The 72,089-nt window shown below is 38.6% G+C and overlaps 1 protein-coding gene across 1 annotated transcript; it reads left to right on the top strand.

Moving 5' to 3' along the window:
- Window positions 1–22,633: 22,633 nt before the first annotated feature.
- Window positions 22,634–71,029, top strand: DYNC1LI1 (dynein cytoplasmic 1 light intermediate chain 1). The gene is made up of 13 exons (XM_004754294.3): window positions 22,634–22,948; window positions 23,132–23,205; window positions 48,404–48,520; window positions 49,251–49,481; window positions 50,329–50,498; window positions 53,162–53,255; window positions 55,790–55,925; window positions 56,920–57,031; window positions 59,234–59,293; window positions 59,417–59,461; window positions 60,119–60,239; window positions 61,564–61,719; window positions 63,550–71,029. Exons 1-13 carry the CDS (start codon window positions 22,803–22,805, stop codon window positions 63,660–63,662), a joined length of 1,575 nt encoding a protein of 524 aa, XP_004754351.1. The 5' UTR covers window positions 22,634–22,802; the 3' UTR covers window positions 63,663–71,029.
- Window positions 71,030–72,089: the final 1,060 nt, after the last annotated feature.

Raw genomic sequence — 72,089 nt, 5'->3', positions numbered from 1 at the left:
GTGAGGGGCTTTCAGGGTAATGCAACAGGACATTTAAGGATCTAACAGGAGGGAAGGAGAGGGGTGAAGAGGGAAGAGAGGATTAGAAAGTCTGGATCACAGAAGGGCCTGCCTACCTCCCTCCTTGAGTTGGGGAGCCTCCTGCACTCCCCACTTGCACCATGCTCCAGAAGGCCCTGATTGGTTCTTCCTGACTGGTTCCCTAAAGCACTGAAGACATTTCAGAACCTGACTAGTTCTTCCTAGCTGGGAATTTCTCCACACCATGTCTGGAACTGACTGCTGACCTAGAATTGACCACTGACCTGGAGTTTACCACTGGTCTAGAGTCAATCCCTGACAGGTATGTAGAGAACACACAGGCTTTCAAAATGTTTACTGATAGGGAATCAAACACACTCAGCTTTGCGGAAGAAGCCAGAGGCCATGGTTGATTCCAATTCAATTTCTGAGTGACAAATATGCAGCTGTCACTGATGTTTATCATGACTGGAGCACCAGACCAGTCCAGCATCTCCATGGAAAGTAATGAGTTCTTCTCAATACTTGTTTAAAATGAAACACATTGCCAGGGCACCTGGGTGGCTCAGTTGGTTAAGAATCTGCCTTTGGCTCAGGTCATGATCCCGGAGTCGTGGGATCAAGCCCCACACTGGGCTCCCAGCTCAGAGGTGAGTCTGTTTCTCCCTCTGCCTCTCCTCCTGGCTTGTCCTCTCTCATTCACTCTCTGTCTCTCTCAAAACAAAGAAAGAAAAAAACTTTAAAATGAAACACATTGGGGTGCCTGGGTGACTCGGTGGGTTAAGCCTCTGCCTTCGGCTCTCAGGTCATGGTCTCAGGGTCCTGGGATCAAGCCCCACATCGGGCTCTCTGCTCATCGGGGAGCCTGCTTCCTCCTCTCACTCTCTCTGCCTGCCTCTCTGCCTACTTGTGATGTCTGTCTGTCAAATAAATAAATAAAGTCTTTTAAAAAAAAATAAAAAATAAAATGAAACACATTGCCACTAGCTGTGACCGTCACTCTGCTATCCATCACTTTCTTTTTTTTTTTTAAAGATTTTATTTATTTATTTGACAGAGAGAGATCACAAGTAGGCATAGAGGCAGGCAGAGAGAGAGAGAGGAGGAAGCAGGCTCCCTACTGAGCAGAGAGCCCGATGCGGGACTCGATCTCAGGACCCTGAGATCATGACCTGAGCCGAAGGCAGCGGCTTAACCCACTGAGCCACCCAGGTGCCCTATCCATCACTTTCTAAAACAATTCTGATCTTCTGAATAAGGATGCTATACATTATAGGGCTGTATAATTATAGGCTGCATAACCGTAAAAAATTAGTGGACATACAATGTACCCAAATGAGAAGAAACAGCAGGGTGAAGGGAATTGTACACAGATTGGAGGGGGGGCATTTAATATGGGCTTGATAAATGTTCATTTTAATTGAAAAAAGAAAAATAAAAAAGAAAATCTGGATAGAACTACAGCTTTCTGAGTCCCTGAGAATATGATGACCTAGGACTGAGCAAATTTACACTTGTCATCCAAGTGTAACTATTAGTGTAACTTTTATTATTAGTGTAACTAATAGCATCCCCTTTTAGCTCTCAAAAGTGTCCTGGTTTGGAATAAATTGTATGGACATTCAACCTAAGAATGATAGTTCAAAGAGGCAACTGACTTATTTGGTACTATCCATATATGTATCTCTGAGGCAGCTTCTACTGCTCATTGCCCAACTCTGTGAGCAGAGAAATTGCTCATCCTTCTTCTTCCTGGTGCCTTGCAAATAATGGATAAAGACAATGATGGAAGGAAGGAATGAATGAGAAGAGGCCCCAACTGCTGATGGTAACTGGGACCTGGAATCACTGAGTTAGAATGGGAAGAGATCGTCAAACTCATCTTATTTTGTAGGTGAGGAAGGTCTGTCTGAGAACTGTAAAGTAGCAGATGCCTGGGTGGCTCAGTTGACTAAGTGTCTGCCTTCAGCTCAGGTCATGATCCTAGGGTCCTGGGATCGAGTGCTGCATTGGGCTCTCTGCTCACCAGGGAGCCTGCTTCTCCCTCTGACTGCCTCTTCCCCTTGTACTTGCATTCTCTCCCTCTCTGAAAAATAAATAAAATCTTTAAAAAAAAAAAAAACCTGTAAAGTAGCTTGCTGACTTGAAATCTCAAGATTATTACTATGCAAAGTGTAGTGGGTAGACTAGTGGCAACAGAAGTACCCGTTAGCTTATCAGAAAGGCAGACTTTCGGGTCCCACCCAAAAGTCATACTAAGGTCTGTGAAGGACTGGCGGTTTTACCCTACTCTCAAGCTAATAAATGAGTTTGTTTGTGTCTCATAAAAACTAACAGAGGACATAAGACTCCTGAGTCGAAGGATTTTATTACAGCATAGCAAGAGGCATGAGCATGCTGTTGGTTTGCATTGGCTCCCCTCGCCCCTCCAGGTCCCATGGGGGAGACATGGGGAGGCCCAGGGACAGTGTTTGCATCAAAGCTGAGAAACACTTAGCTTAGGGAATTCACTGCTTTTAAAGTGAGCAGTAAGCAAACCTGCTTTTTGTTCTTTTGGGGGGTTCCGGAGGGATGTTATCTTCTCCCTCGCTGCAAAAACAACCCTAAGAAATGGCCCTGGTAATAAAGAGCCAAGGCCCTTGCATTTTTAGCATACCCAGCAAGAAGACATGAAAGGGACAATCAGGGCCCATGGCACCTTACTTGTCCCAACAACCTGCTGAACTGAACACTGCATTTTAACCAGATCCCTTGGTGATTTATTTGTATGTTAAAGTGTGAGAAGTGCTTCTCTAGACTACTTGTCCAGAACATCTTGAGTTTACTAATCAAGCCACCCTTATAAGGGCAACCAGCCTAAGACTCATCACCATTGTTAGAATCCGTGGCTCCTCTCTTGTCTTTTGGTTACAATTCCTCAGTCATGTCTGCCTTCATATGTTTTCATCAGGACTGATCTTATAGTATACCAACACTGGGGAAGGTGGGGGGTGGGGAGAATATAGAGTGGAGAAGAAAAAGTGGAGCTCAAAGAGTAAGTCCCAAATAAGGAATTATGTTTCTCAAATATCAGGAAGTCCAAAGGAGGGTAGTTCAAGCCTAATATGACAAATCCACAACGCTATTAGGAACCCAGATCTATTGCATCTTTCTGCCCTTCCAACCTTGGCATTTGACTTTTATACTCTTGATGGCAAAATGACTATTATACCTCCAGGCAGCACATCAGTATTCAAAGAAGGAAGCAAGAGGGGCAAAATCCACATGCCAGAAGAGTCTCTCGCTTTCTATCATTAAAATAATAATGTTCCTGAAACCCCACCCAGCAGACTTCTGTCTAATCCTATCAGCCAGGAGTGGGTCATATGGCCTTTCCCAAGTGTAAGTAAGACTGGGAGGCTACATGTTTTAACTGGTATGATGATCATCAGGCAAAACTGCAGTTTTGTTAGTGAGGAAGAAGAGAGTACTGGATATCCAATAGACAATTAGTAACTGATGCCACAGAGCCTACCTAAGCACACTGGGAATGGGGAGCGAGGGTGAGTATCTGGTCCCAAAGCCCCAGGCTTATCACAGGGAGCAACGAGGACCACTGGCTTTGGCCTCACAGTCACAAGGGGCCTCAAATTTTGTCTTTTGATCTTATATAGTCCATTCATTGCATTTTGAACACAGTTGACATAGGTTTGAACTGTGCAGGTCCACTCATATGGTGATTATTTACATTAAAGTAAATGTACTTTATCTTAAGATTTTCTTAACCCTTTCTGTTCTCTAGTTTACTTGTTTGTATGAATATATAAAACACACATAACATACAAAATATGTGTTAATCATCTGTTATGTTATTGGTAAGGCCTCCTATCAATGGTAGGCTATTATTAAGTTTTTGGGGAGTCAAAAGTTATACACGGTTTTTCAATTGTGTGGGGGGGGGGGGTCAGTGCCCCTAACCCTTGTGTTGTTCAAGGGTTAACTATGTATGTCAAGATTCTAACTTTATTAAAAATAAATAATTAAGATAAGGAGTAGAGTTTTTACAATTCTCTTTTGACTTTTCTTCCCACACAAAAAAATTTTACCAGGAGTTTAAAATATAGAACCTTTCCTGATGTCTCACATTTTCTAGCTTTGTTGCATTGGCTTAACAAGTAATAATAGGCAGTTGATGGAAATATGGGCCCTCACATACAACAAAAAGAACTACTTATGTAATCTGGAGAAGTCTGTTTGGGCTAAGTAGGAGAAAGGCAGAGCAAGGGATATTTGATGTTGTAGTTTTGATCTTTCCCGTGGGCGGCGAAATGTGGCTATTCATTTTGGTGGCCTTGACCCTACCCAGGGGACCTCCATAGACCCTTCCCAAGGCAGTGCGAAACTAAATTCCTGCTTCAGTTGAGCCGTGGTCTGTTCTCTTAGGCAGGCAATAGATAATAAGCTGAACTCTGAGTCAAGATCAGGACATCCAGCATGCCCACTTCTCCCCAACAGCTCTCACTCCTCCATCTTCCTCAGCTCTTTCCTTTAGGGAATTTCAGCCTGTCTGCTTAGAGGGCAGATGCTCTGGATGCAAATGTTGCTATAGGAGGTTCACTTCAAGCAAACTGTGCATTCAGCTTTAGCCAGTTCTTGCTCCAAATCTGGACACCAAAGTCACCCCTAGCTGATGAATCCCTATGTAATACTCTGGTTGCATCAGCCATTGTCCTCCAATTGTTAGAGAAAACACCAACAATTTTAGGAATGATGTTTTAGGCTCTTCTACCCAAAGTGTTGTCCATAGACCAGCATCATCTGGGAGCTAATTAGAAATGCAGAATTTCCATCCTGATCTCTGATATTCTGCATAAGAATCTGACTTTTAACAAGAACCCTGGTGTTCCTAGTTCACAGTGAAGTTTGAGAAGTCCAGCCTTAAACGTTAGCACCTTAAATCACAAATCATAAATCTAGCCTCTCTGCTCATTCATTCAGCCACCTTATGATTATAATCACTGCTGCAGTGAAATGCCAACCCCAACATCCTCTTCCTTGTCTCTTTAATAAAAATAACCTCAGTTTTATTTGGAGGAAACAATGTACCTTCCTAAAAGACTACATTTACCAACTGCCCTTGTAGTTACAGAAGGCTATGAGACTAGATTCTCACCAATGACAGGCAAGTGGAAATGTTTATGGGCCTAATGGTAAGTCTAAAAAACAGGTGGTATTTCATTCTTGCTTCTTTCCTCCTAACTGTTGTTGGCACATGGATATTACAATGGGCCATCAGCAGTCATTTGGGACATGAGGTGATCTCAAGCATGGGAAGCACAGGCTGAGGACGGCAGAATAAAAAGATAAAAGCTTATATCCCAGATGACACACTGAAACCACTATCTCAGCCTGGAGCTGCCTCTGTGCAGACTTCTTTTATAGGAAAGAGAAACTCTATCTTGTTTAAGCCACTGTACTTTGGGATTTTCTGTTATATGCTGCTGTTATTTGTATAAAGGTCTAGAACTTGCTGACCAAAAAAGAAAAAAAAAAGGCAAATGTCTAGTCCCTCAGCAATTTGACCTCTCCTTGTAAGTTATACAATGAGATTCTGCATTATACACCAGTCTGTCTGAGCTCTGACAATGTGACTTTCCTGTGTGACCCTGAGAAATGATCTGGTGACGGAAAGTTGAGGGCAGGGCTGTGAGGGTGCCAGTCGAGGAGGATCACCAGGTGGCTACCTGGTCCCCTTCCAGATAACCATTACAGACTGAAAAATCCACTCTTCTGCCTCTTAAGAACCCATGTATTTATTAATTGTTTTCTGGGTTATAAAGAGTTAATTGATTTTTGTATATACCTTAGTGTTCTAGACAGAACTACCATTCTATTCTTATTATTAATCCAGGAGGATTTCACTGTAATTTTGATATCTTATCTTCCAAACTGCAGTGAAGCTATTATTTGTTTTATGCTTTCTATCTCACAAAGCCCGTTCACATACTTAGTTTTACTTAATCCTCAGCAGCTCTGGAAGAAGGCATTCAATCCACACATTTATAGATGAGGAAACTAAGACTGAGAGAGGTTAAGTAATGTGCCCCAAGACACAAAGGTAGGAAGAAATAGTTATTTCATCAATTTCCTTGTCACAGTGCCATGTACTCTAATCCTATGCAGGGACTCAATGGGACCAGAAGATAAGTGCAGGAGATATATTGGGGAAGTGGCAGAAAGTATCCTCTTCAATCACACCATATAGACTTTGCATATTTACATACACTGTATACTATATACCACTGGCTATAAGCTGGTTTAATTTTTCCTTTCTTCCTGAGCTGGAAGGGATATGAGATTATCTGTTATTACACAACTCATCCCTCAGATGAAGATTCCAAAGCCCAGAGAAATGAAATAATTTATTTTAGATCCTAGAGTTAGATACAGGGCCTAGATTATGCCACAAAACTCCTTACCTCCAGGAAAGTGAATGCTCCTCCAAAAACATCCCCATGAGTTTTGGTAAATTCTGAGTAGATCATGTTATCATAGCAATGTTTTGGCCAAAATAAAGAAGTATGCTTGATTTAGTGTCTCAAGATGCAGCTCTGGTTGCTACCTAAATCTGGCCCAGACTTGCACTGATTAACACCAAAATGAATCACTGGCTGATCTGGGACATGCATATTAATACGAGAATTAGTCCCTTTAGAAGCCACCGCTTGCACACAGCTATGGTTTTAAATCAGCACATGATTACCTTTCTTATTGTGTTTTGCTTTGTTTTTAAGATTTTATTTATTTATTTTTGCACATGCAAGAAAGAGAAAGAGAAAATAAATAAAAAATCTTAAAAAAAAAAAAAAAAGGGACGCCTGGGTGGCTCAGTTGGTTGGATGACTGCCTTCGGCTCAGGTCATGATCCTGGAGTCCCGGGATCGAGTCCCGCATTGGGCTCCCAGCTCCATGGGGAGTCTGCTTCTCTCTCTGACCTTCTCCTCGTTCATGCTCTCTCTCACTGTCTCTCTCTCAAGTAAATAAATAAAAAATCTTTAAAAAAAAAAAAAAAGAAAGAAAGAGAAAGAGAGCATGATCCAGGAGGAGGGATAGAGAGAGGAAAAGACTCCCCACTGAGCAGGGAGCCCCAATGCAAGACTTGATCCCAGGACCCTGGGATCATAACCTGAGCTGAAGGCAGAAGCTTAGCTGACTGTGCCACCCAGGGGCCCACACGATTACCTTTGAAGTACCTTGAGTTTAAATTTGAAAAAAAATGCCTAAAATCATTCACTACATAGCTTTAGTCATAAATATTGCTCTACAGAAATATAGATACAAATCAGCCAGCTTTTCTTGTAGTATAGGAACATCCAGCTGTTTCTTCAACCAAACACCAGATGAGGAAACTAACTTGCAATTGGGCTTCACACTGTAGGAAAAGAAATCCATACCTTCAGAGACCAGAAGCATCTTCAGTGTGGCCAGATATCTCCCTTACAAGAGGCAAGTTAAGCAGTGGTGTGCTTGCTGGTCAGTCAGCTGGCTAAAATAAAGCATCCCCTGGGGGCCTGGGTGGCTCAGTCAGTTAAGCATCTGCCCTCAGTTCAGGTGGTGATCTGTGGGTCTTAAGATCAAGCCCTGCGCATGGGGCTTCCTGCTCAGCAGGGAGTCTGTGTCTCTTTCTCTCTCTCTCTCCCTCTGCCCCTCCTCTCTGCTTGTTCTCTCTCTCAAATACAGAAATAAAATCTTTTTAAAAAAATAAAATAAAAATGAAATCATCCCCATTTGTAGCACTTGCTGGTACACAGCCAGTTTCAAGCTACTGATGTAGTATCACTGAACACCGAGGTGGGAAGAGATGTGCACATGTGCTTCAGTGCCTTGAGAGGCAAGGACCAAGACAGACTGGGAGATCAGTCACTTCTCTCTTGTTCAGGGGCGTATCTTCGTGTTCAGATTATCAGGCACAATTGGCTATGCTATTTAAGATTTTTGTTCTTTCTGTGTTTTATTTTTTGGTCAAATTCTTTAAATGAGTCAATGCAAGTGAAATGTACTTCTGATCTTTTTCTCCCTTAGTTGGAAACAGGTAAAATCTAGACATTGTTCTGTGTAAAGCTTTAAAAGATAAAACATTTCTATTTGGTACCTCTTCTTCAGAGCCCCCAGTGTTACTCTAGATGCCCCCTCCCTTCATTGCCCTGAACTGTTTAATTTTAGTCATACACTGTAGGTAGTTTTTCCCTGTCTCATTATTCCTGTCCTTTGGGACATTCCTTTAGGGTTTTGCTTTCTCTCTGATGATTGTAATAATTAAAGCTAATAATAAATAGTACTTTATATGTGGCAGGCACTGTTCTAAGTGCTTGACAAAATTGAACTCATTCAATTTTCACAGCCACCCTATGTGGTAAGTACTATTGATATCTCCATTTCATAGATGAATAAACTGAGGCACACAGCAGTTAAGGAATAGCCTTAAATAACAGAGTTAATAAGTGGAAGAAGAGAAGTTAACTCAGGTGGTTTGCCCTTAGGCTCCACGCTCTTCCCTTGTTGTCTTCTCCTTTTCCCATAGAGATGAGTTAAATGGATAAACTAATATATATTAACATTAATTTGTTATCTAATACTAGTTTATTACTTCCCAGCTAATAGAAGGCCATAATTCATTACATGAATAGAGGGCCCTGAGGAAATCAATCTAATGATGGAATTCTGCCCTTATGACAAGCCATTAAGGAGATAATTTGAGGGTGACATTTTTTTCTCATGCTCCACAGATCACAAACACTCTAATTTCAATGAAAGCCATAAAAGCAGCAAACTCAAAACTTGAAAGAAGAAATCTGAGGGGGAAGGTACATGAACCCTGTCTTTTGACAGTGTGTGGGGAACACACAGTTCAGGTACTGTCACTGAAAATCCAAATACCACTTGGAGCTTTCCTACCCTAAAAAGATGAGGAAACTTGGCTTAGGTTCTCCTTTTGGAGGCTGAGCAGTCCCTCCCCAGGATTTCAGGCTCCACCTCCTCATGCTTGTTTGAGTCCTTGCTCCAGTGGTTACAAGGCAGCTTCAGACCTACTGTCCCTGCATCACATTTTCAGAAGTTCCTGCAAAAATATCAATGAGACCAAACATGTGATTATTTTCATTTTTACTAAAAATCTGTTAAGACACAGAGGAAAGGATCACCTCACAGATTACACAGCCATCTATCATCTCATGAGGCCCCAACAAATTCTGCAGGTCACACTCCTTTCAAAAAATCTTCCACCCTCCATGAGGGAGCTTTTTGTGAGTAGTCCCCCAGCTTTGGCTGTTTTTCCCATGGGAAACAGTCCCACCAACCCAAATGTTTCTCTAGCTTTCAACAGCTCTTTCCCCTCGAATTCTGATAAACCAAAAAAATCTCTATCTTGTTCAGTAAAAAACGTTAAGGAAAATAGTGAGCTAAGAAAATCTGATTCTCCACAGGAAAATCTACTTATAGATAAGTTATTCGAGTAAGAGTTAGCACTAAATTGGTGGATATAGGATCAATATATAAAGATCAATAGCATAAGAGCTTCTTAATCTCAGGAAATAAACTGAGGGTTGCTGGGTGGTGAGGGTGGCTGGGTGAGGGACACTGGGGAGAGTATGTGCTAAGGTGAGTGCTATGAAGTATATAAGACTGATGATTCACAGACCTGTACCCCTGAAGCAAATAATACATTATTTGTTAATAAAAAAATCAACAGTATGTCCACACATATATAACCAACAATTACATAACCTTAATTTATTATTATTCTAATAAATAATAAATGAATCAGCATATATTTACAAAGATGCCATTTGGCCTATTTGCAAAAACTATACAGCACCTATTGATAGCACCTAATAGAACAACCTAACTGCTCCTCAGAGAGACAGTGAATTCATTCATTCATTCATTCATGGAATTAATGTCAGCAAATTAATTAATTAGTTAATTAATAAACTGTGGCTTATTCATATTCTTCTATATAGCAATTAAAATGAACAATTCAAAACCCATCTATATATTACATGGCTCAATCTTGGAAATATAATACTGAATGAAAAAAGCAATTTGCAAAATGTACGTGTAGTATATAATTCATGTAAAAATTTAAAACACACAAAACAATTGACTGTATGAAGACATCTGCATGAGAATGAAGTTCACCTATTTTTAAGACAAAGACTAACTCTAACGAAGAAAGAATTGGAAAAGTATGCCAGTAGAGTGGGCTTTCTTTAAAAAATTCTAAGAAGATCATACACCTTATATCTATGTTATACGTCAAATATATTCAATAAAAGAAAATTCTAAGAGGGGAAACTTTCTGTGATGTCATTACATTAATTTTATATAATGTGTATATTATGAATGCATATTAATGTCAATATATTTTTTGATATGTATATACTTGAAATATAATTAGAAATTAAATGGAAATTTCATGAGTTCAAGGAAGACTTCGGTGAGATAACACTGAAAAGCCTTACATCTTTTTTAATAACTTTTACTCTAATCATGTATATTTTTGAATGTACAAACCAAAAAAGAAATTTTGGACCTTAGCAGGAAATCAGAGGGACTAACCAAATGTTGTAAAATAAGGATCAAACTCCTTAATGGAGTTTGATCATCACAGAAAGGTCAGATTAGACGTGCAATAATTCAGCTGAATTTTGCAAGGTTTAGTCCCTTAACACTCCTATCCGTTTTCTTATCTAATGGCTGAACTGTGAAATCCCTTCCAGCTCTAACATTTTCTGTTGAGAGCCTAGACCTCAGATCAGCTTGTCAGGAGTGCCCTGCTCCTGGCTAAAGTGAGAAGCAGTCACTCTCTCCTCAGCTAGAAAGAATTAAGTGGGGAAGCCTCAGGATACAGAAAATCTGTATTTTATTGCTTGCCATGTAATGACAATGTGGACCAGAAATCCACACCTAGAATTGGCATTTAGGACCCAGAGGGAGCCCTGAGAAGAGGGATGCTGAGAAGGTCAGTCCTGTAGATGAGACAATTATTTTTCTGCCTCTTTTGTTTGTTAGGGAACAAGTGTATTTACTTTGTTCTTAAGTGTTGAGCTATTTTGAATTCGCTTTAACACACATTTCTTATTGCCTATAGTAAAAATTTTATGGCAATTTAAATATAAATTCAATAGTTGCATTTTTGTTTGAAGTAATTATTATAATGGTATTATAGGGGTTTTCTTTTTAAGAAAAAGGATCCTTATTTTTTTTTTAAAGAATTTTATTTATTTATTTGACAAACAGAGATCACAAGTAGGCAGAGAGGCAGGCAGAGAGAGAGGGAGAAGCAGGCTCCCTACTGAGCAGAGAGCCTGATGCGGAGCTCCATCCCTGGACCCTGAGATCATGACCGGAGCCGAAAGCAGAGGCTTTAACCCACTGAGCCACCCAGGTGCTCCAGGATCCTTATTTTTAAAGATATATATTGAGGGGCGCCTGGGTGGCTCAGTTGGTTGAGGTCATGATCTTGATTTTGGTTCAGGTCATGATCTCAGGATCATGAGCTCCAGCCCTTAACTGGGCTCTGCCATAAGCAGGGAGTCTGCTTAAAATTCTCTTCCTCTCCTTCTGCCCCTCCACCCCTCAAATAAACCCATCTTTTTTTTTTTTTTTTTTTTAGATTTTATTTATTGTTTGACAGAGAAAGAAAGAGACAGAGCGCACAAGCAGGGGAAGTGGCAGGCAGAGGGAGAGGGAGTAGCAGGCTCCTTGCAGAGCAGAGGAAGCCCAATATGGGACTCAATCCCAAGACTCTGGGATCATAACCTGAGCAAAAGGCAGTGGCTTAACCAATTGAGCCACCCAGGTAACCAAAAAAATAGATCTTTAAAGATATATGTTGAAATATTTATGGATGTCATAATGCCATATTTTGGAGATGCTTTAAAACAACTCAGAGATGGAGAAAGACGGTAAGAGTCAAACTAAAAGACTGGCCATGTGCTGGTAATTATTGAAGCTTAGTAATGGGTATGTGGGTTTCATTAAACCTCTCTGTTGTGATATGTGTTTTTAATTTTCCATACTTAAAAAAAGTAAAAGTCATACTAGTAAGATGCAATGCTTCATGAGCTAGATTCTTTTCTCAGTTACCTACACTTGCAGAAATTCTATCCACTGTGACTTTAGGCCCACTACTTGCCTAGGGCATTTTCCCAATCTGTTTCCACAACATCTGGTATGAATTGACTTGCTTGCCATGTAATGACAAGCTTTAAAACAATGTCAATGTTTGATTTTATAGTAATAGAATTTTAATTAAGTTTTCAAAGACAATTGGAATTTTCAGCTCTTTCAGGAGGGAAACTATTGGTCTCCCATACTAGAGGGACCACTAAAGCATTTCATATGAACTGAATTTAGATTTGTGAAGCACCTACAATATCTTGCATATTGTGTGAATATATCATTTTTTTTTTTTTTTTTTTTTTTTTTTTTTTTTTTTTTATTTATTTTTATTTTTGACAGAGAGATCACAAGGAGGCAGAGAGGCAGGCAGAGAGAGAAAGAGGAGGAAGCAGGCTCCTGGCTGAGCAGAGAGCCCGATGTGGGGCTCGATCCCAGGACCCTGAGACCATGACCTGAGCTGAAGGCAGAGGCTTTAACCCACTGAGCCACCCAGGTGCCCCTGAATATATCATTTTGTATTTAAATGAAAACTGATTTAATTAGTAATATTATTCTTTCCATCTCAGAAATAAGGAAGCTTGACCTTGCCAAGGTCATATTGCTACCATGTGTGGAGCCAGGATTCCAGTCCATGGATGGATAAATCCAAAACCTGTGTTCTTTTTCCTGCATACCCTTGGTTTGTGATACAGCAATAAGGATACCAACCTGAAAGCTTGTTAGAGATGCAGGCTCATGGGACCCACCCTGGGCTTATTAAACCAGAATCTGCATTTTAACAAGGTTCCTGGGGAATTAGGGAACATTTAAACCATTTGAACAGAAAAACTCTGTTCTATAAAACACCTTATATCTCAAATAAGAGTAAATATTCTCACGAACATTTATGGAGTCCTCACTGTTTGTCAGATTGTGTTTACTCCTCATGACAATTCTATTAGAGTTGAGCAAACTGAGGCTTCAAAGTTTAAACAACTTCAAGGTCACACAGGAAGAGATGTGAACTCAGGTTGGTCAGATTCTGGAGCCTTGACTGTGACCCATTACTCCATCTGCCTCACTCCAAACACTAAGTCCAAATGTTTTATTTCATCTAAATGATGCAAATTAGCTGTCTATATCACTTCATTTATAACAGACATTGTTTAATCCACTACTTAGGTTTGATGGTATGGATAGAGTCCTAAATGTCAGACTCAATATGGTATTGTGAGATCATACACTTCTTAGACTAGAGCTAGTATATGAAAAATATATATATTTGTGCGCATACACATACACACACACACACATCAAGGTGTAAATTTCAGTGGGTTATCTGGCTATTGCTCATCTACCAATGGATGAACTGAAATGTAAGATGAAGTTGAATGATATTTACTGAGAAAGGATCAGAAGGACATTCTGCTTCCTGATTTCATTTTTACATTACTAGGCAACTCCATGTTTTCTACTAGTAAAAAGCTTAGGATCATTAGACTCTCCTTAAACATCTTCAGATAAACAACTCTTTGATCCTATATACTGTCAAATAACTGATTCGTTTTGCCTAAAAGAAATCTCCCACTGAGCAACTCTTTCATCCTCTGCCATGTGGGGAAAAAAAGACATATATAACGCTTTTGTTGGTGCACAATATAATGGGTTACAATTCTAGGCTTACTTTTAGTAAAGGCAATGAGACCATAAGTAGCTCTAGATGAAAGCAGACTAAGTTGTTATGAATATGATATCACCTGCAGTTATAAAAGATAGCACATTTCTAAAAATACCAGGGAATTTCAAATTTTTTTCCATTTTGCCTCATGGAGAGCACCCAAAGCAGAAAAACTTAATGACCTTTGTGATCTAATGTTTGCAGATCTTGATCTATAAAATCAGTTAATAGTTATCTTCTTTTTTAGGAAAGAGAGTGGCAGAGTAACACTGGAAATCTAAGAAGTAAGTGACATTAAAATTACTATTTTTTTGAAAAAAGGTATGGACTTTGGGGGCACTTAGGTGGCTTAGCCAGTTAATAATACCAGGGTCCTGGGATAGAGCCCCACGTAAGGCTTCCTGCTTAGCAAGGAATCTGCTTCTCCCTTGCCCTGTGCCTCATCCCTGCTAGTATTCTCTCTCTCTCTCTCAAATAAATAAAATCTTTAAAGAAAAAAAAAGGTAATGGACTTGGACTTCAGAGAATTTAATTACAAGGAAATGAGATTCTCCAAAAATCTATGTAATAAATATCCAACTAAGTATAATCAGTGAACCTTTCTTTTGTCTTCTCAGTGGTAAAGAACAGATTAAAACAACAATGACAGCTAAACATTCTAAAAACCCTATCTATTCTATTTTAAAAATGTATAAGCAGATAATTACAACACTTAGATGAAGAAGAAACATTCTTATAGCCTAAAAGATAAATTTGTTATTTTCCCTGTGCATTGCACTATCGGTGAACATGATTTATATGCTGTTCCCCTTTCATTCATCACCCATTTTCCAGGAATGAATACAGATACTGTGGTTAGGAGCTGATTCTGAAATGAGAAGGTAATTCTAACTATTATCCTATCCTGGAATTTTAAAAATATTCAGGAGGTATTCTTTTTCAATGAGACATTTCTAAGCAAATGAAGAAAAAATCTTTTTAGACCTAGAAATAGAAGAGATTCTCTTCTTAGTGTTTTCTATGAAGGAAAAGCAAAAACACTGAGAAAGTCTATTCCTCTTGTTGAGTATTTATTTGCCCCACTTCTTTGTTTAAGATAGGAAGTTCTGTGAGGACTGACCTGATAAAAAGCCTAGGTAAGTAGTAGGAGAGAGGTTAGGTCTGTAATTCAAGGGACTGGTGACTGAAAAATGAATTAGATAGCCTTTATTTCATTCATTCTATGTAGGTACTTAGAATGAGATATATATGACTTGAAGGACAGCAAAAATAAGCAACACTGGGCATTTGTTTTCACTGTAATTGAATCCCTGGATCTGCTGCTGGCAGAGTTAGTAAGCAAGGAATCTGCCAATTCTAACATTACCATTCTATTACCAAAAAAAAAAAAAAAAAAGGGCAACCAAAAACCAAACAACAACAAAAAACATATATTGAGTAGTTTGTGGGGACTATTTAATCACTGAAGTTCTTTCCAACACTTTTATTATTCAAGTTGCTCAAAGAATGAAACGTCAAGGGTCCACTCACCTTGCTTAATTATTTTTCCTTTTTTTCTTTTCTTTTCTTTCTTTCTCTTTCTCTCTTCTTTTTTTATTTTGGCTTTTCAGATGGCATTTATATCAACTGTGATTGCCAGGATTTGGCACAGTGGGTGAAGCAGGTCTTATTTGAAAATCTGTTGGAGGTAGCCTGTGGGAGTTAGTACAACAGGAAGCAGCTCAAAGGGTAGCTGCCTTGTCCCAGTTCTCAAAAACAGAGGAAGGCATCCCCAACAAAAAGAGGAAGTGGCCTGTATTGTCTCACCTCAGCCAACAGAAGGCTCTCCTCCCAAACTGGTTTTCTTCAGAGCTCTTGGGCCTGCCAAATTACCCCTTTTCGTAAAAGGAAGAATATCCAACCGTGGCCTTTAAGAAGTTGATGAGTGAACAGGAGATGACGGTCGACCAAGAGAAGAGAGGCACGTAGCTCCCAGGAGACAGAAAGATGGAGAAGGAAGGAGCTGTCTCTCTTCTGGCTCCTGTTCCATTTCCCACTTCCAGGCCCCAGGGCTCAGCTGAATTAGAAATCAGACTAAAGGGACACTGGGTGGCTCAGCTGGTTAAGTGGCTGCCTTCGGCTCAGATCATGATCCCAGCGTCCTGGGATCGAGTCCCACATCGGGCTCCTTGCTCAGCGGGGAGCCTGCTTCTCCCTCTGCCTCTGCCTACCACTCTGTCTGCTTGTGCTCACTCTCGCTCCCCTCTCTCTCTGACAAATAAATAAATAAAATCTTTAGAGAAAAAAAAAAGAAATCAGACTAAAGACATCTGTGGTACGCCTCAGGGAATTCCCAGTAAGATTGAAGGACTTCCTCAAACAAATACAGGGTACTGTTATTGATGAATTTAACAAAAGTCCAGAGCCTCCAAGAAAAGGCAATCTGTACTCACATAACCCGTTAAAGCAAGAGAATGCTTTAACATTTTAAGAGTTGTATCAAAAAATGATTAAAGGGGTGCCTGGGTGGCTCAGTGGGTTAAGCCGCTGCCTTCGGCTCAGGTCATGATCTCAGGGTCCTGGGATAGGGTCCTGGGATCGGGTCCCGCATCGGGCTCTCTGCTCAGCGGGGAGCCTGCTTCCCTCTCTCTCTCTCTGCCTGCCTCTCCATCTACTTGTGGTTTCTCTCTGTCAAATAAATAAATAAAATCTTTAAAAAAAAATGATTAAAATATTGCAAAAGAGAGGTCCTGCTTTCAAGTATTGGAGTAAAGAATTTTTTGTACCCTCTTCACACACACACATATCACACATATACATCATCATCATCCTGAAATTTTAGAACCCTGGTGACAAGGAGTAAATCTGTTCATTTATTCATACTTTCAACAACTCTTTACTGATTGTCTACTATATTGTAGGTACAATGTGCTTATAGTTCATTAATGAAGTCCTTACAGTTCTGATAAATAAGTAAATTCGATATTATGTTAGGAGATAATAATAAGCAAATGTTATACTATCCTAGAAGGTAGTGTTATATGGTAAACAGAAAGGCAAGCAAGGTAAGAAGAATCTGAAATTGCAGGTATGAAGGTTCAAGTTGTTGTGTTACATGGGTAAGTCAGGACAGACCTCACGGAGAAGCTGAGATCTGAGCAGAGACTTGTAGGAGGAGTGGGAGTCAGCCAAGTGGCTGTCTGGGGGAAGATACTGGATTGGGCAGCTCCTTGCATCCTTCAAGGCAGAGGAAACAGCTAAAGCAAAGGGATAAACAGTTTAAGGAACAGCAGTGGGGCCATTGTGCCTAGATGTGAGAAATCGATGGAGGGAATGGAGCAAAAGAGTTTAAAGAGAAAGTCAGGGCCAGCTTTATGGATCATTGTAAAGACACTGGCTTCTACTCTGATTAAAAAAAGGACTCACTACAGGACTTTGAGTAGAGGAGTGGCAAAATCTGGATTATATATATATGTGCATATATGGGTATATGTGCATATGTATACATACATAAACAATTTTTTAAAGATTTTATTTATTTATTTGAGAGAGAGCACGAGCACAGGGTAGGGAAGGGCAGAGGGAGAGAGAAGCAGATTCCCTGCTGGGCAGGGAGTCCAGTGCGGGGCTCGATCCCAGGCAGTCGCTTACACTGACTGAGCCACCCAGGTGCCCCTAAGTATTGACCTGGCATATATATATATATATATATATATATATATATATATATATTTTAAGATTTTAAGATTTTATTTATTTATTTGACAGATAGATCACAAGTAGGCAGAGAGGCAGGCAGAGAGAGGAAGGGAAGCAGGCTCCCTGCTGAGCAGAGACTGGCTTATATTTTTAAAGTATTCCTCTACCTGCCATGTCAAAGAGCTTTTTAAAGGAATTTAGGCAAAGACAATAGCTTGGCCCAAGGTGGCATCAGTGGATGAGTGATAAGAAGTCAGCTTGTGGGTATATTTGGAAGGTAGAGAATACAGGATTCCTAATGGATTCAATGTGGGGTGTGAGAAAAATAGAGAAGTCAAGAATGACTCAGGCAAAAAGGAGTTGCTACCCACCAGGAAGGTCTTGGGTTGATGAGTCTTTTCTTGGGAAGGTCAGAAGTTCAGCTTGGAACATGGTGAGTTTGAAACATGTTATTAGACACCACTCCAAGTGGAGATGTGGAATAAGCAATTGGATATATCAACTTAGAGTTCCACATGGAGCTCTGGGCTCCAGAGGTAAATCAGGGAGTTTTTATCATACATTTGGGATTTAAAGTAATGAGACTGGATGAGATTACCAAGGGAGTATAGATGGATAAGAGGAACAAAGATATAGCCCTGCAGTCCTTCAACATTACGTGGTAAGGAAAATGAGGAAATGGTGAAGATTAAGAAGGAGCAGGTGGTGAGGCAGGGAAAGAACTAGGAGAACATGGTAATCTGGAAGCCATAGGAAGATAGATACCCACAAGGAGTGACCAATTGTACCATGTGCGGCTGATAGGTTAAGAAAGACAAGGATGGAGAATTTAACACTGGATTTAGCAAAAAAGAGGTTATTGATCACAAGTATAAAAGTAGTCTCTGTGGAGTCAGACAGGTAAAAGTCTAACTGAAGTGGGTTATAAGGGCAAGGGGGAGGAAGAATTGAAGACACCAAATAAAGACAACTATTTTAAAGAGTTTTGCTGTTAAAGAGACGGAAGAAATGAAGCAGTAGCTGGTGAAGAAGTAGAGTTGAAAGAGACTTCTTTTCCTTTTTTTAAAGATTTTATTTATTTATTTGACAGACAGAGATCACAAGCAGGCAGAGAGGCAGGCAGAGAGAGGGGGGAAGCAGGCTCCCCACTGAGCAGGGAGCCCGACGTGGGGCTCGATCCCAGGACCCTGAGACCATGACCTGAGCTGAAGGCAGAGGATTAACCCACTGAGCCACCCAGGCACCCCACTTTCCTTTTTTTTTAAAATGGGAGACCAGCATGTTGGTATGTTAATGGAAATGATCCAGTGGAAATCAATAAATGATTATATAAAGAAAGGCGGGGAGAATTGTTGGAGCAATGTCCTAGAGTTGAGGAGAAGGATGGAATCTAGCATGTAAGTGGAGAGACTGCTTTACTTTAGGAGTACAGATTATTATCCTGTGATAATTGGGAAGAAAATTGGTATGAGAGTATAGACAGTGGAAATTGGAGTGAATGTGTTAGTGAAAATCTGTGGAAGTTCTAGAGGCCTCCAAAGAGCGGAAAAGAGGAACATATAACAAAAGATTAGGAATCAGAATGTCTTTGAACTTCTCAGTGGCAATATTAGAATCTAGCAGATAAGGCGTCAAGGCCTTTAAAAAACCTAAGGGAAGGTAATTTGCAACAAAAGAATTCTATACTAAGCCAAACTATCATTAAGTGAGTATAAACTAAGAGCATTTTCAAACACACAAGGTGTGCTGGATATCATTTGTTTGTCCCTCCAGATCTACCTTCCACCCTTCTTTATCCTTCTTTGTGCTCTGGGACGTAGACCTGCATGTATTGCTTCACTTGAATTCTCTTGTCCTCCAGCTTCTGGTTGGGTTTGGCCAACATGGCCAACTGGCAAGATATGAGGGGTCAGAAAGAGAGAAGTCAGTGCTGTGTTTCTTTACTGAATTCACAGACCTTATTGAGAAATTCTTTCCTACAACTGCAGCTCTCTCTGGATTCTAGTAAACACTCTTCCTCTTTTTCCTTCAAGCCTAAATCTTCCTGCTCCTCCTAGCCCCATCTTAATACTGTCCACACCTTTATAAATAGTTCCTTTGTTGAGCTTTCATCTAGCACCACCTCAAGAATGCCATTTTTTCCCTGGCAGATCCTGGCTGGATATCTCAAAAAATGTATCCATACATCTTTCCTCACCAAACTCTTGGGGGGAAGTTTGCCTATAAGATAAGAGAAGAGGGGGCACCTGGGTGGCTCAGTGGGTTAAAGCCTCTGCCTTCGGCTCAGGTCATGATCCCAGAGTCCTGGGATTGAGCCCCGCGTCAGGCTCTCTGCTCAGCGGGGAGCCTGCTTCCTCCTCTTTCTCTCTGCCTGCTTGTGATCTCTGTCAAATAAATAAATAAAATCTTTAAAAAAAAAAAAAAAAGAAGATAAGAGAAGAGAATGAGGCAAAGGAATTCCCCCGAAACAATGGCGAGAGAAGATCCCATGATGACAGCTCCGTATTAGGCACACAGAACAACCAATTCAAATTGAAGCAGCTTAGATAGTTCTTAAAAATGTGTTTAAGAGGGGTGCCTGGTAGCTCAGTGGGTTAAACCCTCTGCTTTTGGCTCAGGTCATGATCCCAGAGTCCTGGGATCAAGCCCTGCATCAGGCTTTCTGCTCAGCAGGGAGCCTGCTTTCCTTCCTCTCTCTCTGCCTGCCTCTCTGCCTACTTGTGATCTCTGTTTGTCAAATAAATTAAAAAAAAAAAAAAAAGGTTTAAAAAAAAATGTGTTTAATGGGACGCCTGGGTGGCTCAGTTGGTTGGACAACTGCCTTCAGCTCAGGTCATGATCCTGGAGTCCCGGGATCGAGTCCCGCATCGGACTCCCAGCTCCATGGGGAGTCTGCTTCTCTCTCTGCCCTTCTCCTCGTTCATGCTCTCTCTCACGGTCTCTCTCTCTCAAGTAAATAAATAAAATCTTTAAAAAAAAAATGTGTTTATGATGAAGTTGTCCAAATACCTAATGAAAACTTTTAAACCATTAGGACAAGAATCCGAGACTAAATTACAGTTAAGCCTAGAAATCTAAGCAAATGAAAAACCAAGAGAATTATTAATTTTGGATGTAAGAAAAAGTTGGGGAAGAAAGAAAAGTAATCATAGTATAGGAAATAACTCAATTGTAAATAGCACTTATCTAACAAAAATCCCAAGGGACTGCTGGATTCTTCCCTTTTATAGACTTCCTTCAAGTTTCCCTATTTTTGTTACGTAGAGATTTCTGTAGAAGATATTTATCATAACAGCAACAAGAATTGCCAGGACATTTATTCTAATGTAATTTGGCATAGGCCATTTAACGGGTTAGAAAGTCAAAATATCAATGTATCTACCTCCTACCTGTAAATTAAGTAAATTACTTAATTTTGCCAATTCTTTACAAAGTATGAGGATTGAAAACCATAACACATGTGCCTGGAGTATACGAGGTACTCATAAATGACCACTCTTATTAGCCATCTTAATGGAACAACACTGGATAGGGATATTATAAAACTACGCAGAATACAACTTTGACCTCGGTATAAGTGGGTAGTTGGGCATCTAGAAGTCATGGAGCATTAGAAGCCTGAAACCATTATAAAGTTAATACTTCCCAGGTTAAGTAAATATGATACAGAACTAACAACTCTGTTACAACAAAATTGGGGGAAACAATGACCTGACAACAAAAGATGACTGAAGGAGTAAAGTACAGAAAGTGAACCAACTCTCAGAGAGGCCCAGTGCAGTAAACAGCCCTCCTTTACATCAGTGACTTAAAACACTCAAGTTCCCCCAGAAGTCCTTGTCCTGCTTGTCACCATAGAAAGCCTGGGATCCCAAGACTAGATTCTGGTTCCTTTCCTAATCATATTAAACAAACTAACAAAAAATGAAGAGCTTTAACTGCAGGAATTCATTAGGCCTATCAGCTCCAGGGGTTGGTGAGATGTAAATGGTTTGAACCATAAAGGAAAACATTAGTCATTAAAAATAAACATGTATCAAGCATTCAAGATTTGTCAGTCACTGTTCTAAGCCATTTTACATGAATCATCCCATTTAATCTCCATAAAAATCCTAGGTCCTTTTATCCCCGTCTTACAGGTAAGAACACTGAGACTCAGGAGAGGTGAAGAAAATGGCCTATGATTGCTGATAGAGTTGAATCTCAACTCAGATTTGCCTCCAAAACCCTAGGCTACTAACAGCACTGTTAACCTGTAACTAAGACAGTCTTTAGCTGTGGATTTTCCCACTCGCCTAACAACAACGATCAGATCACATATTAGCAAGCAATCTTCAAATATGACAGCAATGATGTACAAAGGGCCACACCATCAAGTTTTGACAGAAGGGGAGTTATTTTAGGGCTACTTTAGGTTCTTTGCATCTGTGTATGCCCAGTGCCAACTGCGCCTGCCATAATAAGTGCTGAGTAAAACGTCTGTTGACTGGCTGTATGGATGACTCACCTAGCGGGTCTTGTCAATTCTCACGCGGGGCATCTCACTCGAAAACATCGAGGCTCCTATTAAAGCGCCCCGTCAAGCCTTTTACTGTCACGCAGCTCTTAGTGGCCGGGGGGAACCTGCTTCAGATATGGGGCCAAGACTGAGGAACACGGCACCACGTGAGAATGCAAAGTAGAGAGCCCAGAACTCCGGGACCCGGGTTACACTCCGGACTCCGGCTGCACAAAGCCTCTTTGACTGCGGGGCGGCCCATTTCCCTCTTGGCGCAGGGGAAGTGCGGGTATAGGCGGGTGACCGCCGCTCAGCCTGAATGGGGGGGGGGCGGGTAATGACAGTGCAGGAATTCCACGCTAGCTGCGGGGTTCGTAGACCTGACTGAAGAGTGGGAGGGAGCACTGTTCACCTGACACACCCCAACCCGCTCTGCTGCAGCCAGAGCTGCGGGTGGGGCGGCAGGAGACTCCTCTGCACGCTGAGACCTCTATAAGCCGGGAAGTAGCACAACCACCCGCGAGGCAGCCCGCGCACGCGCATTCCTTACGCGCGTTCGACAGACTGCAGCGCACGCGCGGTGCGTCCTCCCTCGTTCGGTCTGTGCCCGCAGAGCCCGCGGCTCCGCCCCCGCAGGCCCCGCCCCGCTCCCGTGTGCCGAATGCTCCATATCCGGGTTCCCGCCGTCGCCGCCGTCGCCGCCGCCGCCGCCACCGCCGCCACCGCCGCCACCGCCGCCGCTTCCCTCATTCAGCTTTGCCGGGAGTGGTGTGATTCCCGACCAAGATGGCGGCTGTGGGGCGAGTCGGGTCCTTCGGTTCCTCTCCGCCGGGATTAGCCTCGACTTACACTGGGGGCCCCTTGGCTAACGAGCTAACGTCGGGCAACGGCGGCGCCGCAGCGGGCGACGACGAGGACGGGCAGAACCTTTGGTAACGACCCCACCCTTCCCTGGGTCCCCGCTGACACTCCCGGCCCTGGGGACACCTCGGGATCCCGTGCCGAGGCCACTGCGTTCTCGGCAGCCCCCGCCCAAGCGCGCCAAGGCCGAGTCCGTCCCTCCCGCGGTGGGGCCGCGGTCCCCGGCCTCAGCGTGCGCCTTTGCTCCCTGCTAGGTCCTGCATCCTCAGCGAGGTCTCCACCCGCTCGCGCTCCAAGCTCCCAGCGGGGAAGAACGTACTGCTGCTGGGTAAGTGTCCTCTGCCTCGCTCCGCCCCGCCCGGCCCCCACCCGGGCCCGGGTCGGGGTCCGCCCGCCCGCTCGCTCGCTTTGTGCGGACAGGCGAGCCTGGCCCCGCCCCGCCGCCGGACCTGTCGCTGACAGCTGGGGGAGAAGGCGAACGGGGACCCAGGCCCCGGTACCTGCGGGGACCCGCCCTCCCCAGAGCCCTTCCTCCCCTGGATGTGGATGTGGAGGTGGCCCTGACAGTCTCGCATGGGAAGGACAAACGCGGTAGCCCATCTGGCGGATTCTAGAGGCTTGGGAATTACCTCGAAAAAAAGGATGGTTTCTCTTTCATAACAAAAATTGCTAGCAGGAGGCTCTTTGCAAGGGCTCCAGTGCAAATGGCATACTTATTAATATTTAATAGCTGACTCTGTGTAATTGACAGAGAAGCTAGAAATTGAGACCTGGTAATCGTGATAAATGTTCTTACTTGATTCAGCTTTTTTGGGTACAATGGCCTCGTGTTGCCAATGCCTTTTTAACTGTCACTTATAATTCTGAAATTTGTAAAGGGCAGTAGAACACCTTACTAGTCCAGTCCCTTCAGCCAAATAATTTTAATAAGGAGAAATGGTCTAATGTCTCATTCTTGTTCTGTAGCTCCTCTGCTCCCTGGAAGTTATGTATTTTGTCTCTCTTTACTGATTTCTTAGGGTGGGCGTATTGGACATTCAGGGAGAATAAATCACAGATTCACATTTTCTCAGGCTTAGCTCCTGAGTCATTTGCAGAAGACATTTCTTATTCTTTAAGTGCCAGATATTGACGATTGCTTATAAAATGATGGTTAAATTTTAGAACTTTGATATTGGTGTCTCAAGACTGTTTTTCTGTACATCTAAAAACAGGAAAGGAAACAAAGAAGTCAAATGCTACATGACAGGGTCTATTTTAATAAAAATGTTTAGATAGAGACAAATTACTTTTTTTTCCTGAATTGCTGCCAATCTAGAATATATAGGATTCTTGATTGATGTTCATTACTACATGGAGCTAGTTGAAAAATTAGTTTTTACCTCGTTTTTTTTTTTTTTTTAAGATTTTATTTATTTATTTGAGAGAGAGACAGTGAGAGAGAGCATGAACAAGGAGAAGGTCAGAGAGAGAAGCAGACTCCGCATGGAGCTGGGAGCCCGATGCGGGACCCGATCCCAGGACTCCGGGATCATGACCTGAGCTGAAGGCAGTCATCCAACCAACTGAGCCACCCAGGCGTCCCTACCTCGTTTTTAATATGATTAAAACTACCTACTGCTTATTAACCTGTGTTCACTCACAGCCCTATGATCTTAAACAAGTTCCTTGATATCTGTAAACCTTGGTTTCTTCATCTTCAAAGTGGATATTGTAGAAACAATAATGTCTTCCTCCTAGAGTTATGGGGAGGATTGATGAAATAATGCTTATGAAGTGATAACAGCACGGTGACTTTTTGTGATGGATTTCTCTTAACTGAATTAGAAAATCTTTTATCAGAATTCTCTTTTTGAAAATTGAATTAGTGTCCACATTAGTGATATTTATAGGGCAGAGATGGATTAGGGTCCAAATTAAAAGAAAAAAAAAATCCCAGAAAATAAGTTTACTAATTTAAACAAATTACTGTTAGCTGCTAAACTAAAATGGACTTAATGTGACCTCATTGAAGTGGGTTTTTTTAATGACTCTAAGTTCAGTAAGACTTCTTTTCAAATACTACTGTTACAAGGTTAAGATTCTTGAACTTTCTTTTCATTTTGTAAGTTCCTCCCAATTACTTCTATGCATTAGATGTTACTTAGAGGATTCTGTTTGTAGTGAAACAAAAGTGACAGTTTATTCATTTTTGATGTCCCTGATGTGCTGAGGTTGTACCAGGCTTTTTTTGTTATTGTTTGTTAACCCTTTTTTTGAACCTGCTTGATACTGGATCCCTGTATGTGACTGAGTATACTTAGAGACCCCAGACACTTCTGTCCTTCCATACTTAGAACAGACTAAATTTCCTTCTTCAGAGCCTGATAGTTTGTAAGGCTCCATCTAGTATAAAATTATACAAGCTTGAAATTAAAATTTTTTCTTTGAGTACTGTTGGGATATTCATCAAAGTCCTTTTCAGCTTTAGAAAAACAGATTTTTACACTGATTACATAAATAGGGTTAATTTTTTAAAAACATCTCTAAAGATTGCTTAAAGACGTTTTACCATCACATGTTACAGCAACATTTAGTCTGTGCTGGTGGAGGGAAGAAATACATAAATAGGTATTGTGGTTTTCTTTGTTACGAGTTTGAGGGTACTAAGCAGGAGGATGCTTGGCCTTAATGTGTATTTCATGAATTACGGTGATCTCTGGAGTCCTGTATTTAAAAAACAAAATCTGAGGCTGCAGTAAGGTTTTACATTTCCAGAAACAACCTAAAATAGGACAGTGATCAAAGCTTGCTTATGTTCCCCAAAACAAATTGCAGTTTAACCTTAGCTTGCTACATGGCCTCCCCTCCCACTCCCTATGGGGGTGAGAAGAGGATGAGGACCAGTAGTGTATACTGTATGGGCCATTCTCAAAGCATTTTCATGTAAATCTTAGTGTATCTTCTCTGCTGTGCCCCTTCTTTCACCACCTCCAAATCTGAGAGGTAGATGTTAGTACCAATTTATGGATGAGATAATGAATTTTAAAGACCTGTTAAGTGAGTTTTCCAAGGTCACACAGCTGTTAAGACCATGTGTTCCTGACTCTGGCATGGCTTTCCTTGCAAGGAAGGGAGGGCCACACATTCTTCCTACTGTGTAACTTTTTTAAAAGACTATCTTTGAGTAAAAATACTAGTAATTATTTTAAACTAAAATCCAAATATTTGTTGGATTCTAGGATGCAGCTTATTGAGGGACACCACTGTGGCCGTGGCATTCGTGTTTAAGCAATCATTTAATCTACCTAGGCCTGACCTGTCATGAAATGCAGAAACACTATGACATTAGTGCTTAACCATTTTCTCTCTTGAAAGATTTTGAGAATGGGCTTCAGTCAAGTTTGTTTTTAATATTAAAGGCAAAACTTCTCATGCACGTATTTTAAGTAGGATTTAACTTACCAAGTGCCCTTTGAAGAACTATTTTTTTCTTTACCCTTTTTATTTAATCAACTTTTACCTCAATGATTGTAATTATATTTTAATTGCTGCTTTTTAAAGGGCACTTTCTCCACATCTTAGTTACTTTTCCTCTGTTTTGTTAAGGAAACTCCCTAAGGAAAATAACAGTACCTAACATTTATAGAGCACTTACATGTACTAGCTGTGTAAGGATTATGTACAGCATTTGATTATCCCCTTAAAGATCAGGAAACAAACACAGAGCTGTTGAGTAAATTGCTGTAGGGTTACACAGCTAGAAAGAGTGAAAATCAGGAATCTAAACTGTATAGCCTACCTCCAGAGACAGGATTCTTTTTTTTTTAAAGATTTTATTTATTTATTTATTTGAGAGATAGAGCATGAGAGGGGAGAAGGTCAGAGGGAGAAGCTCTCGCTGAGCAGGGAGCCCGATGCAGGACTTGATCCCCAAAGTCCGGGATCATGACATGAGCCAACGGCAGTTGCTTAACCAAGTGAGCCACCCAGGTGCCCCAAAGCCAGTATTCTTTTTTTTTATTTTTAAGATTTTATTTATTTATTTGACAGAGATCACAAGTAGGCAGAGAGAGAGAAAGGGAAGGAGTCTCCCTGCTGAGCAGAGAGCCCGATGTGGGACTCATCTAAGGACCCTTGGGATCATGACCTGAACCGAAGGCAGAGAAAGCCAGTATTCTTAACCTATATACTGAACTGTCTCCCTAAAGGAAACGAGAGCCCTCTTTGTAGGAGAAATAATGTGTTTGCAGTTTATATTAAGGAATTTTGTCTGATTCTCGAGATGTATCTATTTCATTGCAAAAAATCCCATTGAGTTAATTAAATTAATTCATTAGTACTAAGATTCATATATAATCTTAGCTTCCAGCACAGGACCTGGCTTATAAATAGAACATCAGTATAACTTTCTGATTTGGGGTCAAAATAAATTAATGAAAACTAGTTGGCCCTTTGGTAAATCATGTAAGCCTCATCTTTCTCGTCTGTAAATTAAGATATTTGGATTTAGTGATTTCTGAAGGCTTGTCTGATCCCACATTCTTTAATTCAAGTTTTAAAGCTTGTGGGTTATTAAATATTTTTAAAGAACTATTTTGAGGATATATTGCAGTTAGACTGAAATTAAGAAAGTATTTCCTTACAGATGTGGGCTGTTTGACTGTACCCAGGGAGGAAATTTAGAGCCTTCTATTTCTCCCTGAAGGCACTAGTCCAGGATTGTGTACAGCCAGCAAAGCCCCACAAAATGCTGAGCATCTTTAGGCAGTGTGTTTGAAATAGTCTTTCTTACTCAGGAGTAAAACTAGCTTCTTTAAGCTTGAATTATTGGTAGGAAACCTAAAGATACATAGCGAAACTCAAGATCTGTTCACAGAAGTAACTTCATGTGAGGAGCGACTGAAAATAATGAGACTGTCCACTCTGAAACCATTAACTTATGAGGAGCTGGGATTAAAGATCATCAAGGTTCCATGACTTATGGAAGTTACAGATTTTGATCAGTTGAAGTATGTTAATGCTGTTTTCTGAAGTAATTTGTTATGGGATATGCTACAAGGAAGAGAATACTACCACATATTGGATATGGATATGGGTGATATTGGATTGGTAGTTTTCAAAGAACTAACAAAATTATTCAATGCTTGTTAGGTGCTACCACTGTCAAAAATAAACCATGTATAGAGTGTTTTAAGACTCCAGTGACAGTGGTATTTTACAGTGGTCAGTCAGTGACCTATTAAGTAAATGGCCAGATAGTAAATAATTTAGGCTTTGTGAGCTATATGGTCTCTGTCTTAAATAACTCAACTCTGCCCTTGAAGCTCCCAAGCAGCCATAGACAATACATAGATGAATGGGTGTGGCAGTGTTTAACAAAACTATTTACAAAAACAGGCAGCACACAGTTTTGTGTGCTGGTTTGTGGACCCTTGCTTTAGGGTATTATGGGCATCAGTTTTATCAATAAGCACAGATGCCAGTTAATAGAGTTTTCTGGGTCATGGAGTATGATGTTTGGTGCAGAATGAATGATGATGAGCTTTCATTTAAAGTATCATTGTTATTCCAACTAGAGGTATAGTCTGAACATAGGTTTAAGAGGTGTTAAGTGGAGTTCATATGTTTCTTCCAGTGCTGAGAGATCAGCTCAAGCACGAGTGAACAAGGGCACAGCTTTGAGATAGGAAAAAAAGGACTCAGCAAGTGGGTGATCATGGACTAATTTGGGGGGCCTCATTTTACTTATAAAATCAGGGAGTAGCTGTTAGGAAGGCCTCACAGATTATCTCTTTATTCATTTACTCATGAAACATTTATTAGAACATGCTGCGCATAAAATGCTTTACTGGAAAGCATTTCCATCTGTGGAAAACAGAGTTAAATAAGATTCCATCCCTGCCATCTAAACTTAAAGTAGTAAAATCATATATGTCAGTATGAAATGATTGCTAAATAGGTCACATAAAATTTTGCGGAAAAGGTGATATCTGAGTGAAATTTTGCTAAGTTAGATGGGAGAACACTGTGGGCTGCAGACGAAGGGAGCTTGTTGCAGTAGCTAAAAACCTAGTGGAAAGGCCAGGGCAGCTCAGATATGGTGGGATCCTGACCTACAGGCACCAGATCTGAGAGTCTGCCCTTCCTACCTTCCCCTGAAGCTGTGGGGTTGTGGGTGAATTACAACCTACTGATCTGTTAATAGAGATTCTTTCATACTTACTGGGATTAAAAGAACTAAAAGAAATTATGTCTTAAAGCACTTTCCTCTCAGAATTGGAAGTCACTATTTTAAATTGTAAAGTAATACATGTTTCTTATCAGAGAGAAAATATTATGAAGATAAGATAATGAAAAATAACACATGATCCCACCAACTAGATATAGCAGTGTTCATTTTTTTCTATGTGTCTATATTTGTTTTTTATTTTTTTTTAATTTTTTTAAAAAGGTCTGGGCTTTTTTTTTTTTTTAAGATTTTATTTATTTGTCAGAGAGAGAGAGCACACGCTGGGGGAGCGGCAAGGTGGGAGGAGAAGCGTCTGCCTTCACCTGTGGTCATGATCCCAGGGTTTTGGGATCCAGCCCTGAATCAGGCTCCCTGCTCAGCTGGGAGCCTGCTTCTCCCTCTCCTTCCCACTTGTGCTCTTTCTTGCTATCTCTGTTGAGCAGCAAGGGGAGAAGATGACTCCCTGCTGAGCGAGGACCCTGGTGCCAGGACTTGATCCCAGAACCCTGGGATCATGAGCTGGAGGCAGACGCTTAGCAGACTGAGCCACCCAGGCATCCCTGTATTTGTTTTTTAAACAAATTGGCTTATACCTTATATACTATTTTGAAATCAGATTTTTTTTTTAACTTAATCGGGTTTTGTTTTGTTTTTTGAAGACAGTAGATATGGGTTCCTTCCTTTTAGTGACTGAATAATATATATGGTTATGCCATAATTATAATTGATGGGTAGACAGATTATTACGGTTGTATCTAATTTTCCACTTTTCCAATAGTATCTTTGGGATAAGTTCCTAGAAGTTGAATGGCTGGCTCAAAAGTATGTATCTTTTTATATATTACCAAACAGTCTTGGGAAAGTTATGCCATTTTACATTCCTGCCGTCAGTATATGGGAGTACTTGTTTACCTAGCACCATTACTAACACTAAGGATTATTCGCTTTAATCTTTACCTATTTGGTAGATAGGTTAAAAATTGGCATCCTATAATTTAATGACATTTGGACTATAGAATACATATATTTATTGATTAAAAACTATTTAGTGTGACTTACAGGAGCCTAGGAACTGTTAATAACCATTGAGATTAGCATTTATTGGCTGTGATAGATCTTTATTGAATTAAATTCAGTGGTTTTCAGTTCATGTCTAATTAGTCTGAGCAGGTGAGGGCAATGATAAAGGATGAATTCTGTTTTTTAATGTGGATTACTGAATGATGATATTCAAAGGTAGAGCTTTGGCCAACAGATGGGATGGGAACATCCGTGTTAAATGCCTATTGCTTTATTATATAACATGTTCACTCTTTTATAGAAGAGCGTTTTGAGCCCCAGGTTACACAACTGAGCTGGGATTCAAAATTGAGTTTGTCTGACTTTCTGCTATGCAGGTGCATAGCAGGTCCCCGACATTAGAGGAATGTAGTCTGGAACAGCCATGCATACATGTTTACTTAGAACCACTGGGTGCAGTTGCTGCAGCTGATTAACAGCCTCTCCCTGTTCTTGCCTGCTGAGGCAAGGGAGGAGATGCTCTTTGTGAGATGGAGAGCAGACCAAAAGCTCGCACCCTGCCTGGGTCATCCAGATAACCTGTGGGAGGCCACATAGCAGGTATGAGCCCAAAAGATTCCAGTGAAGACCCTTCATGTCTCTTATCACCACAGCTTTCAGATAAAACAGGATGATTTCTTTTTCTTTTTCTTTTTCTTTTTTTTTTTTTTTAAAGATTTTATCCATTTATTTGACAGACAGAGATCACAAGTACGCAAAGAGGCAGGCAGAGAGAAAGAGAGGAGGAAGCAGGCCCCCCAGCAAGCAGAGAGCCTGATGTGGGACTCAATTCCAGGACACTGGGATCATGACCTGGGGTGAAGGCAGAGGCTTAACCCACTGAGCCACCCAGGCGCCCTAGGGTGATTTCTTTTACATCATGCCAGGCCAAATAAAAAATGTCAGCTTCACAATGTTGATCCCTCACTTGGATAAAGAAGGAACATGGAAGGCTAGAATTCTTTCTATTCTAGCCATGATTATCATGATACTGTAGGCATTAATGAATCCACTATAGCTATGGAGATGTGAATCAAAGCTCTCCATAGATAGCAGATACCAGGCACACAAACCTGTGCACAAGAAGAGCACAGTGTCTCAGCCTTCCACCACCACAGGAAAGGAACCTGGGAGAAAAGGGAGGCAGAATACCGCTTAATTTTCTTTTTGTCCCCCCTGTTTATCACCATTGAAGACTAGAAGCTGCTCCAAGTACAATGGCAGTGTTTACAGTGTTGAGTAGTATTGCTGGATTCTAATCCTGACCCTTCTTTAGCAAATTGCTTAATCTTTCAGATTATGCTATTTACCTTTAGAATTATCATATGGATTATAGGAGATAATGTTTGTAAAACATTTCTAACAGCGGCATACACTGGAGGTGTTCAAGATAGCTATTATTAATGTATTATGAGTACTTAAGTGTTTTTCTTTGCTCATTTTCATGTGATTCTTGGTTTTTGGGTGTGTGTATGGGGGGGGGGGGTTTAGATTTTATTTGAGAGGGTGAGAGAGAGCAACAGAGATAGGGAGAAAGAGCACAAGTGGGGAGGAGAGGGAGAAATAGGCTCCCAGCTGAGTGGGGAGCCTGATTCAGGGCTGGATCCCAGGACCCTGGGATCATGTCCTCAGCTGAAGGCAAATGCTTAAGTGACTGAGCCACCTTGATGCCTTTGATTCTTGTTTTTGTATTATCTTTTTAAAACACTGTTGATGTCTTATAAAAGAATTTTTGTTTTTGTTGTATCACTGACCAAGAAGTAATGAATTGGTAATAGTTACAGAACTTTAAGTCCATCACCATAAGTTTTGTCTGCTTTTACCCCCCCTACTGAGAAGATGGGGAGCAAATGGAAATACTGGACTTGTCGAGGTTTACACACTAATTGTGATATTGTTACAGTTAGAAATCACATCTTCTGAATCTTCCTATTTCTAAATCTGTTAATTAAATTGTCATTGTAAAGTTTATGAACATGACCTCTGGTGTTAAATTAGAGATCTGTTGGGGTGATAAAACAGTATTACAAGCACACCTTTATCCCTATATTGTTTTGGTAGAGTTTACAGACTTTCTTTTGTAATCAATTCTGTTAAATTTGTGCAAAAAAGAAGTAAGAATCGATGGTTATTGTTTCATGCTAAAACTGAAGTTCTTTGGGGGTACCTGGTTGGCTCAATTAGTAGAGCATGTGACTCTTGGTCTCAGGGTTGTAGGTTCAAGTCCCACATTAGATGCAGAGATTATTTAAAAATAAAATATTTTGGGCGCCTGGGTGGCTCAGTGGGTTAAGCCGCTGCCTTTGGCTCAGGTCATGATCTCAGGGTCCTGGGATCAAGTCCCGCATCGGGCTCTCTGCTCAGCGGGGAGCATGCTTCCTCCCCTCTCTCTCTCTGCCTGCCTCTCTGCCTACTTGTGATCTCTCTCTGTCAAATAAATAAATAAAAATCTTTTAAAAAAAATAAAATAAAATCTTTTAAAAAATTAAAATAAAACTGAAGTTCTTTTAAGTGCGTGGATTTTATACTTGGTTTACAGAGAGTGACTTATTTGAATAGCACCCAGACATAATTTGGGATATGGGCTTATTTGCTGTGGGGAATTTCACTGTAATCTAATCAACAAGTCTTTCCTCCTTTGGTCCATCCATTAGGACAGTGTTTGGCCTGTAGACTGTTTTTGTACGGCCAGCAAGCCAAGAATTGTTTTGTTTCTATCTTTAAAGATTTGAGGGTTAAAAAAAAAAAAAAGATCAAAGGTGATTTTTTTTTTTTTTAAGATTTTATTTATTTGACAGAAAGAGACAAAGTATAAGAGGGAACACAAGCAGGGGGAGTGGGAGAGGGAGACATGGGGCTGGATCCCAGGACCTGGATCATGACCTGACCCAGAGGCAGACACTTAACGAGTGAGCCACCCAGGTGCCCCCTTTGTGGCTTTAATAACTTAGGAGAATTTTAAGATCCCATTCTAAGTGATTCTAAGAAGTGTTTATGTGATTTTAGTGGCTTTTATCAATTATTGTTGTACTTAATGCCCCTTAGTATCATAAAGTCACACAAATATTCCTATATTTCTCGGAGGGTTTTGTCTTTTCTCCTTTCATTTATGTATTTAGCATCAAATACTTTCTTTTTTAAAATTTTACTTTTTTTTTTTTAAAGATTTTATTTATTTATTTGACAGACCGAGATCACAAGTAGGCAGAGAGGCAGGCAGAGAGAGAGAGAGAGAGAGAGGGAAGCAGGCTTCCTGCGGAGCAGAGAGCCCGATGTGGGACTCGATCCCAGGACCCTGAGATCATGACCCGAGCCGAAGGCAGCAGCCCAAACCACTGAGCCACCCAGGCGCCCCAAAATTTTACTTTTTGATACCCTTCACCCATCATTTGAATCATCATTCAAAGATGAATATCTGATAGAGACCTTATGTGAACTGCAAAGCCTAAAATATTTACTCTTTAGTCCTTTGCATAAAAAGTTTCCTGGCACTTGAATGAGGACATAAAACTAGTCCTGTTAGAATATAATTTGATCTAATGAAATATTTCAGTTTGTTTTAAAAACATCTGTAAAATATGCCCTCTTTTAAAAAATCTAATATAAAATGAAAATTTAGATAAAATGTTTAAAGAATAACTTTAGCATCATCATTAAAGTGTTCTTTATAGGAGGACTTTCAGCTTTGTCTGTTTAAATGGGAACTCTCAGTACTTGTATAAGTGTATGTTTACAGATCATTAACTGTTTGGCTGGCACACTTAAAGCTAGGATGTCTGTTTCACTGCCAGCTGAAGGCAGAGGAACTGAAGATAAAGCTTTCTTACAGTTTGTACGTGACGGGTAGATGAATTCTTTGAACATTTTTGGAAGTCACACAGGCCTCATTGCCCTGCTTGCCACTTTAAAAATGTATTAATTGCAGAGAATAAAGTATTTCTGTAGTTATTTTTCTTTTATTTTACTGTTCAAACCATCAGGTTCTGTGTTTTTTCCAAAAATAACTTGGAATTTAGTGATTTTTGTTTCTTGAATGGTTTGCTTATTAGAGACAGTTTTTCGTTTGTTTATTTTTCTCCGTGTTCTCCATGGTTCTTTATGTTTTGTTGGTTTTTTTTTTTTTTAAGATTTTTATTTATTTTAAAAGAGAGCAAAAGCGAGAGAGAGCACAGAGGAAGAAGGAAAAGTAGGCTCCCCACTGAGCAGGGAGCTCAATGTGGGGCTTGAGCCCGGGACCCCCAAGATCATTACCTGAGCTGAAGGCAGATGCTTAACCGACTGAGCCACCCAGGCGCCCCCTTTGTGGCTTTGATAACATAGCAGAATTTTAAGATCTCATTCTAAGTGATTCTAATAAGTATTTATGTGATTTTAATAGTTTATATCATCGATTGTTGTGCTTAATGCCCCTAGTGTCATAAAAGTCACCCAAATATTCCCATATTTCTGTTTTGGGTTTTTGTTTTGTTTTTTTTTTTGGTTTTTTTTTTTTTTGGTTTTTTTTTTTTTTGTCTTTGCACCTTTCCTTTATTTATTTGGCATCAAATTCTTTCTTTCTTTCTTTTTCTTTCTTTTTTTTTTTTTAACTCTTTGACATGCTTCACGCATCCTCCCGTCCCCCATAATCTCCAGTCTGTTCTCTGTATCTCTAAGCTAGAGCTTTTTTGTTTTTTTAGATTCCCCACATAAGAGAGATAATTTGTCTTTGACTTATTTCACTTAGCATAGTGCCCTCAAAGTCCATCTATGTTGTCACAAATGGCAAGATTTCATTCTTTCTTATGGCTGAATAATGTGTATCTCACATCTTTATCCATTCATAATTGGACACTTAGGATGTTTTCTTATCTGGGTTATTAGAAATAATGCTGCAGTCAACATGAGGGTACATGTGTCTTTAAGTTAGCGTTTTCATTTTTTTTAATAAGTACCCCAAAATAGAGTTGTGGTTTCATATGGTAAAAATATGATCAAAACTTTTAATTTTGGGGCGCCTGGGTGGCTCAGTGGGTTGGGGCCTCTGCCTTCGGCTCTGGTCATGATCTCAGGGTCCTGGGATCAAGCCCCGCATCGGGCTTTCTGCTCAGCAGGGAGCCTGCTTCCTCCTCTCTCTCTGCCTGCCTCTCTGCCTGCTTGTCATCTCTCTCTGTGAAATAAATAAATAAAATCTTTAAAAAAAAAAACTTTTAATTTTGGGGGAAACCTTATACTGTTTTCATCAATGGCGGCACCAATTTACACTCCCCAACAGGGCACAGAGGTTCCCTTTTTTTTCATAGCTTCTCTGACGTTTGTTTTTTCTTGTCTTTTTGATACTAGCCATTCTAGCAAATGTGAGGTGATATTTCACTATGGTTTTGATTTGCATTTCCCTAATGATTAGTGATACTGAGCATCTTTTCATGTGCCTGTTTGGCATCTTTGTCCTGGGAGAAATGTTTGTTCATGTCTTCTGCCCATTTCTTAATTGTATTATTCCATTTTTTGCTAGTTGAATTGTATGAATTCTTTATGTATTTTGCATTTTAACTCCTTATCTAGAGATACAACTTGCAAATATTTTTTTCCATTCAGTAGGCTGCCTTTTTATTTTGTTGATGGTTTCCTTTGTGGTGCAGAAGCTTTCTAGTTTGATGTAGTCCCACTTGTTTGTTTTTGCTTTTGTTGCTTTTGCTTTTGCAGTCAGATTTTAAAAAATCATCGTCAAGACCTATGTCAGGCAGCTTACCACGTGTGTTTACTTCTAGGAGCTTTATGATTTCAGATCTGATGTTCAAGTCTTCAGTCCATTTTGACTTAATTTCTGTGTGTGGCGTAAGATAGTGGTCTAGTGTCATTTTGCATCTGGCTGTCTAATTTTCCCCAACATCATTTATTGAGGAGACTGTCCCCTTACCCATTGTATATTCTTGGCTCCTTTGTCATAAATTAGTTAACATATATGCTTGGGTTTATTTTTGGGCTCTCTGTTCTGTTCCATTGATGTATGTATCTGTTTTTATGCCAATACATACTGTTTTAATGACTGTAGCTTGTAATGGAATTTGAAATCAGGGTGCATGATCCCTCTAGCTTTGTTCTTCTTTCTCAAGATTGCTTTGATGTATCCAGGGTCTTCAGTGGTTCCATACACATTTTACGATTGTTTGTTTTATTTCTGTGAAAAATGCCACAGGAATTTTGATATGGATTGCATTGAGTCTGTAGATTACTTTGGGTTTAAAGCCAAAGAAGCCCCATTGCCCTGCTTGCCACTTTAAAAGTGTATTAATTGCTTAGAATTAAGTATGTATATAGCTATTTTTCATTTGTTTTATTTTAGTTTTCAAGCTATTAGGTTCTGTTTTGTTTTCCAAAAATAACTTGGAATTTAGTGACTTCTGTTTCCTGAATGGTTTGGCCAATAAAGATGGTTTTTAAATGTCTATCAATGCCAAGTATAGGTATCCTCCATTTTAATATTTTCCAGCCCTTCTAACTGCATAATTGAATAAAGAGAAGGGGTTCATGATGGACTTTCTAATATTGTCAAACATAGCTCATCTTGGCTGTGGCAAGGCAGCTGAGTACTGACAACTCAGTTCGAGCTTTTCCAAGTCCTCATTAGACATCAGATCTGCCAAGGCCTTCATTATGAACTTCCCAGCCTCCAGAACTGTGAAAAATAAATTCTGTTGTTTAAAAGCAATCTAGCCTATGGTGTTTTGTTATAACAGCCCCAAAAGATTAAGACGACATGGTTTTTGTTTTTGCTGAGCAAAACAAATAGAAGAATATCCTATTCTTCTGTTAAGAATAGGATAATTTCTTATCTGTAAGTAACTTAAAAGCTAGGATTTTATATCCTGCTTACTGTTAAGAGAACTTGCCCAAAGAATATTTGTTAAATGAAGCAGGACAGACTTGGCAGACTTACACTGTGCCGAAGGCAACCAGTAAATGACCTGACACATGACACTGAAGTGTCTTCAGTGTGCAGTGTGTTGTTGGGAGTGTGAGGGACAGTGCTTAACCAGACTTACAGAGGAAAAGAACGCTTCCTAGAGCTTTCCTAGAGCAAACTCAACTGAGACCAGGATAAGCTGCGGTTATCCCACGTGTGAGAAGAAGGGAAGAATATCCCAGAAAGAAATGACAGCATGTGCGAAGACTCAGAGTTGGGAGAGAGCACCCACTCTAGTGCTCTGCAAGAAGTTGTGCATGGCTGGAGCCTAGCATGTGGGTTGTGGGGTATGGTGGGAGAAGGGCAGAAAAATGAGGTGGCTTTTGGAAGGAACATTGAGCTTTATTGTGCAGGAGCAGCAGAAAGACCCTGATGGTTTGTCCTGACATCTTATGAAACTGCCAAACATGTTAAAGCAATTTTACAGTGAATACTCATATACTCAAACGTTGATTCTACCATTAAACTTAACTGTATTTGCTTTATCACATGAGCGGCTCACTGTTCCACCCCTTTTTTTATGCATTACAAAGTAAGTTGCTGATGCTAGTTTACTTCCCTGGAAATACTTCAGCTTTTGTATATCGTTAACTAGCATACCCTGAAGGGTTTTAAGAGGGAGAAGTGGCCTAAGGAAGATCACTTAGCTGCAGCGTGAGCAACGTATTGGTGTGTGGTGCGAATTTAGTGGATGTTCAGTTTTGAGTATGCTTGTATAGTGAGAGGAGAACCAAGCAGAGGCCATGGGTTAAGTGCCTAAAGACATAAAAAGAGAAAAAAATTGTCTAGCAAATAATCTGATTAGAAGATGTATATAACAGTAGAACAATTACATCTACAATTACATCTTTGTAATACCAATAGCATTTTTCACAGAACTAGAATAAACATCCTAAAATTTGTATGGAACCACAAAAGACCCTAAAGAGCCAAAGCAATCTTGAAAAAGAAAACACTGGAGGTGTCACAATTCCAGACTTAAGTTATATTACAAAGCTGACATCATCAAGACAGCTTGTTTGTTTCTAAAATGGCACTGGAACAAAAATAGACATATAGATCAACGGAACAGAATGGGATACCCAGAAATTAACTTTCAACTGTATAGTCACTTAATCTTTGATGAAGCAGGAAAGAATATGCAGTGAGAAAGAAGACAGTCTCTCTTAACAAATGGTGTTGGGGAAACTGTAAAGCAACATCCAAAAGAATGAAACCGGACCAGTTTCTTACACCAAACACAAAAATAAATTCAAAATGAATTAAAGACCTAAATGTGAGACCTGAAACCCTAAAAATCTGAGAAGAGAGCACAGGCAGTAATATCTCTGACATCAGTCATAGCAACATTTTTCTAGATATATTCCCTGATGCAAGGGAAGTAAAAGTAAATATAAACGTTTGGGATTACCTCAAAATAAAAAGTTTCTGCACAGTGAAAGAAATAATCAACAAAACTAAAAGGCAACCTACTGAATGGGAGAAGATATTTGCAAATGACATATCTGATAAAGGTTAGTATCCAAAATACATAAAGAATTGATACAACTCAACACCCCCCCAAAAAAGAATAATCCAGTTGAAAAGTGGGCAGAGGACCTCCCCCCCCAAAAAAAGGCCAGAAGACATAAACAGACATTTCTCCAAAGAAGTCAGACAAATGGTCAAACAGACGTATGACTGATCATCAGGGAAATGCAAATCAAAACTACAATGAGATATATCACCTCACACCTGTTAGAATGGCTAAAATCAACAATGTAAGAAACAAGTGTTAACAAGGATGTGGACAAAAAGGAACCCTCCTGTACTGTTGGTGGGAATGCAAACTGGTACAGCCACTGTGGAAAACAGTATGGAGGTTCCTCACAAAGTTAAAAGTGGAACTACCTTACTGTCCAATCATCACACTACTGTGTATTTACCCCAAAATACTAATTTTTTAGTATTTTTACTAATACTGATACTACTAATACTAATACTAAAAAAAGCACTAATTTAGAGGCATACAGACACCCCTACATTTATTGCAGCATTATTTCCAATAGCCAAACTATGGAAGGAGCCCATCAATAGATAAATGGATAAAGAAGATACGCATACACACACACACTGAATATTATTCAGCCAGAAAAGAATGAAATCTTGGCATTTGCAATAGGATGGATCAAAAATAAGTCAGTTAGAGAATGACAAATACCATATGATTTCATTCCTATGTGGAATTTTAGAAACCAAACAAGCAAAGGGAAAAAACAGACAAACCAAGAAACATATTCTTAACTATAGAGAACAAAGAGGTGATTACCAGAGGGGAGATGGAGAGAATGAGTGAAATAGATGAAGGGGATTAAGAGTTCACATTTATTGTGATGAGTACTGAGTGATGTAAAAATTGTTGAATCACTCTATTGTACACCTGAAACTAATAATAGTTCTGTATGTTAACTATATTGAAATTAAAATAAAGAACTTAATAGAAAATACAAATAGCAAGAAATTATGTGATTTAAACTTGGCACTAGTTACAGAGCACCTGGGTGGCTCAGTAGTTAAGCGTCTGTCTTCAGCTCAGGTCATGATCCTGGAGTCCTGGGATCAGTGTCCTGGAATGGAGCCCTCCACTGGGCTCCCTCAGAGAGGAGGCAGCTTCTCTCTCTGCCCCTAGCCCCTGCTGGTGTGCTTACCCACACACATTCTCCCTCTCTCTCAAATAAATAACAGTCTTTAAAAAAAAAAAATGTTGGTACAAGTTTAAAAACTTTAAAACTAGGCTAGCTATTCATGTTTTGGTAAGGATTTTTTTAATATTAAAAATCTGTTTAAATACTACATATTATTATCTCATGAACTTTAGTTATTAGCAATATCTTGTTAATAGTATTTATAGTAAAGTTGAGTTTCTTAGATATAAGGACTTATTCCTGGAAAATATTCATGAGTTCTCTGAAAATTTAAAAATTGTTTTCATTTTCATGTTAAACTTCAAAAAAATTATAAATGTCTTGGATCTTTTCTGAATGAGCATCTTGCCACAAGATTGCAGTACTCCCTTCTGCATAGGTGCTTACAGTTCTGTTGGTGACAAGCTGAGACCAAGTAAGGCAGACAGAACAGAGAGAGGACACATGGATCTGTCAAACTCCAAAGAAAGTATCCCAGAGCAGTACTCTATTCAGTCGTATTGGCCAGAGTGGTTCTTTTTATGAACCATTTTCTAACATATCATAGCAGTAAGTATCACCTTAAACAGGCAATAAAAAAACTCGTCATTAAATAAGTACTTCTTTTTCAGTGCTATTTTTGCAGTGTACTATTAAAATGGACCAACAAAATAACAGATTGGGTTGAAGATAGTAATATCTATGATAATGACAATGATTATTCCCATGATGATCCATCATGCTTAAAATAGAAATAATAAAATTAACTAGTGAAAAATATTTGTTTCTACTCTTAAACCCAGCACTGGCATTTAATTTTAGCAAAATATCATTTGTTATATTGATTGTGATTTGAATTTTATCAATCCTATAATTTTTATGGCATTTAATTTATAATGTTTTCAAGTAGTTGTTCAAGAACTATAAACAAAAAGAATTTAAATCATTTCTATCTAGTCATCTCAGTATGCAGGAGCACTGGACATATTAAAAATAATTTAAATCACCATGTGAGGCGATCTATAAAAACTTTCTTTTAAAAAGTCTGAATAGGCAAAGCAGAGGATTTTTAGGGCAGTGAAACTATTTTGTATGATACTGTAATGGCAGAATACATGTCATTATACATCTGTCAAAACCCATATAGTGTACAACACCAAGAATGAACCCTCATATAAACAGTGGACTTCAGGTGATAATGACATGTTAGTGTCAGTTCACTGTAATAAATGTACTACTGTATCAAGGGTGGGGGACGTTGTATAGATGTGGGGACAGGATATTAAAAAATTCAGAGAATTTCTCGCCCAATTTTGCTGTGAACCTAAAACTCCTCTAAAAAACAGTTGATTGGGGGCACTTAGAGACTCAGTTGTTTGAGTGTCTGACTCTTGTTTTCTGCTTAGATCATGATCTCAGAGTTGTGAGATCAAGTCCTGCATTGGGCTCTGTGCTAAGCATGGAGTCTGCTTACAATTCCCTCTCTCTTCCTCTCTCTCTGCCTTCCCCACCACTTGCACATGTATGCTCTCTCTTTAAAAAATAAAAAAGAATTAAAAACCCCAAGGTTTATTAATTTAAAAAATCCCAAGTTTATTCTATAACTAGAAAGTAAAAAATCCAAGTGTCGCTTATGACAGACTACTTTCCTGAAAAGAATTCTCTAGATTAAATTGACACCAGCTGAAAACTGATTATCCCGCAGAAACAGTATTACATATTATAGGCAAAAACTTAGTGCCCAGACTTGTAATAGAAGCTTTTAAATTGATTCGTGAAATCAATAAAATATCTGATTTTCTAAAGTACCTATGCATCCATAAAAATAGGTGGTAACCGATAAAACTTGATTTTATTTAACCCAGGATTTATCTTTTCTCTTTAATTCCTACTTTAGATGTTAGAAAATGAAAAGATACCTTAAAAAGGGTCAAAATCAGATGGATTTATTTCAATTTCTTTTTAATATTTCAAATGACTTAAATATAAAGGTTTCTGAATTTTAAAATGTATACTTACAGATAAGCATAAGCAAAAGACCCAAACCATAATAATATCACCTAGAAATAGTCACTGATTTGATTATCTCTAGTGGTGATACTGTGGAGTGGTTCTTCAGTGTAGAGCATCATAGGAGAAGGGAGGAAAAATTGAAGTAATCAGAAAGGGAGACAAACCATGAGAGACTCTTAACTCTAGGAAACAAACTTAAGGTTGCTGGAGGGAAGGTGAGAGAGAAGATGGGATAACAGGGTGATGGGCATCATAGGAGAAGGGAGGAAAAATTGAAGTAATCAGAAAGGGAGACAAACCATGAGAGACTCTTAACTCTAGGAAACAAACTTAAGGTTGCTGGAGGGAAGGTGAGAGAGAAGATGGGATAACAGGGTGATGGGCATTAAGGAGGGCATGTGATGTGATAAGCACTGGGTGTTGTAGGCAACTGATAAATTGTTGAAGTCTACACCTGAAACTAATTGATGTCATATATGTTGGCTAATTGAATTTTAAAGAAAAAAAATTATGGAATGGTTTTTTAACAAGTTTGTATCTTCCTTTTAGTTTATCTAATTCTAATTGTAAAGGCTTAAATTCATATGCTCCAAATTTTTTTTTGGATTTTGAGCCCAAATTCATGACATCAAAAATACAGTCAATCCTAACTACGTATGCTATATTTCAAGTTTCAAGCTCCACATTTTTTTGGATTTTGAGCCCAAATTCATGACATCAAAAACATAGTCAATTCTAACTACATATGCTGTATTTCAAGTTCTTGTAGCCATCAGTAGAGGATGGCTGTTTCCTTTTTCTAAGAGCTGAAGTTGAGGAGTTCTCCCCTACTTAGGAGACCAGAATTTATTTCTCTAAGTAAATGTCCATCATTCATTTCACTGGACTGATGGTTCTCAAATATGCCACACTCATCCGCGGGGCTTTTTTTTTTTTTTTTTTTAAGCTTATTTATTTATTTATTTATTTGACAGAGATCACAAGTACACGGAGAAGCAGGCAAAGAGAGAGGAGGAAGCAGGCTCCCCACTGAGCAGAGAGCCCAACACGGGGCGTGATCCCAAGACCCTGGGATCATGACCTTAGCCGAAAGCAGAGGCTTTAACCCACTGAGCCACCCAGGCACGCCTCTGAGGGGCTTATTAAACACACATGGCTAGGCCTTCTCTCCTGTACTTCTGGGGTAGAGTCCACAAATCTGCATTTTTAACAAGTAGCCAGTGTTGCTGCTGCTGCTGTTAGTGCAGGTACCACAATTTAAGAACCATTGCATTTGACATTTACTACACTAAACACTAGAAGTACAAGGATCTTTATATTCAAATCATTGTCCTCTAAGAGGCTTATAAACTGGAGAGGGAAAACAAGCAGAAGATAATTTCAAGATATTGTCATTAGGACTACACTGGAGATATGCAACAAATCAGGAAGCCAGCCCTAAGGGAATATCCTGGTTTTGCCTGGAAGTCAGAAAGGGCTTTGTAGAGCCAGTAGGTAATACTTTAGGCAAACCTCATGGTGTTTAATGAGCCACGGATAGTTAGTCATTCTAGGCAGCAAGGAAAACATACACAGAGGCCTGGAGGCAAAGAAGTGTCCTTCTACAAAGGACAGTTAATTTGAATGCATGAACTTCAGGACATGAGGGGGGAAAAGGAGTCAGAAAGTGAGAACAAGTACGGCATGCCAACTCGTGAAGGGCATCTTATGCCAGGTGGGAAGGTCAGACTATCCTGAAGGTGACCGGGAGCCCCTGGCAGTGTTTAGGTATTTTAGAAAGACTGCTGTGGCGAAAGACTGACTGACAAGAATAAGTTTAGGATTAGGAAAACTTAGGTTACTAGGTATTAATGGTGTCCTAGCAGAAATAAGGTAGGCCTGAACTAAGGTATTAGCTAGTGGTGGGGACAGCTGTATTCCAGGCACACTTGGTTGGGAGCTGGCAGAGAGATGAGGAAGACATAGAAGTCAGAGAAGGGGGATGCCTGGGTGGCTCAGTGGGTTTAGCCGCTGCCTTCGGCTCGGGTCATGATCTCAGGGTCCTGGGATCGAGTCCCGCATCGGGCTCTCTGCTCAGCGGGGAGCCTGCTTCCTTCTCTCTCTCTCTGCCTGCCTCTCAGTGTACTTGTAATTTCTCTCTGTCAAATGAATAAATAAAATCTTTAAAAAAAAAAAAAAAAGAAGTCAGAGAAGGCTCTCCCTTGCCATTGCTTCCGTAACATTGCCCTCCCCTACTCTACCACTGACCTCTGAGGCGGCTGGTCCCGAGTCTTCCTTGCAGGCTGCTCTTCCATTCCTGCCCCAAGTTTGTGTTCCCCAGGGTTCCTTTCTCAGCCTTCTGCTCTTCTCACTCTGAATGTAATTCCAGGAGCAACTCCACACACAGCTTCAGTGACCCACAGATTTCCTTTGAGCCTCAGCCTTTCCCGAGCTGCCTTCTGCTTGTCACTATGTGCATGTTCCATGAATACCTCATGTTTCAATATACACAAAGACAGTATCATTCTCTTGTTGTCTTTCCCCCAGATACTCACTTATATGATGATTCATGTAAGATTCCAACCTTAGACTTTCTGTATTGCATGTTCCCTCTACCTAAAATATACTCTCTTTAGAATCCTGTGTTGCCCAAACTTCTGTCGTCTTTCAAATACCACTTACTTGGGTAGGCTGTTGCTAATCACCTCATTTAAAATCACAACCTCCCTTGCATTCCTGTTCCTTCTCATATTATTTTTCTCCATTGAACTACTAACATAGTATGTATTTTACTTAGTTACCCCCTACCCTCAGAAGCTCTAGCAGAACAGGCTTTTTTTGTGTTTTGCTTACTGCTGTATCCCCAGTACCCAGAAAGTACCTGTGACTGCAGTACCTGTTAACTCTGTTAACTCTGCACTTTCATAGTGAAATGTACATTCTTAAGCCTCTTACAGGGTAGCCACTGAGACATCTGGTCTCAGACAACAAAAATGCTGCCAGAATATTAATGAGTTTCACAAATCCCTGAGTGAAGGATATAAATTTTGTTCCCTTATCCACTTTGGGAGTATTTTTAAACTTGACTATGTATTAATGGGTTTGAAATACAAAAGCTGAAGAAGTTAGTGCAGCAAAAGGATACAACTTCAAGTCTGTCAGTGTGTTTCTATATAACAAAAAGCAAAGGACCGTAACTACTCCTTTTGCCCACATTCTAGTCAGATGGAACTGTTGGCTTCCATTTCCATCTCTCTAGCAGGAGCAGCAGAGATTTCCAGAGAGCCTGCTGCATTCTTTTAAGCAGCAGTAATTCTAACATAACCATGACTGTAATGGGGAATGGTGATTATCTCCTGTTTGGCAGATGTTGAATACTGGAGCTCAGAACTGCCAAAGATAAGTATCTTATTCAGAGTTTCATAGGTGGGAAATGACAGGGCCAGGATCTAAATTGATATAAATTTAAGTTCAAAGCACACTTTCCAGTATGCAACAGTGCTGCTATTTTAGAGGCCATTAAAATAATACTGTTTATTATTTTTACATTATGACTCATAAAAGAGAAAGGTATTTCTGCTTCTAGGGATCATTGCTATTTTCAGAAAAAAAGGAAAATAATTTAATGCATTCTTCTCTGTGGGTTGCCTCTGAGGAACAGGTGTTTATGTTCCTGTTCTCTTGATTCTGCCTCTAATAATTTCTTCTCTTCTGAAATTTTAAACGATGGTAGTTGTGCCTCTTAATACTTAGCACCTTCGAGATCCATTTTAAGATAAAGCTTAAAACATTACTTTTTAAAAAGAGTATACTGTCAAATAAATGTAATATGGTAAATATGGTAGTTTGAGGCTCCCCCCCCCCACACACACACACCCTGCAATTTCAAAATTTGTCACTTTGGTAACAAGGTGGAAGTATTCACATTGAGAATAAAAAACATTTCATAGACACACACAGGCTGTAGGGAAATCTAATGAAATCCTCTCTACTTAGAGATGAGAAAATTAAGACCAGTCTAGTCACAAAGACTGTGGGAACATGGCAATAATCAGATCTCACAAGAGAGTCCAAGTCAACCTTCTCAAGAGTGTGACTCTTGTTTGCACTCAGGAGAAAGTCAAAGGTAAAACCAGAAGAATATCTTATTCTCAAGAATATTCTGACATCTTACAGTGCTTGGCAAAGAGAAGATTCTCAAGATGTCTGAAGAAGCACTTTGCTAACTGAAACACAATTTTCTGGTAGCAAAACTTCTATCCACTACTCACTCTTCTCTCCACTTCAACTTCAACATTTGGAAGTTACAGTTGGTTGAAAATTGAACATGCATATTTTACACATATTTTAAGTCCATTTCTTCTTTTTCATAAGTCTTAAGCCTCCATTAAAATGACCAGTTTCTATGGCTGTCACTTTTTTTACACCTAAATGAATTCTGATGTGATTTGTCTTGATGGCAAATGCAAATGTCTGAAAATAGACCTGTTTCATAAAACATCTGAAAAAGCTGATGAAGACATATTCTGCAGACAAAATCTCATTTGTTACCTACCATTTCTAGGAAATACCTCTTATCTCAGGTATTAATAAAGATGCAAGGGTTTTTTTCTTTTTTTTCCATCCAAGATTTTATTTAAATTCAAGTTAGGTAACATATACTATATATGCATATGTTATTGTATATGTATATTCTACTCCATTTCAGGAGTAGAATTTAGCAATTCATCATGTACATATAACGCCCAGTGCTTATCACAACATGTGCCCTCCTTCGTGCCCATCACCTGTTTACCCCATTCCCAGACCCATCTCCCCATTTTTTTCTTTCAAGTTTTTATTTAATTTAATTTAAAATTTTTTTTTAAGTAGCCTCCACAGTGGGTGTGGAGCCCAACTTGTGGCTTGAACTCACAACCCTGAGATCAAGACCTGAGATGGAATCTAATCAGATGCTTAATTGACTGAGCCACCCCGGAGCCCCAAGTTTTTTATTTTGATTCCAATATAGTTAACATACAGTGTTACAGTAGTTTCAGGTATACAATATAGAGTGATTCAGCAATTCTATACATTACTCAGTGCTCATCACAATAAATGTGTACTCTTAATCCCCTTCATCTATTTCACCCATCCTCCCCACCTCCCCACCTCCCCTCTGGTAATCATCTCTTTGTTCTCTATAGTTAAGAATCTGTTTCTTGGAGCACCTGGGTGGCTCAGTGGGTTAAGCCACTGCCTTCAGCTCAGGTAATGATCTCAGAGCCCCGCATCCGGGCTCTCTACTCAGCGGGGAGCCTGCTTCCCCCTCTCTCTCTGCCTGCCCTGCCTCTCTGCCTTCTTGTGATCTCTCTCTGTCAAATAAATAAATAAAATCTTTTTTTAAAAAATCTGTTTCTTGGTTTTTCTCTCTGTTTTTTTCCCTTTGCTTGTTTGGTTTCAAAATTCTACATAGGCATGAAATCATACGTGTAGGTCTTCTCTGACTGACTTTGCTTAGCATTATACTCTCTAGCTTCAACCATGCTGTTGCACATGGTTTTTTATGGCTGAATAGTATTCCATTGTATACATAAACCACATCTTCTTTATCCGTTCATCTACTGATGGATACTTGGGCTCCTTCCATAGTTTGGATATTGGAAATAATGCTGAAGTTAACATAGGGGTGTCTGTATTCCTTTGAATTAGTGGTTTTGTATTTTTGGGTAAATAGGCAGTAGTGTGATGATTGGACAGTAAGGTAGTTCCACTTTTAACTTTGTGAGGAACCTCCATACTGTTTTCCACAGTGGCTGTACCAGTTTGCATTCCCACCAACAGTACAGGAGGGTTCCTTTTTGTCCACATCTTTGTCAAACACTTGTTTCTTCTATTTTTGCGATTAATATTTTCTAAGTCTACATTTTATTTTTGTCTGTTCTGCATTCCTTCTACCCTTGTCCTTGTTCAATTTGCTACCCCCACCCCTCTCCTTTATTAATATTTCTTATGACTTTATGGTTTTGGTGAGGCTACAGCCACAATTACCTGCTCTGGTCAGTTTTGATATACCGTCCATCCTCCATGAGTGTGGCCCGTGGGTGGGTACGTAACCCAAACTGGGCCAGTTAAAAGTCTTTACCTGAGATTCTTAAGACTGAAAGTCAGTCAGTAGGAAGAGTTTTTTGTCCCTTGTATATTAAACTGGGATGACCTAAGAGTTGAACTTTCTGAAATACCCACAGAGGAAGCCATTTGTAATAGGATAGAACCAGACTTAATAAGAAGGGTAGAGAAGCAGGGACAAAGCATCTTGGAGGTGAAGTCTGCATCTTAAGTGTAATTACCTAGATGTCGTCCATCAAATTATCCTTTTGGTTGAGGTTAGTTCTAGTTGGATTTTTCACTTGACACTAGAAAGCCTCTTTATTTATTTATTTATTTTTAAGATTTTATGTATTAGACAGAGATCACAAGTAGGCAGAGGTGCGGGGTGGGGTGGGGGAGCAGGCTCCCTGCTGAGCAGAGAGCCTGATGCGGGGCTCCATCCCAGGACCCTGGGCTCATGACCTGAGCCGGAGGCAGAGGCTTTAACCTACTGAGCCACCCAGGTGCCCCTAGAAAGCATCTTTAAATAATCTATATTATAATTTAAAAGACTCGTCTTCTTTTACAGGTGAAGATGGAGCTGGGAAAACAAGCTTAATAAGAAAAATTCAGGGAATAGAAGAGTACAAGAAAGGAAGAGGCTTGGAATATTTGTACTTAAATGTTCATGATGAAGACAGGGAAGGTGAGTGTCATTTATTGAGATGTACTGCTGCTCATATTAGTCTGACTTTTCTTAGTGTGTCATTTTTCATTAGGAGTCCTAGTCTGTCATGCTAGTCAGTGAATAGTTAAATAAAAATGTGAACATACTTTTATTGTTTTGGGATTGGAATTCATATAGTGATATTTTTTAACATCTTAAGGTATTCTGGTGTATAGACTAGCTTTCTTGCTATCCTTGAAGAATCTCAATTTTTCAGTTCATTTCCCCCTCAGATAGTAAAATAATAGTATCCTAGGGTTCTTTTGTTCACTCCCTTTTCGCCTTTTCATTTTTGACACAAAAATGTCATACTCCCCAGATTTTTTCAATCTGATCAGCCATTTTTTCTTGTATACATCACTTGCCTTCTCATTTTTATGTATAATATCCTGAATATGCATGGGTATCTCTGCTGATAAGAAGAGAGAGAGAGTTTGTGATAGTAAGAATAGAAACATGTAATTCGTGTCCGTGATTTGGGTTTGAGAAATCAGCAGTAGAGGCTGCTGGTGTTCTGTATTGGCAGTTAAATCATTGTCCTGAATGTTTGTTAGGGCTTTACTAAGTTGATAGATATGACCTACCTAAATAGTTGAAGCTTGTCAAAGGAGACCTCTCCTGTGGAGGTGCCCTAAGATACTAAGTAGTATTGTTAGTTGAATAATGAAATAATCCTGTTGCCTTGGTAACTTTCTTTTGTCTATTGTAGATCAAACAAGATGTAATGTATGGATCTTAGATGGAGACCTGTATCACAAGGGCCTCCTTAAATTTTCACTGGATGCCATTTCTCTGAAGGACACTCTAGTTATGCTAGTTGTGGATATGTCAAAGCCTTGGACTGCTTTGGATTCTCTACAGAAATGGGCAAGTGTTGTGAGAGAACATATTGACAAATTGAAAATTCCTCCTGAAGAAATGAAAGAAATGGAACAAAAGTGTGAGTAGTCGGAAATATACATATACTGTTTTTGTAAAGTGAAGGTTTTGACAGACTTGCAAATGAGTTCTAAAAATTTATTAGCATTGGTTATACCTCATTAATTCTTACCAGGATTACAGTGAATTTGACCCAGGTTTGCACCTCAGTAAAAAGGAGAAGACCTGAATAAAGGGTTTAGAGAAAGGAAAGTAATGTTAGAAAGTCATGTAGGTCGGACATTCATTCATTTATTCATTCATTTGTTCATTTATGATTTTATGTATTTATTTGAGAGAGAACAAGAGAGCACAAGCAGGGGGAGGGGCAAAGGGAGAGGGAGAAGCAGGCTCCCCTAAGCAGGGAGCCCAATGTGGGGCTCCATCCAGGACCCCAGGGTCATGACCTGAGCTGAAGGCAGATGCTTAACTGACTGAGCCACCCAGGCACCCCTACGTCTAACTTTTAAATTGTGGAACACTCCCCCCTACCCCTCCTCCTGCCACACACACACATACACACACCTATTTTTTATCCTCTTAGTCCCCTTTGTAAATTAGAGAATGTAGAAAAGCAAAGCCAGATGTGACTTTCCCAAAGTAATTTGCACAGACAGAACTGGGCTTACATTGAACCCCACTCTTTGAAGCCACTTAGTGTTGTAGTCTGCCTCCTCATAATTAATGTGGGTCTAGTGTTTCTGTCCTGTCTTTGAAACAGATTTCTCAAACCCTTTTTGTTTCTTCTCTTACATAAGACTAAGTATAAAGTCTCATTAAAATACATACTTAGATTATGGCAAAAAAGGTACCTGCTCAAATAGAGCAATTTCTAAACTATGTATTCAGTTATTTACTTTGATTTTCAGTGATTAGAGACTTCCAAGAATATGTAGAGCCGGGAGAAGATTTTCCAGCCTCTCCTCAGAGAAGAAATACTGGGTCACAGGAAGACAAAGACGACAGTGTGGTTTTACCTCTGGGTGCGGACACGCTTACACATAACTTGGGCATCCCAGTACTAGTAGTTTGCACAAAGGTTAGCTTCCTTCCTAGAGATTCTACTACTGGTATTAACCAAGGATGACCAACTGTTTTGTTTTCCAGCCTCCTTTTGGAGTTGACAAACTAGCTTTCCTAGATAATTTTTCTTAACAAATAGAAATAATAGTTTAAAAAATTGAATGATAATGACATGTTGGATTTGTGATCTTAATCATAGTTTCTTTGAAGGAAAACATTACTTCAGATACTCTGTTCATGATTGAATTTCATATTCCTAATTTCAGTTAGACTTCATTGTCAGTCAGTTGAGTAGAAATACTACAGGTAAGGTGAGAACTTCAGTATTGATTTTTATAAAACACGTTCTACATTAAATTGTGATACACTAATATCCTAATATCAGCAGATTATATACTTAAGATAAAATAGACTTAAACACCTACTAGTACTCATTATGTAAAGTTGTTATGTATTTATCAAGGGCTTTTTATTTACTAAAGAGGTTCTGATAGTATTGCTGTTGCCAAATCCTGCTAATTTAGTTCCAACATTATATACACTTTTTTCATAAAACCAAATTCCCTTTAAAAATAACTTCTGCTTCAAGTTCATCTTCTTCCCATTTGGTCCTAAGTAGTATGTCTTTATTGTTTGTAAATCATAGAATATTAAGGAAATGACAGAACATATAAACCTTTTGAGATATAAAATTATTAATGTTTTCCTAACATAAAAATTTGCACATAATTGAAGGGAGGTATGGCACTTACTCATCTTTGGAATAACAATGATTAAAAAAAATTAATCTAGCTTAAGTTTTTTTTTAAACTTTACGGTTGTAAATTATCAATAACAAAGAAACGGGGATAGCATTTAAAATAATAAAATCAAAATCTGGTATCTGCATTTCAAATAGTGATTGTGGTGTAGTTAATTGTTACTTATACCTTTTCTGCAAAAAGGTTTTGTTTTGTTTTAAGATTTTATTTATTTAGGGGCACCTGGGTGGCTCAGTAGGTTAAAGCCTCTGCCTTCGGCTCAGGTCATGATCCCAGGGTCCTGGGATGGAGCCCCGCATCGGGCTCTCTGCTCAGCGGGGAGCCTGCCTCCTCCTCTCTCTCTGCCTGCTTCTCTGGGATCTCTGACTGTCAAATAAATAAATAAAATCCTTAAAAAAAAAAAAAAGATTTTATTTATTTATTTGACAGAGAGAGAGAGATCACAAATAGGCAGAGGCAGGCAGAGAGAGGGGGGAAGCAGGCTCCCTGCTGAGCAGAGAGTGGGGGGGGATGCGGGGGCTCAATCCCAGGACCCTGAAATCATGACCTGAGCTGAAGGCAGAGGCTTAACCCACTGAGCCACCTAGATGCCCTCTACTGTAAAAAGGTTTTTAAACTCTCACACTAGAATCCTTTTGTGTGTGGTTTATTTTATTTTGTTTGACAAAGAGCTGTTTGTTGGCAGATACTTTTCTTGTTTTACACAACTTGTCTCTTGTAAAAAAAAAAAAAAAAAAGACAAAACAAAACTCTTATTTTCAAAGGAAAAATGTTAAGTTTAAAGGGACCTGAATTAGTATCAAATGAGTCAGATTCATAAGATTTTTAAACCAAAAGAGATTATCTGTTGTACTTCACAGACTCTAAGACAATCGTCAATTTTGTAGTAGCTTAAGAGCTTTTAAAATGTGTAAGGGGATGGGAGAGGTATCTCAGGACAGAGAAATAATGGCAGTTCAACTCTCCTTAAAGACTCGAAATTGAGATTCAGAGACTAAATGTCTTCTTGTCCTTAGGTCCAAATCTCTTACTTCATTTAAGTGTGTTCCACCAAAAGTATCAAAAGTCAACAATATAATTATGATAAATATCTTTAGTAATTTGAAGCAATTACTCTGTGTTCTGTAAAATGGACAATTTCGTGATTACAAAGAGACTCTGTTGTATGATGTATATATGCATAACAAAAAAAGCATATCAGATTTGACCCCCAAACCAATATTAGGTATAGTGAACATTATTATTAAGTGGTTATTTTTTAGTTTCATACCTTCAGTTCCAAAGGGTTTTGATGAAGTTATTTGGACATCATGTTTATTTTTTGTAACATTTTAGTGTAGCAAGCCGAATTCAGAATCATCTCATTGACTGTACAGGTGACAGTTCAAAAATAGCCTGTCATTCCCCCTTTTTTTCCTGTTGGTAAGATTGTAATCACAGTGAACAAAAGAGCTGAAAAGATTTGAAGGTCAGTTCAGAGTTACCAGATACACAGAGGAGCAAAGAGGAAATAGGTAAAGGTGCAGACTCCCAGATATACAGTGTTTTATAGTACTGGAATAGAGTTTAGAACTTAAAAACTGTTTAAGTCAAAAGGAGTTGAGTCAGCAGGTGTGAGCAACCATGTGCTTGTCCCGTTACTCTTTATTCCTTTATACCAGAACTTTGTCTTTGGTATTTTCAGCATCCAATAGAGCATGGACATTAATACATTTTAAAGAAAATTATTCTTAGTCTTGACTCTAGCTAAAAGAATCTAGACAGATAGGAGTAATCAATATTCTGATATTCTCGTATTCAGTCACCATATTGGAGTGGTAGCTTTGTGATGCTCCCCTACCCAAAACTGTTTATTACATCATTATATTTAACTTTGATTAAAGTTAATGACTTTTTAAAAATTATTTTAACTCAACAGTGTGATGCCATTAGTGTATTGGAGAAAGAACATGACTACAGAGATGAACATTTTGATTTTATTCAGTCGCATATCCGGAAGTTTTGTTTACAATGTATCCTTTTCCTGGTTGATCAGTGCAATGTACTTTACCTGTTTATTTGCTTTTTTTAATTAAGGGAATTAAATGGATGGACTTTAGAAATTCTGTAAGCTTTTTTCCTCCTGCTCTGGTTAGAAATTTCAGTTTAGCTCCCAAATCATTTATATCTGAGTATTTTGAGCTATAAAAGTAAGTACTGAAATATGTAACTTTAATTTGCTGTGTTTTAAAGGATTATGCCTAAGAAAAATAATTACCAATTATCAGTCTTTTGTGGAAGGTTCTAATGAGTTGGCATTGTAAACATTTTGATAGTAGTATTCATTTATCGGGAGTAGTGTTTGGGGGCGAGATCAATACTTAGGTTTGTGTGTTCCCATTTTTAATATGTTCAGTGTGTTACCATCTCTATATACAGTCTAATGCAATGGTCTCAAAATCTGGCTGTGCCCAGCTAAGCCTTGCTGAATTGGAACATTTCAAGGTGAGACTGAAGAATCTCTACTTTTAAAAAGCTTTCTGGGTGATTTTGATGATCACAAGGTTAGAAAACCAGTTATAAGGAATCTTGTCTAGGTTGCACAGATTCGAGAAGCCACTGAATAACATTCACAGCTAAAAGAAGGATAAAATGAGTGTTGTACATGAATGCTTTTAAGATAATTTGCTATTGAAAACTGCCACAGCTTGAGTGCACTGAGGAGAGCTGTTCTCTCCCACCCCTCTGGGACCAGAGAGTCTGTGGTTGCATTCCTGACCAAAGCTTTTGTGTCTGAAAAGTGAAGAAATGATGACATTAGGAGTAGACAGGAATCATAAGTGATATATACATGTTTATAGAGTCTTTAGTTTTTCATTTTCATTTTCATTAATGGACATTTAATTTAAGGACCACTTACAAGAAGCCTAGCTGGATAATGAATAAGATCACTTGACACTGGTAGTTTCCCTTTCCCCTTTTCCCCTCAGTACTTTGTCCTCTCTGTAGCCCTAGCCCTTTCTTTTTTCCTGTCACATAATAGTTGACTTGGGTTGAATTGAAGGGCATTTGTCTACATAAGAGACTTTAAAAAGAAGACAAAAAGTGGGAGTAATTGAAGTAGAGGTCTATAGACTTTTTGTTATCTTTGAAGATTAGCAGATTTGGGAGTAGTCTCTTTAAACAGTTATTTAATCCTCTTGAAAATGTGCATACAGAAATGTAATCAGGAGGAGACTCTGCTAAAATAATTACAGACCTTTAGGAGAGCCCATTGATTTTAAAAGAATACAAACGAGAAGTCACTTCAAGATAGACACGTGCACACGTGTGTGAAAGCAGCAGTTCAAAATCATCTTTATTTCTAAGCTTTTTTTCAGTGCTAATTACAGTGCAAATTTTTCAGCTGCATCATAAGCTGGTTCTCATGAGAAAAAATCACTCATTAATGAAAAGTTGACATAATTAAGCTTTTACTTATTAAGATGATGATGTTTGTTTCTATCAAGTTTTATGAGAAGTCGTAATTAGCAATACCACTTTTAGATTCATAAGCCTCGGTTCATGCGCCAGTAAATATGAGTATCCCACTTCAGAAGTAGAAGTTTGACCATTCCCAACATTTCCCTTTGGTCTAAGTTATTATCTCAGGACACAGTAAGCAATGCTAGAGTGTGGTCCTTAGCAGTGGCCATAGAATTTCTGATAGCCACTCTGACCATATCATCGGCCCCTTTTCCACAGGCCTCTCTTGATCTTTGGATCTGCCATACCGTTTGGTAGGGTCTGCTTTAATTAATATATCCTGCGGTGAAGGACTCAAGTTTTGGTCATAAATCAACTTTTGCCTTGAATCATGCCTGAAAGTGTCCTGATGGTACCTGTTGATTTATCTCTTTTCAGAGAGGTCTCCAGAGCTTTGGTCCTAAAGTTCTAATTCCCAGGGCTAGTGAAAACCACAAGAGATACTAGTATACACCATTTTTTTTTAAATGTAAGCAAAATAGTTGTTGATAAATAATATCCCTCCCTCATGAAGTTTAGGAAGGTTAAAAACAAAGCCAGTCATGTCTTGGGCTTTAAATGGAGATGTAGAAGCAGTGATTTTTTTTTGTTTTGTTTTGTTTTTAAGATTTCATTTTTTTATTTGACACAGAGATCACAAGTTGGCAGAGAGAGAGAGGAGAAAGCAGGCTCCCGAAGAGCAGAGAGCCCAATGTGGGGCTGGATCCCAGGACCCTGGGATCATGACCTGAGCCAGAGGCAGAGGCTTTAACCCACTAAGCCACCCAGGTGCCCCAGTAGCAGTGTATTGTTAAATTTACTTTTACTTTCTTGGCTTAATGAGACTTTTGCCCTCCTAAATGAAGTTGATCATGTAAAGATTGTTTTATTTGCATTTTAGCTTATATGTATTTTATACTTTGAAATTCTTGACTACCTATAATGTACCTTTCAGAATTATTTTTGAAACTACTATGCATGTAACTGTTAAGCTGAGAACACAGAACTTTATGGTATCTCTTCATGGGATTTGTCTAAAAGTTGCCTTAACGGTGTTATTCAGATGGTGCAGCGCTTATTTACACTTCAGTAAAAGAAAACAAAAATATAGATTTAGTATATAAATATATTGTTCAGAAACTGTATGGATTTCCCTATAAGATTCCTGCTGTTGTTGTGGAAAAAGATGCAGTGTTTATGTAAGTATCCCCTTCAGTGTATATTTAATCATGTGTTGTTATTGCTGCAGTTTGGTGGTGAATTCTCATTTTTGGTTTTGAGGTAAGACCAATAGATCTTTGCATGATGAAAAGGTGAGACTCTCTTCTAGACTGTTTTATTTATAACCTGCCATGATCTGTTAATCTTTGCCTGTTAGATTTATTGCTGGCTTGAGCCCCTTTTGGATTCCCTTCCTATTCTATATAGCTGAATTGTTGAGTGCATATATCTGTGTATTTACTTACTTTTTGATTGGTTTTGATAAAGGACCCAATGTATAATCTAGACATCCTTTCAAAAAGTTATGTGAATACATTGAGAGGTAATAATAAACCAGACACACACCCCCCAAGAACCCCTATAACTGTGCATTTTTTATTTATTATTTTTTTTATTTATCAGAGAGAGAGAGAGAGGGAGAAAGAGTGAGCTCAGGCAGACAGAATGGCAGGCAGAGGCAGAGGGAGAAGCAGGCTCTCTGCTGAGCAAGGAGCCCGATGTGGGACTCCATCCCAGGACGCTGGGATCATGACCTGAGCCGAAGGCAGCTGCCCAACCAGCCGAGCCACCCAGGCGTCCCATAACTGTGCATTTTTTAAATCAGGAAGATTAAGAACCTTTTATGTAGAAATTAGTAAATTTATAATTATAAGCTGATTCATTTTATTTTGTTTTTAAGATTTTATTTATTTGATATAGCGAGAGAGAGCAGGAGTGGATGAGGAAGGGGCAAAGGGAGAGGGAGAAGCAGACTCCCTGCTGAGAAAAGGGAGCCTGATGTGAGGCTCCATCCTGGGACACTAGGATCATGAGCTGAGCAGAAGGCAGATGCTTAACCAACTGAGCCAGGTACCCGAAAAGCTGATTAGGTCTTCATAATTGGTCAGATTTGTTTCATTTAATATGATCGTGGATTTAATGAAGGAATGACTATATAAATGCTTGAGATTTATAATATGTGTTTCTTTCCAGTCCAGCAGGGTGGGATAATGATAAGAAAATAGGAATATTACATGAAAATTTTCAGACATTAAAGGCAGAAGATAATTTTGAAGACATTATAACTAAGCCACCTGTCCGAAAGGTAACAGTTTTAGTATATATAGTCTCAGTATTTGGCCTTTTAAACTGAGGGGGGAGTCCATAATTCTAAGATTATAGTTGGAAAAGTAAGGGGGGGGTTCTTTCCTACCACCGGTTTTCTACGTATAATTTGGGTGTTTCTAATGTCAATTCAAAATAAAAATCTGTGTTATCGAAATATAAACCAGCTGTTCAGTTACTGAATTCTTCCTTAGCCTTTGGCATATTTATATTAGAAAATACTAGGGTGGATTCCATATTCTAATGGAAATAATGAATTGGTAGTGAATATGTGGATCTTGAAGAGTTTGAGTAGGTTGACGCTGTGAACTTCCTATCCTAGAACTCAGCCAAAAGCCAAAAAATATTGGTAGAATAATCTTACCAGCCTCTATCTGTTGAGGCAGATCGGGAATCTTCTCCATAGTCGCTAGTTATCCAGGTTAGCCCACAGCTATCCAGGAGCTTCCAGTTTAGTCTTAACTATTAGATGTCATTCTGTGTCTTTAAATCTGCTTCCAGAAAGTACTCTTCTTTCATGTATTTTGATTCCATGTTAAGTAATACATCATATTCTATAGTTAGATGTTACAGATATTTCTCAAAAGTTGTATAAACAGAAGTATTTACATGCAGTACTTGGCAGTGACATTTAAGTGGACATACTTTAGAAAAAATAATTTTGAGTTAACATTTAATAAGATTCTTACTTAATCCAAACATTGAAAAAAAATACAAACATTGAAACTGAGCATCTGTCTTCTGTTTGTGGGTAATTAGAAATAAGATTATTAATGACAAATGAAAACTCAGTTGGCATGGTGTTTGGTTTGGATGTCTGTTAAAAGAAATAAACACATCAAGAAAAAAAAAGCAATAGTTTTCCCATTCTCTTTTACCAACAGAATGGTGCTGTAAGTTGTTTTTTATTCATCCCACTCATACCTCCTGAGCCACTGTTTATGCACAGGGTGCTAAATAGGACAATGATGCAATAGTAAATCAGTGCACATGCCACTGCTCAAGTGCAGATAAGTGCTGTGGCTCCAAAGGCCTGTTGTGGGGGGTGGGGAGCAGGGGCTCGGAGGGGTGCTGTTCTAGGAGTGGTTAGGGAATGGCTCTGATTAGAGGGGAGAGTGTTGCCTGCTGAGGGAGCAGAAAGTGCACATGCCCTGAGGCAGGAATGTAGGAGGAGGACAAAGAGGCTGGAAAAAAGTGAAAAGGAGGGCCAGACTGATAGGAGATGGAAGGCAGAGTTAAGATCTTCCGGGGGGCCTTCTCATTCAGCTGAGTCAGGATTTTGAATTCCATTCTGAGTGGGATGGAAAGCGAGTGGAGGGGGAGTTTGAGCAGAGGAGTCATATAATCTGCTTGACCTTTTCAAAGGATTACTCTGGCTGCTGGTGGGAAATAGACCCATAGCATATATTGTACAGAAATAGTAGAAGCGAGAGATGGTTGCTGCTTCTTTTTGCCTAATTATTCAGCAGGTAGAAGAGCCATTTTATTTTTATTTCAGAGAAACCAGGCGCAAGTCACTTTTCACTCACCTGGGATATTATTGGCCCTTTTAAAACACCTAACTGTTGGTTGACATAGGCCTGATTAATATACCTATTGACTTTAAGGTTGTGTTGTCCAGTTCCGCAGCTACTGGAACTTTTAAATACATATGGCTTTTAAATACATATTAAGTAAAACTAAATAATATTAAATTTTCACTACCTGATTCACAGTAGCCACATTTCTTTTACTTTTTCTTTTTCCTTTTCCTTTCCTTTTTTTGAGAGCAAGGACACAAGGTGGGGGGAGGGCAGAGAGAGAGGGAGAGAGAAAATCTGAAGCAGGTTCCATGCTCAATGCAGTCTCCCGAGCCCAAGATCACTACCTGGGCTGAAGTCAGGACTCAGATGCTTAACCTACTGAGCCACCCAGGTGCCCAGTAGTAGCCACATTTCAAATGTGCAATAGCTACAGGTGACTGGTGGCTAGAGTATTAGACAGCACAGCTATCAAACATTTATACTATTGCAGATGGTCATTGGACAGCTTTGCATAGGGGCTTGGGTCGGGCAGCTCACTCGTGTAAATATATGTAATGTTTGTATTGAATTTTTTTAAAAATAATTAGTCTAGAAAGTATGTTATTAATGGTTTTAGCATACTATATTAGACTTGATGATTTATATGTTGCTCATTTCAGTTTGTCCATGAGAAGGAAATTGTGGCAGAAGATGATCAAGTGTTTCTTATGAAGTTACAGGTATGAAATTATATCAGAAGCAGATTTAGAGTGGTTAATGGGTAAACCATTCCTACATACTTTTCAGAATACAGTAGTACATGCTATAAGTGTCTAACCTTAGAACTCTTGTGTGTTTTTCAGTCCCTTTTAGCAAAGCAGCCACCAACTGCAGCTGGAAGGCCTGTGGTCAGTATTACAGATTTTGACAAAATTATTAAAGTGCCATACATTATTGGTTGAGTTCCTTTTTTTCTTATTTGTATACATGCCTCCTATGGGTGTGCTTTGATAGAAGAATTAAAAATTCTTTGGGATTTGTGACATCTTAAAGAGTAAACTTCACTCCTTTATTAGAATATTTAAATCCTAAAGATCCATTTTGCCTTATTTGTCATGCACAAGTTACTGTGTGGAACCATTTATCTGTTATTTCCTTATCCTTACAACAGCCCTGTGAGACAGGTACTCCCAGCCCCATTCTGCAGGTGGGGATATGGAGTCTGTGGAGGACCTTATGGTTCGCCTGAGTTTTTACAGCTAGTAGGATGCAAGTCCAGATTGGAACTCAGCTCTGACTCCCATGCTTATACTTTTAATCACACCCCATTATCAATATATCCTTTTCCCATGTAAGGGGAATTTGTATTCTAAAATGTGATGGGTCTCTGGTATTTTCTGATAATGAGGACACAATTGCTAAACGTTTTTTAGCAATGGCTTTCAGAGTAAATGTACCGGTAGAACGGGTGGGGGGCAGTTAAAAACTAATTTCTTTTTATAATAACTTTGGTGAAGTTGGAAGTTTCCTATTTTGATAATTATGGCTTCCCTATTTTTACATAGGATGCCTCACCGAGAGTCCCAGGAGGCTCCCCTCGAACACCAAACCGATCCGTGTCATCCAATGTTGCCAGTGTGTCACCCATCCCTGCAGGGTCAAAAAAAATTGATCCAAACATGAAAGGTACATTTTTCTCTTTTCTAAAGAAAACAATACAATACGTTTCACCCTAAAAGGAAATCTACCTAGCTTCCCACCTTTTTTCCATAGCTGTTTTTGTTTTGTGCAGTAGCTTCTAACCTATATCTCTGTCAGTATAATCTCATAGTTAATCAGACTTCAAACCAAAGTTTTATAGTATAGCCTTAATATATCATATCTATGGTTTAAGCTTTATGAAAGTTTTATGTTATATTTAACCTTCTCCTGAGGTAGGTCATTGAAGAAATTCATCTGTTAATAGGTTAACTGCAGTTAACATAAAGAAAAAAACTATGTGCATAATAGCTATTTCAGTAGGAGTAATTGCCATAAGTGGGAATTTTTTTTTTTTTTTTTTTTTTTTAAGGCTTCCTTCTGGGACACTTTATTTTTTGGTTAAAGCCACATTGATTGAAGTGCCATAAAAACAAACATGTAAACAAGGTATCAGAACTTTGGTTCACTGAAAACACCTCACACCTAAAACATCTGAGGTACAAAGGCACCTTGCTAGGTGCTAGATAGCCTGATTCTGCTGCAGCCACCCTGACCCAACTTTTGTGGCCAGAGGTGGCACAGGCTGACCAGAAAGGTCAGGACCCTCCCCAGTCGGTTCTCTCTTCGTTCCAGACAAACATTTATTCCAACGAAGTCCCAAGTGTTAGGGCCTGGAACATACAAAGGTGTCTCATGTTGAACTTGAGGATGACATAGGCTGTAGGGCCAGGCCATTTTTGTGCCTTTTGATAATATGTTTCAAATGGCTTATTCATTTTACAAGTCATCTACATTGAGCATTGCAATTTTGCCACGACCTAATAGCATTCTCTAAATACCAGTAAGAGCTTTGTCCCTGGTATTTCTCTTCTGTGAATTGTTCCTTGTTATCCTTTACCCATTGCTCTCTTGGAACTTCTACAGGTTTTCATACAGGATTAGGTAGCTTTTTGTAATACTCGAAGCAAACATTTCTCAACAATTACATTTTTGAAGAACCTTTTTCAAAAGGGAGATATAATAGCATCTAACATCGGTTCTAAATGCTTTTGGTTTTTTAAAAATAACATTCTAATTTTTTAATAATTATCTTATACTCTTAAAGTTTACTCATACTTTCTTTTAAACGTGAATAGTTTAGAGTTAAGTTACCCAGGGTCAAAAGATTAAACTAGACTTGAATTTGGAATACACAGCTCTTAAACTTTAAGTATTAATTGCTTTCTGGGTGTGATTACTATAATAATAATTTATAGAAGAATCTAATGTTTTGAGTTAAAGTTTTTCGGTTTTGGGTTTTTTTTAATAGCTGGAGCTACAAGTGAAGGTGTCCTGGCAAATTTCTTCAATAGTTTGCTGAGTAAAAAGACTGGCTCTCCAGGAGGCCCAGGTGTGGGCAGTGGTAGCCCTGGAGGTGGGGCTGGAGGTGGAAGCAGTGGTTTACCACCATCTGCCAAGAAATCCGGTAATGTTCCTAGAGCTTTTTTTTAAATAGCTTTATCAAGATATAATTTACATACCATAAAGTTCTCTCATTTAAAATATACAATTTAGGGGCACCTGGGTGGTTCAGTCAGTTAAGCATCTGCCTTTGGCTCAGGTCATGATCTCAGGTCATGATCCAAAAGGCCCTGGGATGGAGCCCCTGCATCAGGCTCCCTGCTTGGTGGGGAGCTTGCTTCTCCCTCTCTCTCTCTGCCTGCCACTCCCCCTGTTTGTGCACACTCTCTCTGCATCAAATAAATAAAATCTTAAAAAAAAAAATGGTTTCTTAAAAAGGATGCTCAAGAAATATTTTAAAAAATAAAGTATATAATCCAGTATTATAGTATATTTACAGAGGTATGCAAACCATTATAATCTAATTTTGAAACATTTTAATCTCCTCAAAAACAAACCTCTGGCCTATTGGCAGTAACTTTTCCCCTTGGAATCCCTTAGTCCTAGGCAACCACTGATCTTCTTTCTGTCTTTGTGGATTTGCCTGTCTGGAGATTTCATATAAATGGAATCATATAGCATATGCCTTCTTTAGTGTTTTCAAGGTCCATCCACGTTGTAGCACGTATCATTATTCCTCCTTCTTACTGAATAAAATTCCATTGTATAAATATGCCACATTAGTTGATGGGCATTTAAATTGTTTCCATTTTTGCCATTATAAATAGAACCACTGTGAACATATGCTTTTGACAGATGTTTGACAAATGCCATGTTTTATGTTTTCATTTTTCTTGGGTATATACCCAGAGAGGAATCGTTGGGTCATACAGTAACTCTATATTTAAAGTTTTTAAAGAACTGCCAGAGTCTTTTGCAAAACTGCAGCATTTTATATTTCCAGCAAGAGAGAATGAGGGTACCAATCTCTCCACATCCTCTCCAACATTTGTTTTTGTCCATCTTTTTGAATAGAGCCATCCTAGTGACTGTAAAGTCTCGTTGTGATTTTGATTTGCATATCCTTGATAGCTAATGATGTTGAGAATCTTTCCTCTGTTAGTTGACCATTTGTAGATCTTTGGAGAAATGTCTACTCAGGTCCTTTGTACATTTTTAAGTTGGGTTATTTGTCTTTTTATTGATGAATTTTAAGTGTTCTTTATATATTCTGTGTCCTAGATCTTGATCAGAAAAAGGATTTGCAGATGTTTTCTCCCCTTGTGTTGGTTATCCTTTCACCTCTTGATAGTGTCCTCTGAAGCACTAAAGTGTTTAATTTTTATGAAGTTCAGTCTATTTTTCTTTTGTTGCTTGTGTAACTACCCTTTAAACAGACCTTTTAACCCATTTCCCTTTTTAATCCCATCTTCTTGCCACCCTTTCCACAAATACCATTGTGCAGCCACCATTTTTGGAACCTTTTACAGTTTTCTGGGTATAAACAATTACTTCTTGGCTTTTCCCACTGCCAGTGTAGAAGATGAAGCTTTCCCAAGACTGCAGATATGGTTACTGCTCATTCTACATTGCAAAATTCTACTCTCTCTACATTGCAAAATTTTGTTGCTGTTTTCTGTTTTACTGTTCTTACTGTCCTATGCCTTTTTTACAAATATCTTTATGAGATTAAGTGATAGGTGCTAGTTTTACTTCCATTTAGTAACAGACCCAATAATGTAAAATGAGGGGATTTATTTTTTTTGTAGGATTTATTTTTAAATTAAGGATGTCTATATAACTTAGTATGCTAGATAAAGTTAATGAAACTGTTGGCAGCTTTTAAATGAAGAGACATTGGTGTAAAAGACACTTTGACTTCTATCTAAATCTTGTTTCTTTTCCTTCAATGTAGGCCAGAAGCCTGTCCTGTCAGATGTTCACGCAGAACTAGACAGAATTGCACGCAAACCAGTTACAGTTTCTCCTACAACACCTATGTCTCCTACAGAAGGAGAAGCTTCTTGAAGATACCAAATAAAGCCATTTATTCAGTTTTCTGGGATAATGTAAACTGGCCTCTGCCTTCTCCTTCAAAAGTGGAATTAGGGAACTGGAGTGCTTTTTCAGATGGACTAAATTTCTTTCTTTCTTTTTTTTTTTTGTGGTTGCCCATTTTTATAAAAGGAAGCTATACAGAAGAAAAATTATTCTACACTACGTAGGATTGCTGTTTGCATTGCCACTTTGCATAAGGAAATAATTTTGGATTTTGAAAAACTCAAAATTTATAGGTCAGAAATATAGCCATGTGATCATACTCTACGGGCTATTTAAAACATAAGAGGGTTTAGGAAAGGCAGAAAATAATATGCTTTGGGCATTTGACTGACTTGGAAGTCCAAACTTGTTTTAGTTAAGACTGTTAAAATCATTTGAAAAATTGTGTTAGTTTTGCTGGAAAAGAGAAGATGATCAGTTGTCAGATTTTCCACACCAACGTAAATATAACACCACACATGAAATATGCTGAGAAAACTATCAGATAGCATTTTATACACTAGTCATTGTCTCAACCCACAATCCTGTAATTTGTCATCAAAATATGATTTTGAAATACTGGCCAAGATTCATTTCTTTAACTGAGAAGAAAAGAAAGCACACTGCCTAAATGGATAAAAGAAAAATGCAGAGGTTATTAAAATGTAAAGAGGTAACAGTCTTTGGATTTGTCTATCTATATCTATATCAACATATAGGTATAGATATATATATGGCTCTGCCTTAATATACCCCTTTTTTGTTTGTGACTTTCAACTGTAATCAGTTAATAAAGTATTTATTCTCTGCATTCAGGTTCAAATAACTTGCTGCATTCTCTTACACATAATTTGTATTTATTGGACAATGATTAAGATTCATTAGTATGTTGAGATGTTAGATTTAATAGGATTATATTAAGTATTCTGATCTTTGTAAGAGACAAGTGAATACATGAGATTCACTATCCTATAAGTTTCCTTAAATTGGGAGTTTACCTTGATCAGCACATCTTCCCCACAAGCATGTCTTGAACTACAGGATCTTATGTTAGCATTTCTAGTAGATAAAATGTAGCCTTTTATCATTATTTATTGGGCAGAAACTGATTTAAAAGCTTGGCAGATGCACTGACACATAGGTCCTTTCTCACAGGTAAGAACACCTGCTGGTAGTTCCACCTGAATTTTCAGTACTGTTTTTAAATGCTTGTTTTAGAACTTTCATAAGAACAATTTGACTTCTTACTGAAATTCAACTAGAGAACACATGCACATTTAACTTTATTGAACAAATGGCTATTGCCCTTTACATTGGCCTTCGTTATTTCTTTAAAATAAATACTCCAAAGATTTTTTTCTTCAGCAAAATGTTTGAGGAAAATACCTCTACTATCTAACATAATCCTTTCATTAAAACTTTAAAATCTTTACTTTTAGACAGTATTTGGCTCCTAATAGTTGAGTGTAAATGCTAAAAATACATGAGAGGATAATAATTTGTTTCAAGATGGGAAAAACTTAGGTTGTTCACAGGCATGGAAAAATGAATTTGTAAAAGCATTTTTGCTTGAGGAAATAGACGAAAAGTGCCACTGATAGAATCTTTAGTCTGGAAAGGGTTCTGCAGTCATGGTGTTGTAAAGAGATTATTTTGAAGTAGTGCTTGATGAAATAAGGGAGACTAATGAAAGAAAATCACTGACTAGGCATCATGGTATACTTTGGTATGTCTGCTGTGTTTGCGTGTCTAGGCCAACTCATTCTTTTCTGTGTGACATTGGAGATGTACTAGAAAATCCTTGGAATTAATTGAGTCATTAGCGGAAAGAACTGTAATTATTCACTTTATAGGGTATTCAGTTTTAACTAATCTGCAACCTTGTGTTTACCATGTTTAAATCTTAAACCAATTTTTCCCCTATTTTTTGCAAGAATTTGTTTTTAAACTACTTAAATCTTTTTGTTTTTAAGCACTTTTTATTGAAGTATACATTAGAGAAAAGTATACAGATTACAGGTTACATGGTTTGAAAGATCACTAATCAGCACCAAAATCAAGACAGACATTACTGGCATCCTATATGCTTACTATGTGCCCTCCTCATCAGCACCCCTGCCTAACCCACCAAGTGACCAATGCCCCAACTTCCACATAGATAAGTTTTATTTATTTTTAAGCTTTATACAAATGGGATCTTAGAGTTATATTCTTTTGGTGCAAGTCTTTCCAATTTTAGTTCTCCAACACATCAACAAATGCATGTAGCAATAATAATTATTCGTCTTCATTGCCTCATAATACTCCACCATGCAAATATGCTATAATTTATCCATTATGCTATTGATGGGTGTATATTAGTTTTGTATTGTTGCTGTAACAAGTTACCACAATTTAGTGGCTTAAAACCATACAAATTTATGATCTTACCATTCTGGGGGTCAGAAGTCCAAAATCAGTCTTATTGAGCTGAAGTTAAAGTGTCAGCAGTGCTGATTTCATTTGGAGGCTCCAAGGAGCATCCGTTTCCTTCCTTTCCAGCTTCTAGAGGCTGCTTGCATTCCTTGGGTTCCTGGCCCCTTCTCCATCTTCAAGGCCAACCGCATAGCATCTTCAGCTGGGTGCGTCCGCCACATGGCTTCTCACTCTGAACCTGCTGCCTCCCTCGTGTCAGCAACCCTGTGATTAACTTGGGCCCACCTGAGCAATCTAATGTAAGCTCCCTCAACACTTCACTCTCCTTGCTAGCATAGCATGGTTTCTGAAGAGAAATTGGGCGTCATTCTTATCTTTGCCCCTTCCTTCGTAGGTGGTTTTTTTTCCCCCTTTGGCTTCTTTCAAAGTTTTTTGTCTTTGATTTTATGCGGTTTGCTATGTTATGCCTAGGTGTAGTTTTTTGGAATTTATCCTTTGTGTTCTGTAAACTTTCTGGATTTGTGGTTTAGTGTCTTGACATTAATTTGGGGGAAATTCTTAGTCATTATTGCTTCAAATATTTTTCTGTTCCTTTCTTCTCGTAATTCCATTATATATATGTTACATCTTTGTAGTCCCACAGTTTTAGGATATTCTGTTCCTTGCCCCTCTCCCCCTCCAGTCTTTTTTCTATTTGCTTTTTAGTATTGGAAGTTTCTATTAACATATATTGTCACCCAGAGATTCTTTCCGCATCTATATCATGTCAACTAATTAGCCCATGGAAAGTACTTTTCATTTCTGTTATAGTTTTTTTTTTTTAACTCTACCTTTGTTTTTTATTCTTCCTTAGAATTTACATCTGTTTGCTTATTATTACCTGTGTATTCTTGCATGTTGCCTACTTTTTCTGTTAGAGCCCTTAGCATATTAATCATAGTTGTTTTAAATTCATGACCTGATAATTCATCATTTTTGCCATATGTGAATCTGATTCTCATGCTGCTTCTGTCTCTTCAAAATACTTTTTGCCTTTTACTATGCTTTGTAATTTTCTGTTGACAGCTGGACATGATACACTGGGTAAAAACTACTCCAGTGAATAGACCGTTAGTAATGAGGTGGTCAGGTGTTGGGGGGAGAAGAAGCATTCCCTAGTCCTGTGGTTAGGTGTCAGTGAACCTGCACCCCTGGGCTGTGAACTTCACAAGTCCTTCCCAGGCCGCATTTCCACCCCCAAGGCCTTACACCTGAGGTGGACAAGATGGCTAGATGGGGAACACCAGGGGATTTTTCTCATTTTTCCCTTTGACATCCTGGTAGAGCTCGTGGAGGTAAAACTCACAAAAGCGTGGGGAACCCCCTGTGACTGGGGGTTTTTAACTCACAGACTTGACTGCTGTTAGTCTCCAGCAACTTGTCAATTACAGTTTAGACTTTCTTACCCCAGAACTCTCACCCTCAGAGGTTTCTGCTTGGGAGTTTCTAGTTAAGCAAGTTGTTATTCTATGTCCACTTGCCAATCTCTAATTCAGGGGACAAGGGTTGGCCCTGGGACCTCACTTCTCTGACAAATCTAAAAAGAGTAGATTTTTAACTTCAGCCTTTTGCTTGTTAGAGTAGAGAGATGACTTTCAAACTCCTTCCTTGCTGGCTTGGAAACTGGAAGTCTCATTTCTCCTCAAAATCCTAAATACATCTGCAAAGTCCTTTTGCCAAACACAAGGGTCCTAGGTCCCCAGGGATTAGGATATGGACATCTTTGTAGGATCATCATTAAGCCTCCCTACAGGGTGTTAGCAGCTTTCAGCTTTTCCAATGCTATTATGAATTGTGCTGTTATGAACACTCAGATGTGTCTGGTGGGAAATATGTTCTAATTTCTATTGCATATGTACGTAGATGTGGATTGCTAGGTCCAAAGACTATGTGTATACTCAGCTTTAGTAGATAATGCCAGTTTTTCCAAAAAGGTATAAGAATTTCCATTCCTGGGAGAAGATATTTGTAAATGATATATCTAATAAGTCTAGTATCCAGATTATGCAAAGAATTCTTACAACTCAAGGAACCTAAACTTAAAATGGTCAAAGAATTTGAATAGACATTTCTCAAAAAAAAAAAAAAAAAAGATACACAAATGACAAGCACAGGAAAGATGCTTATTCTCATTTGCAGCTGGGGAAATGCAAACCAAACCACAATGGGATACCACTTCACAATCTAAATAAAAAATGAATGTTGGCAAAGAATGTTGACAAGATGTGGAGAAATTAGAACCTCAGCATTGCTGGTGGGAATGTAAAATGTAAAATGGCAACCACTTTGGATAGCAATGTGGTGTTCCTCCTAAGAATATACAAGAGTATACATGTCCTAAGAATAAACATGTTGTATTACCATACAACCCAGCAGTGCCACTCCTAGATAAGTACCCCAGAGAATGAGAACATATGTCCTCACAGAAACTCATATACAAATGGTTATAGCAGCATTACTCCTAATAGCGACAAGATATAAACAACCCAATCATCTACCAACAGGAAAATGGATAAACAAAATGTGGCATATGCTACAATGGAAAATTTTTCAGCCATAAAAAGGAATGAAGTATTGATACATGTTATAACATGGATAAGCCTTGAAAACATGTTAAGTGAAAGAAACTAGTCAATAAAGTCATGATATAGGATTCCATTTATTCAAAATGTCCAGAATGGGCAAATCCATTGAGGCAGAAAGTAGATTAGTAGTCTTTCTTTAGTTTGAGACATGCTGGCAGGTATACAGTAGGATATTGTAGTGGTTTTAATTGTATTTCCTTGATAACTAATGAAGTAAGCATATTTCATGTTTATTGGCCGTATAGATCCCCTTTTTTGTAAAGTACCTGTTCAAGAGTCTTTGAAGTCTTGTCCTTTTTATTTTTTCTTTTTTTTGGGAGGGGGTTGGGGAGAAGGGTGGGAGGAAGGTGAGGGGGAAACTATCTGACTTTTTCTTACTGACTTACTCTTTACATATTCAGGATGCTAATCCTGGTCAAATATGTATTGTAAATATCATCTCATTTTGTGGTTTGCCTTTTTACCCTCTTATTGGTATCTTTTGATGAATAGGAGTTATTGATTTTAATGTTTCATTTGTCAGCTTTTCTTTATTGTTTTTGCTTTTATGACCTATTTTAAAGAAAATCTTTGCCTGCCTTCAAGGTGATGATAGTCTATGATTTTTTTTTCTAAAGGATTTATTTTACTTTTCTATAATCCTGGGATTGATTTTATGCATGGTATGAAGTAGGGAACAAGATTTTTTTTTTTCTTTACCATGGGTAGTCAATTAATTCAGTACCAGTATTGGAAAAAAATCATCCTTTTTCACCCCACTGCAGTGCCCCCTTGTCATAATTTGTCAATTTATATATAATTCTGTTTCTTGACTTTCCATTCTATTTGCCAGTTTGCCTATAATATACCAATACTACACTCTCAATCTCTGTCCTCTATCTGGTAATCAAGTCCTCCAATACTGTTTTTCCTTAAGATTGCTTTTGCTATTCTTGACTCTTTGCATTTCAATATAAACTTTGGAATTAACTTGTCCATACACACACACACACACACACACACACTCTGCATTTTGATTGAGATTGCTTTGAGTTTATAGATAAATTTGAGGTTCATTTTTCATCTTTAAAACATCTTCCAAACTATGTATAGGACTATCCTGCCACTTACGTAGATTTTCTCTAGCAATATTTATATTTTTCAATGTATCATCCTGCACCTCCTGTCGGTAGATTATTTTTTCCAGTGAATTTTTTGATGCTGTCACAAATGACATCCTTTTAAAATTTCATTTTATTTGTTGCTGGTGTATAGAAATACATCTTTATCATATTATCCAGAAACCTTATTCAAATCCCTTTATTAGTGTAATAGTTCATGTGAAATTTTTTATGGATTTTTCTACATAGAGTTATGTTACCTGCAGATAGCAAGTTTTATTTCCTTCTTTTTAATGTTGTCTTGCTTTATGACACCTGTACACAGTACAGAATACTACAGAACCAATGAGAGGAAGCATCTTTATCTTGTTCCCCATCTCAGAGTGAAAGCTTTTACTGTTCCACTGTTGAGTGTTTTTGCTGCATGCGTTTTGTAGATACTCTAGCAAAGAAAGTTCTCTTCTTTCCTAGTTACTTTATATCATGAGTTTTATCATGAATGAGTGTTGAATTTTATAAACTGTTTTTTTCTTTATGGAGATACTCATTTTCTTTTTTTTCCCTGTTAATGATATCATTGACATTACCTTTTAAGAATATGAAGCCAACTTTGTATTTCTGAAATAAATCAAACTTGATCTTGATGTATTAGTTTTATTATATTGCTGGATTTGAGTTGCTAACATTTTATTAGGATTTTACATTATGCGCCTAAGAAAGATTGGCATGTAATTTTTATTTCTCATCATGTTTTTGTCAGTGTTTGATATCAAGATTATGTTGACCTCATAAATCAAGTTGGGAAGTCTTCTCTTTTTGTATTCTTTGTAAAGAGTTTGTTAAAGATTGGTGTAAATCTTGTCAATTTGTTTCTTTAAAACTATCTGACATCAATTTATAAGGCCCTTTGTGGAACTTAACAATAGCCCAAATGGTAATATCCATTACAGTTTTCTTATTTGGGCTTCATTTTTTAGAGAAATTACTTTTTCAGTCTGCAAAATGTCAGAATATGGGAATTCCTCCTTCATGTAGCACCTTATTAATGTCTGTACCAAACAATTGTTCCCTGTGCTGAAATAGGATGGCAGTCGATGTCAGGGAATTCTTGCTGAATGTGTAAGACTTCTCCTATGATCATCATTATTTTAGGGAATCTTGGGAAAATTATGATTCATGCATACAATAAAAAATACAAAGTTATTAATGTGAAGAAGTACATGGATTCAAGAATATTTTTAAAAATACTTCTCAATCATATAACTAGAGAATAGAGGGATATGATCATACTTTGAGAAATAGTTGTTACTCTCCATTTTCTAAAACTATGGCTACATAGAGACATATATACACATATACATACACACTAACACATTTGGGGCAGAGTGGTATCTCAATACCATTGTATCACCAAAATCTCTTTAGAATTAGCTGGCAACAATTCTTTCCTGTCTTCTCTTAGGTTAAGATTTTTTTCTAAAATTCAAATACCATGATTCTCCAATTTTTTGTCATGGGACTCCTTTACACTTGTAGTTAATAAGGAGACTCCAAAGAATTAATTGTGTGGGTCATATTAAAACATAAAAATATGGGCCATATATATCTATTTTTGATGTATTATAAAAGCTGAAAATTTTAAAATGAAATAGTAAGGCTATTAGATATTAAATAACCTTTTTTAGGGCTGACTGGGTGGCTCAGATGGTTTAGCATCTGCCTTGGTCTCAGGTCCATGATCCCAGGGTGCTGGGATCAAGTCCTGCATTGGGCTCTCTGCTCAGTGGAGAGCCTGTGTCTCCATCTCCCTCTGACCCTCCCCCTGCTTATGCTCTCTCTTTCTCTCTCAAATAGATAAATAAAATATTTTTTTAAAAAATAACATTTTTTATAGAAAATAACTCTTACAAAACAAATGTATTGAGTGTCATTGGTTTTACGTTTTTACAATTTTTTTTAATGTCTAGCTTACTAGAAGACACCTAGATTCTATTATCTGCTGTATTACATCTGATCTCATGTTGTTTGGTTGAATTCTGTGAAGAAAATGCAGCCTCACAAATATATATATAGGGTAGGAGTATCTTAATAGCTCTTATAATTGTAGATTTTGTTTCTAAAACTCAAGAAATCGTAGTTTTATAAAGGTCAGTGGCAGTGTAATGCATCGATCTGTCTAACCCTAACCCTAACCCTAACCCTAACCCTCTAACCCTAACCCTAACCCTAACCCTCTATCTATTGGGGGGCTCTATCCCAGGACCCTGGGGTCATGA

Source organism: Mustela putorius, unplaced genomic scaffold, assembly GCF_011764305.1.
Source record: "Mustela putorius furo isolate JIRA1106 unplaced genomic scaffold, ASM1176430v1.1 tig00003834_pilon_pilon_pilon, whole genome shotgun sequence".
Taxonomy (NCBI): Eukaryota; Metazoa; Chordata; class Mammalia; order Carnivora; family Mustelidae; genus Mustela; species Mustela putorius.
This window is presented reverse-complemented; position numbering and strand designations above follow the sequence as displayed.

Bases quoted from the DNA above. Each gene is read 5' to 3' on its own strand.
- DYNC1LI1 (XM_004754294.3), top strand. From the start codon at position 22,803: ATGGCGGCTGTGGGGCGAGTCGGGTCCTTCGGTTCCTCTCCGCCGGGA. The intron at 48,521-49,250 runs GTGAGTGTCATT...TGTCTATTGTAG, and splicing joins TCATGATGAAGACAGGGAAG to ATCAAACAAGATGTAATGTA. The intron at 59,462-60,118 runs GTCAGTATTACA...ATTTTTACATAG, and splicing joins CTGCAGCTGGAAGGCCTGTG to GATGCCTCACCGAGAGTCCC.